This window comes from Dipteris shenzhenensis, chromosome 7 (genome assembly GCF_047967505.1).
Source record: "Dipteris shenzhenensis isolate YYH24624 ecotype China chromosome 7, Dip_SZ_1.0, whole genome shotgun sequence".
Classification (NCBI taxonomy): Eukaryota; Viridiplantae; Streptophyta; class Polypodiopsida; order Gleicheniales; family Dipteridaceae; genus Dipteris; species Dipteris shenzhenensis.
The window spans coordinates 33,848,965-33,921,053 of NC_141602.1; the positions used below are offsets into that span (position 1 = coordinate 33,848,965).

Genomic DNA, 72,089 nt, shown 5'->3' on the forward strand with positions numbered 1-72,089 from the left:
ATGCGCATACCTCTTTGACCTCCTCCTCGGCTATGCGGCCATCTGCGTCCTTATCGCACCTGCAATACAAGCACACCAACCGTACAAAACCCAACATGTTCAGACGTTTGGTGGTGACTATGCTTAAAAGTTTCGAAACAACCGATTAACATGAAAGAGTGTTCAGAAATGCTTCTCACAAGTCGAAGAAAATTTGGGTTCGGGATCGAAAGCTTCTATCGGTAATCTGCATCCAATATTCATACAAGTCATCTTTGGAGATACTGCACGCATGTTTGTCCAGGCCTCTTCTGCGCGCTAAAGCATCAAGGAGTTCTAGCGCAAATTCCTTCGAATCCGTCATTCCTGCAAGAGCCGTGGCTTTCTTTAGGCCGCAGTGGGAATAGTTTAACATATCTTTCAGAATCCATAGCTTGGATAGGAAAAGCCGCATTTATGGATATTTCTCGTTACATCACGGCAGTGCAGGCTCGGAAACGGAGAATAGACGCGACAAGCATCCCTGGGCAGTTCGGTCTTTCCTTTGCAGCTGCAGATTAGACCATGGGGCAGGGAAATGAGAAGAGAACCTATACAGGCAGCAAAATTAGACCGTGACAGCAGGCCGTCTGAGGACGCCAGCTTCTGAAATCGGGCATCAACCTCCTGCCACAACACTTCGGGATCTTTGTCATGGGTTGCTTTATTGATGAATCGAAGGCCTTCAAGAGCATGCTCGGTCCTGGAGACAGATTTGGCGAGGAGGAACTTGCCATCCGAAGGAGAGGCTGCATCGGATGCATTTCGTTCCCCATCAAAACTGACAGGCACCACGCGGGAGCCGGAGCTGTTTCGCGACAGACGCAAACGGTCTTGGAAGAAAAGCTCCAAGGCAGAGAGAGAACGAGACCTGCTCTCGGATTTTCTGGAGGGTTGATCTCCGGCTATGGTGACGGTTGTGCCATGAGAGACAGACGATTGAAGGATACTCTTCAAGGTGACGGAGTCCCTATGGACGTCGAGGGTCAACTCTAGAACGACGTGCTCGATATCGTTAGTTTGAGGTACTGCAACTTCGAAGTCCTTCTTCACATATTGAAGGGGGCCACTGGAGTTTTGATCGGTGAAGGCAGCCGCTCCTAAGTTGACGTTCATTCCAATCACCAAGTTCGATTGTCCTTCTCGTGGTCTCATCGCGACATTGAGCTTGTTGCCGACGTGAGCATATGGATTTTCCATTGGACGCAACACCTTTGGAGGCTGACATTCAGAACATTCAGCGCAGAGAGCTAATTTGTGTTCCCTGCGCATTATCGAGCTTCATTGATGAGCACACAGTTCGTGCAACATTTCTTGTAGTGGAACTTCCGATAACAGTAGGATCACGAGAGTCAGAGCATTGCAAGCTGTATGACGGACTTCGTCGAGCAAACTTTAATGGATATGTCGTATCACATTCTGGGGGGTAACATCCGGATATGGTGATGTGCAGATCAAAGATTACTGCTGCCTGCGTGCGGTTGCCAGTGGCTTCCTAAAGATGTAGACGATATCGAGGCGTGAGGGCTAGGCTAGAGGGGCTGGCTTGCAGTGCAAGGCCGGATACTGCCGAGGATGGAAAGCGTTATCATTGGGCACATCTTATACGGATACAGGTAAATGAGGAGGAAGGAGGCAAGGAATGGAGTAGGGTCGAGCGAGAGGCGATGGTTGAATGCGAGGAGAGGAGCTAGGGCGAGCAGGGCTTATATGCGATGACGAGCGTCGAAAGCAAAGATGGGAGGAGTGAGGAGGGCAATCGTAGATGAGAGTGGAGTGTGGATGAGGGTGGAGGATGAATGGAACATGAAAGGAGGGAGTGCAAGGAAGAAGAAGGTGGTGGAGATGGGCGGGCTTAATTAGAGAGGGAGCGGGTGGTGGGTTATTATATATGCGCTTGTGATATTGAGAGAGCGGTTGATGGACGGAGAAAGAGGCGGCGCCGCCGCCGCCGCCTCCTCCTCCTCCTCCTCCAACGCTGGCCTTCCTCACCTCTTCTTGTCTTACCTTTCTCAATTTGCTCATGCCCCCACTTCACCACACCCTCATCACCCCTCCTCGCATCCGACTCACACCTCGTTTCTTTTCATCACACCTCACTCACCCCAGGTTTCTCTCCAACGGCCTCCCTTTGCCTGGAACCTCGGTTTCCTTTCACACCAATACAGCCTCATTGGAGAGGATAAACACTCAACTATCCAAGTATCAACCTCTCTATCTGGATGTGTGTGAAACACCAATCCATTTTCCATGACCATCCCCAAACCAAAGAAGCACCTTGGATGAGTCAACGAGGTGATGGGATAGGGGGCTAAATCAATAGTCCAGATTTAGCCATGCAGAAGGACTTTGTCATCAAATGGTCTCAAGAAAGGAGGATGGTACAAATGTCTCAAACACCTAAATTTGCTAGCCTCAGAGTCTTTGGCCTAATGGGACATACTATTGGCTCTCACCTATTCCTCCATTGGTTAGCTAATGTATACTTTCCATCTACCTATTCCAAAGGCCTTAATCTAGGCCTTTATTTTTCGAGGAGAATATCAATTGATTTGAGATTGGTTTCTTAGGTGGAAAGGTGAAGATAGCCCAACTAAACTAAGGTCAAGGAAATACCTTCAAAATTTCATGCTAAGGGGGGATTTAAACATACACAGAGGGGAGGAGAGCCTCATAAATAGAATGTTGTTCAAATTATTCACTCTCCTCTTTACAAGGCATCGCCCCTTCCCTCCTCACACCCTCCCCTAATCCTCGCTTTTTTTACTAATCAATGTGTTTTTAAATTGTTTTCGATTGTTTAGGGGGACCTATTCTCGGGGGGTTCACCGCCCAAAATTTTAGTGTACCATGTGCATTCAAAAGGAGGGGTATTTTAATTCCAATTTTGGAAAAAATTTAACATGTTTACAATAGCAGGAGGAGGTTTTTTTTTCAACTTTTAAAAAAAATCTATTAGTTCATAAGTAAAGAGGGGCTGTTTTATTGGGAAAAAATTTATAGTTGAGGGGTTTTTTTCATACCCCTTGAACGCACGTGATACCTAGGATTTCTTAGTGGTGCACACCCCAAGGACCTATTAGGCTTGACATTTGGTTTAATGTCAAAGGTGTACATTGAAGTCTTAGTGTCACCAATCCTAGAGAAGATCCTATAGTTATCTTTTGATCTTGTACAAGGGAGCGAGATAGGCTCTTAAACCAAGGTATGCTTGAGCCTCTCTATCTCTATGGGGCCTAGTCTACTACACTCACAAAATGTGGGTAGGTAGGAATTATCAAAAGTGATTTGTTAAATGAGTCAAATTTGTTCCCTCAAAGCTTAGACCACCATCTTAGCTCACAACATCCACATTCTTGCTATGAATTATCCCTTGTTTCTTTTAAATCATCCCTTAACTTAGAAGTTTTTGAACATTTGAAATTTTGTATAGATGTTTGATAAAATATCAAGCACACCTATTGTCCCAATTGGCAAGATCTTTTGCTTATCTCCATTAGAGCAAGAATTTGACCTACCATTGTAAGGAAAAGTTGGGCAAATTATTAAAGGGTATATTATGCATAAATGAGGCATAACACTCCCGACAATGGTAGCCATCACAAGGATAAGATCTAACACAACATTCTCACTTAATCTAATACGCGAAGAGATGCTAGTTGTTGTTAGCTTGCAATTGTTCCCACCCTCTTCCCACCACCACTACCTCCTCATTAATTCTAGACAAAGTATGCATATTTAGAGCAAAAGCCTCTGAGCATGAGGGGAAAATATGGTAAGAAACTCAAGCAATTGCTTCTTATTCCAGAAATCATAACTCAGCATGTGATCTAACTCAAAATCAAGCATGGTTTTCCATATAGTGAGATAAATTTCAAAGGAAATTCATGTGCAATGAAAATGATATTGTTTTGCAAATTGCAATCTACCATTACATAATAAATGAAACATTTTTTGAAAAGTCATCATATTATTCAATGTGTATGCCTCTATATGTCTTTCGAGTAGATAGTGAAATACAATCCCCTAGTTGTGTAGGAATATCGTCATTAGTTTGTCACTATCATGGACTTTCTCATTGCCTCTTTGCCAGGTGTAAGTTATTCTCTTGTGACACTTCCTCGCCTGCAATACCAAAGTCAACATCAATATGCATATTGTCATGTCTGCCATTATTAATTTAGAGATACACCTCCTATCATTGAAATCATTAGCATTAAAAGGTTATTCAATAGGTTTCCTCTTAAAATATCTATCTTTGTGAGCCTTTGACAGATGTGAAACATCATATGCAAAGGATGTTCCTAATATCATTTGAAGTCACAAGTTTCGGATTTGCATATGGAGTGCCATAGAGCTTCATTTCTCTCAACTTCCATACGTCTAGCTTGAACTATGGTATAATCCATGATGCATCAGGATAATATTTCTATCTTTGTAGCACTTTTAACATTGGCAAGCTGCAAAAGTAGCACCTAATGGATGCTTCATTTGGAATTTCACTAAGCAAACTTTACTCCTCATCTCCTCTACACCATATTGGACATGTAGATTGCCATTCTTGCTTCTATGTCCTTAGCTATGACATTATTTGAAATCACTTGAAAGTGTCCTTTATCGACATCCTTCATGCAATACCCCATCCATACATGAAATGTGTGAATGTTTTTCTAAATTTTAAGTCCTTAGCACATTATTTACGCTCTAACAAGCTCAAGCTTTATCCCAGCCTAAGTATTGGCTAATTACCATGAAACATGTGCATGCTTTTAGTTTTAAGTTTTCACATTACTAAGCCTCCAACAGACTACTCTTTGTCCTAGTCTAGGTATTGTTGAATTTCTTTAGTGACATTTTGTACAGCTTTTTACTTAATATGAAAAAAATTAATTGCAAATGTGAAATAGAGTACGAGTACTCCTCAATCGACTAAGCATATTCGTACAATACATTCTTTTTGCAAGAACTTATTCACCTTTGGTAAAACATTTAAAGTTGATATTACATTTGCTTATTGCAATGTTCACACTAACCTCTTATAATTTAATATTAGAAACTTCAATAGGTTGATTTTCCTTTTTTGGCCATCCATGCTCTCTCTTACGTTGAGTATCATTTTCACTGGCTTAGCTTAGTCTTGCTTGCTTTTTCAAATGTGCCAAACTAACCAAAAGCTACTATATGAAATTAAAAAAGGACAAATATAAATTAAAGATGTACCAAAAGATGTTGTAATACAAATCATCATTACAATTGTGAACCTATACGTAGCAAGTTATATCAATTCAAACGGTAAAGTAGCATAGAAAGAAGAGATCCCATGCTCTATAACCATCTTTGCATTCACGGGAGCAGGGGGGAGGGGGGGGTCATTAAGAATATGGAAGATAGCACGTGCGATCAATGGAAGGGATACTTTAATCATCTCAGCATTTACATAAGGGGTGTATATAGGTTATAAAAATTTGTAGGTAATTGGTTTTTACATAGTGTCCCCCCACGGGCTTCGCATGGTCTACAACCATCTTCACACAAATGCAAGGCTTCAGACAACGTAGTGGTGTTGCTACAGTGGGGCTTTAAAAAAGGCCACGCTAGAATAGACTTCAATTTAAGCACATAATAGGCGAATCATTAGTGCTATCTAAGAATACTTTTATGGAGGATAGACTAGAGGTGAAGGCAAAGAAAGAGTCACCCGTTTTGCAGAGGATTAAAACAAAAGGGAAATCAATGTCTGAGTGGTGTATAGGTGGTAGTGACAGGGCTCTGATCAAAATGCTAGATGAGTAGATGAGATGAGATGGTATTTGGGTAGATGCTAACTATTGGTGAGGTCATATACTCATCATATATAGAGTGAGGTCATGTCGAGAGAGAAACTAGAAAGATGAGACATTAGAGCAAGTATATTGAGAGTTCATGAGAGCAGAAAGCAAAAGGTCATACACTACAACATACAACCAAGTCACAAATCGTCTGTGATCATAATACAGTTGTTGCACCATAGTATAGAGTTTGGAATTTAAAGATGAGAATCAGGATGGAAGAAGAGGAAATGACATTAAGAATTGATTGATGAATCTAATAATTTATCTTTTGAAAATTTTATTTTAATTGGGTTCAACACCTTCCCTTCTATTATCACCCCTCCCCTCCTCCCTTTCCACAAAGGGGATTTTTCATAATTGTTCGCAACAGTGAAGCCCATAAATGCAGCGTACGCATCCAGGGCTTTTTGAAGTCAAAATGGGTGTCCATCCATTACTAGATTCACAAGAGTCATATGACTTTGTATTAACTCATAAATGCAGCTACTTAGTTTCACGAAGCAGAGATGGTCTGGTGGTTGAAGTGTTAGACTCCATCCTAGGGGGCCTTGGTGATCAGTGAACTTCTATCGGACATTGTCTTGGGCGGCATATATTGAGTCTGAACAACTTTCCTTTCTCGCTTGGGTATGACTCACCTACCAACTCCTTTCGTTTGCACGGTGGGTGTGTTCTTGTGAAAGCACGGACTCAGTGTGAATTCTTATTGGGAGAGATGTCATTCATTGATCCATGGTCTCCTCGTTGTGCAAGCCCCCTAATTAAAACATGTAAAGAATTTTTTAACGTTAGGGGGACCTATTCACGTGTGGCACCTTAACCATAAAACTTGTCTTGCTTAATCACAAAACGATATAGCATTCTCCTAAGATTAATATCTTCACCATATAACTTCTTCAATTAACTTTCACTAGCTTGTTCACCATATAACTTCTTCAATTAACTTTCAGTAGCTTGTTATCTCATACTTCCAAATATGTGTGACCCAGACGTGTGAAGGTGGGTTTGCTGGAAGCCTTTTTGACGTTCCGTTAACTTCGAGCCTTTTTTATATTCCGTGGGGGGGTGCCCACTCGATGGGCTATTCAAGCTAACAGTTCAGTAAATGAACGAGAGGGTCAAATGAAACCCTTGCTAATGAGCAGGGGCTTAGCCTAGCTGCTAGGATAGCTGCCTCAGCAAATTGGCAGCCGGTCCTTGCGTGTAACGTAAGAAGACTGCCAGGAACATTCTGCTTTAAAAACTTTCTACGTTCGAACATTGTAGGTGAGATTGATTCATCTATGAGCCCATGACTGCCCTCGCCTTCAGCCGATACTTTACCTACAGCCCACCAAACTCTCCCCACTAAATGCTAAATCAGCAACAGCACGTTTCTTTGCATGCAGCCTGCAGGTTAAACAGAGCGGAGGCCCCCTCTCTCTCTCTCTGTCTCTCTCTCTCTCTCTCCGCGTTTTTTTCATGGTTGGTGACTACGGTTGATGTTTGTATCATGGATACAAACGTAAGAGTCTTATTCTCTCATATATTCTTTCCGATTGGTGACTATGATACAAACGCAGAGAGAGAGAGAGAGCGCGCGCGCGCGCGCGGTCAGATCCAGATCATGGATACAAACAGCAAGCGTAGTCGCCAATCAGAAAGAATATATGAGAGAGAGAGAGAGATATATTCTTTCTGATTGATTTAGTTTGGGTCTTACACCCGACCTCACTAGTCTCAGATTGTAGAAGCTGCTAGAGTACCGTCACAATACTCCAATTGTACCAAAAACTATCCGTCTCTCCAATTATACACGACAATGCGCGAATCTATCACCCCCGGGGCCCCCTCCGTCTCTCGCGCTTCATGATTCATTATTTCTCTACGATGATGTATATTCGTTCTCCGAAGATTTTGCAGGACTCAGGCTTGGTGTTCTGCTGCACGAGCAACCCGTGAGCGTCGGTCATTTGAAGCTTGCGATAGCTTGCATGCTTACGGATTTCTGCCCTACGTTAAAGGTTCCGAGACAGCTTGCATGCTTACGGATTTCTGCCCTACGTTAAGGTTCCGAGACCACGCATTGACGGAATCCTTAGATTTGTACTCCCGCATATGTGTGACAGCAATGGAAAGGCGCCAATTGGATTTTCAAAAAGCGTCTTACCCTAAGGCTTGTCGTGCCGTCCAGCTCAAAAAAGAGAGCGATTATTACTTCATTGCTACCTCCGCCGCCCACGCATCCGCAACCAACCTTCTACAGTCCTGGACGCTACTTTCTGACTTATTAGCGGGGGTCGCTGTAGCAAAAGTAAAAATAATCTAAGATGGAGAGGCTCCATCCAAATTATGACCGCTTTAGTCAAAAAAAGCAGGTCATTAGAGACAGTTTTAGGTGAGGAGGAAAATTGATGGTGGTGGTGCCACGGCACGCCAGCAGGCCATTGTCGAGGAGGAAAGCAGAAGTAGACTCGATTAGGTTAGGAAGACTATCGTAGAACTACTCCGATCACGACCGAACGACTGATTCAGTTCTACATTCAACGATCTCCAGGTTGTGTACACACCTGCAAATTAATGGGCATTGGGTCAATGACACTGTACGCCCAGCATGTCTGTAACACACAAAGTGGTCCTTACACTAGCTGCACTCACCGACACGCTACTTTGGATTTTAAAACCCAATGGGAAATTCCACAATCACATGAGAGTGCAAATGAGTTGCCATAAATCATTTCTTGAGGTGCCTCCATTTTCTTTTTTTTTTTTAATTAAGGGTTGTCATAAATCATTTCTTGAAGTGCCTCCATATTTTCAATATTGCTTGAGGTATTGCATTCTAATATTGCAATATTGTAAGCTTGGACTTACAACAATACATATCCAATAGCGAGTTACATATTACGCAATTCATAAAATTTGGAAGCGTATGTAAAGGAAGAAACCTCACTAAATTTTTTTACACATAGGTCTTCCAAACATTGGGCGTGCTTCTTTTCCCTTTATTTTGTATCTTAAAACATTTTCAACAAAAGGACTTGACTATGCTTCCTTATAATTTATTCCAAAAAGGAGGGGTGTTTTTATAAACCTTACAAAATTGAGCAAAAACAATGTGTTGTAGTGTAGACTCATAATATTATTGTCCATAATATTATTGTCCGATCAACCTTGCACCTAAGTCCTTGAACTTAAAACTAGGTAGACAATGCTACATCTATAAGGAGGTGCTTCATGAACTAGGAAGCTACCTCTTTGAAAGATTTGTTATTGTAGAAACTAATGATTTTTTATTATGGAATAACAAATGATAGAGTTGAAGACACCAATGTTTTTAATCAGCTCGATGAATTTCATTCATGTGGCTTGCTCGAGATGGTGTGCAAAAAAGGGGCAAATTAAAAGAGAGAGAGAAAGAGAGGATTTCAAGGGATACAAATAGCAAGTGCAACTTTTTTATATCTTCCTTTTGCATTTACAATCTGCTACTCGATCTCTACCCATTTATTGTTTTGTCTTTAGTGGAGACGCCAAGTAGAATGAGTGCTTAGTCAACATCTAGGGGGAACCCATACATCACAAAAATATAGAGGCTCTCTTTGAGCATGTCATCGAAGTTGGTGACATGCAAATGTGGGGGGGATCAACCGAGGAAACGAAGGGTGTACAAAAGAGCTAGCATTTCCAGTCCTATAGAGTTCATTAACGCAATCACCTTATACGAGAAGGAAGATAACATTGGGATCACTTTGCATCAAGGGGTGGTAGTAGTTACAAAAGGCATGGTGAAGATGCATGGGTGAGCATTGGAGCGCATGAGTAGTGGAGCAGATGAGTGATGCGATTTGGAGAAGATTAGACATCTACGGTCTCAAGGATCTGCTATTAGTAGGCAAGGAGACCTCCAAGGAACCATGTGATAGCACCGGGTTAATAGTCTTCCTCTCCCCGGAGGTTAAGATACTAATCGTATCCTCATTAAGAGGGAATCCTACCCTCTAGCAAGACCTCTCAAGCTGGTACCCTAAACCTTATCGTGGCTTTAGTCCACGCCATCAACGGTCAACTCTTAAGCACATTAGGGTATATGGACTTGAAGCTAATGGTTGTTCGCTAAGAAGAAGAGATTTGTTTTTATGTTCTCTCCCCACAGAGGCAACTGACGAATAGATGATATTGGGAAGGACCTGGTGCTACGCCGTGAACTACCAAATTGACTGGAGGGCTAGAATAGCATCTCTCATGAACGGGGGGAGGACTACAATAATTCTGCTTTAATGTGAACTTCATCCCACCTCCCCCATAGTACCACCACCTGCGAGAGGCAAATAAATTTTAAACAGGCGATTCCGAAGCCCCAACAACCTCCACACTCTTGGCTCCGACCCTTAGAGGGAAGCCTAGGCCCAAACAGTACAAAGTTCTAATCATAGTGATAGTAGGGCCATGCTGCAAGCTACTCCGCCACCCCTACCTCCCACTCAAAAATGCCGTGAACAATAGGTGCAAGAATCCATTCTTTGTGCACAGTGCCACTTCAACAAAAGTCAATGGGCCAGAAGGACTGAAGTAGGGGAAGGGTCTACACCAACATGGGCAACCCCATCTAAGAGAAGAGCTCGACATTGACAATTGCCTTGTCTACCAGGGCCGAATATACCACTCCTAGCACAGGGGCCTTACAACCACTAGGTCACCACAAAGCTCTTGGAAGCTCAGGGCTACTAATACCAAGGCGAGCGGGCCGCTAATTGGGTTCAAAAAATTCCGACAACACCTAATACACGATCCAAGATCCCAACTCACTAGGGTTCCGAAAGATAGTAACACAAGAACCTGTGTCAACTCTAGAAGTAGTTCCACAAGAACCTACCCTTGAGCCCGTTGCAACGAATGAGCTCCCAAGCCCCTGAAGTGCCATGATTGGACACGAATAGTGCAACTCAATGAGAAGGTTGCCCAGGTCATCGAGGGAGCAACACAAGAACCAACACCTAGAAAGGGGGTAGTTACACAAGAACCTTCCTCCAGGACTGTGCGCATGCCATCAAAGGACACCTTACTCAATAGAGCACCCATGGTGCGACCCAAGCATAACCCGCCTACTACCTCAAGGGTCGCGGTACCACAAGAACCTGTTTCCACACCGATTACAGCCACACAAGGACCCACATGCCTTACCTCAAAAGAGTTCCATCAAAGTGAACGCCACAATGCCAATACCCCCCTAACAACCAGGATGAGGCACAAACTCAACATGTGTGCTACTTGGCTGATGACATGGTATGCTACCTTTTTTCTCAATAACTATAAAAGGCCCCCCTATCCCCTTGGGTCATCGCCTTAGCAAAAATAGCAAAACTATGTCAAATTTTTGCCAGATTTTCCCTAACCCTTTATCCTCATCCAACCTACATTCTAGCCCACATTGAATGTACTCAACCTCTCGGAGGGTTCACCTCCAAAAAAATTTGTGTACCACCTGCATTCAAAAGGAGGGGTATTTTAAACCCACTTTTGAGAAAAATTTAACAAGATTACAATAACAGGAGGGGTTTTTTAATTCAACTTTAGGAAAAATTCCGTTAGTTCATAAGAAAGAGGGGTAGTTTTATTGGGAGGAAAATTTTAGTTGAGGAGTTTTTTTAATACCCCTTGAACACACGTGATACCTAGGATCTTTTAATAGTGCACCCCCCGAGCTCAACCTCCTCCTCCTCCATTGAATCTCTTCTCATGCAACTACCCTCCTTTTTTCCCATAGATCTCAAGAATGAATTCTTCGAATTCGAGATAGAGCTCGACATCCACCCCTGGAATCCATAGCCCACCAGCCCCTCCGAATCCCAGAGTACATCCTCATGGACAATACGAATGCCCTATGACATTCCAATAGAGGACTTGCAAATGGAGAAGGAGATATCAACGGAGCAAGCCACGCAGGATCTATCAATAGCAACTGTAACTACTCCTTCCAAGACAACCAAGAAGCATACTCCAGCTCCAACACAAGGGGAGTATAAGATTGTGTGGTCTCAAATGCACTCGCCGTGTGGAGAAGCCTGAAAAGTGACACTACAAGGCATAGGCCCTTTTTCGACGAAAATACCGACGTTTTTTACACTTTTTTTTTTTGGACGAGCAGAAAGGTTGTTATTTATGTCGCTATAAGCATCGGAAAAGAACGGTCGCTATATAAGTGTTGCTATATAGCGACGCTAATAAATATCGCTATATAGTGACACTAATAAACATCGCTATATAGCGACACTGGTAAACGTCGCTATATAGCGACAATTAACAGAACTTAAAAAAAAACATTAGTGGGGCTAAACAGGGCCAGAGCAAGCCCTGTTTCACCCCAATAATGTTTTTTTTTTGTAATTACAAAAAGTTTTTTATTACAAAATTTTTCTTGTGGAAAGGGTTATACAAAATCGCTCAAATGAACCAATCGAGCGACAGAAGCATATACATGTCGAAGATATACAACATTGTTTGTTACAAAATTACCCTTTCGAAAAGGGTGATACAAAATCGCTCAAATGAACCGATATACAAAAGGATATACATGGCGAAGTATATGCAAACTACTACTACTACTACTGCTGCTCATTCGAATCATCGTCGTCCTCCTCGCCCTCGTCTTGCTAGCCTGATCCTTCGCCCTCGTGAGCTGTGCCTGATCCATAGCCCTCGTGAGCTACGCCTGATCCATGGCCCTCGTCACTGCTCACCTCCGGTGATGGGATGCTCAAGAGTGAAACCATATTAATTGGAAATTAGATTGGAACTTAAAGAATAAAACAATTTAAAAAGTGAGATTACAAGTAGGAGTAGACTTATACTGTGCAAGCAACCACCTCAGCCCAATCAACCGTCGCTCCCATTGCCTCCTACTCAATAAACCACGGCTTTATTCCTACGCAAAACGCGCGTCTCATCTCTACATCTGTAGGAAGGTGACCCATCACAGCTTGCTGTGGACCCAATTTACGACAGTTAGATAAAGTGCATGTAATATGTAGTAAAACAAAATAGAACAATACATCAAATGAGAAGAAGTAGACTTACCATGGTTGCCTCGAATGCCAACCGTCCGCCTGCACCAAAGTGCAAAGTACCTACGACATCCAGCCATCTCCTCGCAGCCCTCCTCTCTTTTGCTTCTTGAAAAACTTACAATCTTGAAACTTTGTCTGCCCAGTTGGGTTTAGCCCTCCCCTTTGCGATGGAAGTACGCAAGGTTGATCTACAATGCTTCAAGACAAAACCGATGCACTCTTGCATGTAGTTCTCATTGAACTCCCAATTTGGGGGGTTAGGGTATTTTGCTTTCAAGTCATCGATGACGGCTTGCTTCTTTTGGTCATCTTGATACCGCCAATCAGTAACAATGCCGCTCCTAAAGTGGTGGCTCATCAACCGCCTCATGGTGGCCGTCACTGCTTTGCCCTTTTTATCTTCTATTATCTCTCCAGCAACCGTGATTTGATAGGACAGGTCCTCGACTGGGTAAGGAGGACTCATGGTAGTGGCAAAGTCAAAGCGAGTGGTGTTTGTGTGAGCACTTTTGAAGTGAGGAGTAGTAGTGGGAGTAGGAGAGGGCAAGGGACCTAACTGGTACTGGGTCTTGGGACCAAGTGGAAGGATTCATGATAGTTTTGGTTGCATTTGGAGTAGTGCAAGGCCTTTTTTCAGGGTGTGCATGCTTCTTTTTACCAGTAAAATTAATGATGGATTCCCACTAGGGTAAGGCCATTTGCAATGCTCTATGTCTTATAATGGGACAAGACTTGGTGTGTCTTTACTTATGGGTGTGAGTTCACAACAGAAGCAAAATACAAGAGAGAGTGAGAGCTAGAGAGGAACACATAGATTTGAGGGTGCTGAACCACCCTTATCTTCTATGTCATCCATATAGATATGTTGAGTATTGTGTACATAACCAGGGTTGAGGCACAGTGGCCTTTAATCCCCACAACCTCCCACTTAAAGGAAAATGTGCCTCTAAGGGAGAACAATTAGTGGACATACTATCCAATACCCATCAAGGCACAACTATACTCAAACCGCTGACTAGGTAGACATTTCATCAACATATTTGCAAGGTTATCATATGTATGAACCTTGACAAGCTCTATGCGCTTTTCCTCAAGTACCTCCCTGATGAAATGGTATTTGACCTCAATGTGTTTGGTCTTTGCATGAAAGACTGGATTCCGTGCTAGCTGTTCAAATAGCACTCATGGAATGACTATGCAATGTTAGTACACCTATATGAATCCCCAAGTCTCCCACTGGCCAATCAATCCATATAGCTTCCTTTCAACCCTCTGTGGCTACAACATACTCAGCTTCTGTGGTGGTATACAAAGCAATGCACTTCTGTGCATGAGACATCCATGACACTGCGCCCCCAGCAAAGTTGAACACATAATCAGAAGTGACCTTCTGCTATCCAGATGCACTGAATAGTCTGAATCTATGTATCCAAGTACACGCATCTCTCCTCTACCAAAGCAGATGCACATATCCTTGGTACCCTTCATCTACCTCATGATGCACTTAACTGCCTCACAAACTCTCTTTCTTGGATTAGCCATATACCAGCCAACCAATTCTAGTGTAAATCCAATGTTCGATCTAGTAGCTATCATAGCATACATAAGACTCCCAATTACCACTGGCCCTCTCCTCATCTGAATTGGGACTATCTTCCTGACTCATTTTCACATATGGAGGCAATGGAGTACTTACTACCTTCCCTCCTTCATATTGAAACGCTGCAATACTTTTGTAACATACTCCTTCTGTGAAAGCCAAAGGAGTTTCCTACTCCGGTCATGCATGATGTGCATACCATGAATATGCCCTGTAGGTCCCAAATCCTTCATGTCAAAGGCCTCATGAAACTTGTCCTTTAATGCATCTAGCTCATAAGTTTCCTTACTAGCCTCGGGGGTTTACCTCCCAAAAGTTTAGAAATTTTTAACAGGTTTACAATAACAGGAGGGGGTTTCTAATTCAGATTTATAAAAAACTCCATTAGTTCATAAGTAAAGAGGGGTGGTTTTATTGGGGACAAAATTTTAGTTAAGGGGTTTTATTAATACCCCTTGAACACACGTGATACCTAGGATTTCTAAATGATGCACCCCTCAAGTTGCTAGCTAATAGTATATCATCCACATAAAGTGCCAAGAGCATCAAACTATTATCCTTAGCTCTTTTAGTGTAGAGGCAGTGATCAATTTCACTCCTTCTGAAACCCTGGGACCAAATGAAAACATCAAACTTCTAATACCATTCTCTAGGTGCTTGCTTAAGGCCATAGAGACTCTTTTTCAGCTTGCAAACCAAATGCTCTTTGCCATTTTCTTCAAAGCCTTTCAATTGCACCATGTAAATTTCCTCATGCAAATCCCCATGTAAGAAAACCGACTTGACATCCATCTGCATAAGCTACATATCCTCTGCTGCCACAAGTCCAAGTACGCATATAAGTGTGGTCATCTTCACAACCAGATAGAAGCTCTCATCAAATTACACACCCTTGTCTTGCTTGAGCCTTTTAGCAACTAAATCGGGCTTATAATTAGGCACATCATCACCTATGACCTTCATCTTGTAGACCCATTTACATGGCAATGCTTTCTTTCCATGTGTCAAAGAAACCAAGTCCCAAGTCTTATTCTTCATGAGTGAACTCATCCTTGATTGCATAGCATACTCCCACTTGCGCTGATCCTCATGAATCATAGCTCTTCGTAGCAAGAAGGCTCCCCGCAATTAGTAAGCATCACATAGTATGCCCCTAGAACAAGCCTATCAAGTGGTCTAGACACTCTAGCTGATCTTCTCAAGGGCATTTCAGCTTGTTGTCCTGCCTTATATCAACACATTTGGCTCATCATATCCACCAATAGATGATCCATCATTTGCCCTTGGTTGTGTACTTGTGGGAGTACCTGGTGGCACCATTTCCTATACATTTGGTGCATGGATAGCTTGCTGTCTATCAACATATGCGGGTGGATTCACATCTTGGAAAGTGATTCTCCTCATTTCCACATCCCTCTTGGGTGTCTTATGCATCTTATTCGCATTGAAGACCACATCACGGCTTTGTATGATCTTCTTTGCTTCTGGATCCTAGAGACGATAGCCCATCTCTCCACTTTCACCATAACCCAAAAATATGTATTTCCTAGACTTAGGATCTAGCTTCTTTCAAAGCTCTTTTGGCACATGTGCATATGCGTCACACCCAAATATACGCAAATGAGAGTAAGAGGTCTTCTTGCCACTCCATGCCTCTTCAAGAATACCACCATCCAAACTCTTACTAGGTGATCTATTGATCACATGCACTGCAGTCTTCATTGCCTCAGCCCAAAAACCACCAAAAAGACTTGAATTGGAAAGCATACATTGCAACCTTTTCGAAATGGTGCAGTTCATGTTTTTTGCAATTGGATTTTGCTCTGGAGTACGAGGTGATGTGAGATCCCTCTTAATCCCACGTGTATCATAGAAATGCCGAAAGTTATGAGAGAGATACTCTCCACCATTGTCAGTCTGTAGGCATTTAAGCATTCTACCTGACTGATTTTCAACCAAAGCTAGCCATTTCTGAAATACTTGGAACACATCGCTCTTCCGAGCCATAGTGTGCCTTGTTTGGATGATTAAGCAGCAACATTTAACGTGCGTGGTGTGCTAATCGTCGATACGTATTATTGGAATAAAAAAGTTTGGTATATAACAACCTTCGACAGACTTGTTAATGGTCGGTGTATACTGATTGATAAGGTCGGTATATACCGATTGATAAGGTCAGTATATACCAACCTTTGACAGAAGTGTAAAGGTCGGTATATACTGACTCTGAGACGCTTTCCTATATCGACCTTTTACAGAGAGTGTTTTTTCCCATACCACCCTTTAAAAGAGAGTGTTTCTCAATGACAAAAAACATTATTTTCATACATGTTTGATCCTTTGAAATAATAAAAATACAAGAGCATGTAGATCAAGTTTGAAGCTCATATATTCATGTCCAAGTTTGAGATGAAAAAAATCAATCAAGAGCATTTACATCAACGGCTTCATCCTAAGCCAAGTCCTGCGTGCCAAACAAGTCTATCTCCAACTCTATACTGAGTTGGCCTCCTATATCATCATCGTACTCTGACATCATACATTCACCCAAGACTTGATCTTGTAATTCCCCTTCTTCAATGAAGTCGGGTGATTCTTGATCGTCATCTTCTTCCTCAATTATGTGATCTCCATCTTCCTCATGTACGATGTCATTATGTGCATCTTCTTCTTGGCTCACATTGTGATCTTCATTTTCTTTGCTATATCCATTTGGATCAATTGGATCTGGCATTGGTAGCGGCATCTCCATATCCACATCTGTATCTTCAAAAATCTGTTTACTTCGTGGTGCAACTTGGATCATGTACCACCATCTTTGATCAGAACCATCCGGATGAAAAACCACCTATATTGAAGATGGGTGTCAAATGCCATCAATTATATGAATTTATGCTTAAGTAGATACGAACATGTACCAATTGATCTTTAAAAAATGAGAGCATTTGATTAATTAAATCATTAGTATGCAGCTACTCACAATGCTCAAGAAGAACAAAAGTATCACTTTCATCGGTTTAGAGTTTGGTGGAGTCTATCACAAAGAAACCACTATTTTCTTTCCTCACTGTAGCATGGGGACCATTGTAAATAGTTCTAAACCATTTTACATCAAGAATGAAAATACTAAATCGTTTGAAATCAATTTCATAGATTTTGAGTATGGTCCCACAATAATCCAACTACGAGGAGAGAAGATTGGTATCCGAAGCACTTGCTTGTCTATCTTGTGTGAAGTTAGCGATGACTCTACAATCATATGTGACTCTCTTTGAATCGATGTGTTCCACGCAAAAATGTTGTCCATATGACCATAATGCACTGTACTTTTTGTACTGCAAAAGAGCATCATTATAACAATGAGGATGCATCTATTTTATAGTGTATATTGCCACAAATAACTTAATTACATCAAGAGGTAAGAAACTTACACGCATCATACATCCAAATGATAACTCTCGCTCACGCTCGTTTATTGTCTCTCCATGGTTTTTGGCTTCACATAGAGCCAGTTGTAGCCAATCAATGACATGTGAGTGGGGAGAAGGGTGAGATCTCGTGGATAAGGTTGTGCTCGCGTGTGCATGACTCTGAATCTCATCCTTGCATTTATTCTTTCAGCTTTGGCCGCTTCATATCTCTTAATCCACTTCTGCATCTCCTTGCTATTGAGGATACAAAACCTATTGAATTTCTCCATTTGCACTTTGCTCATCTTTCTTTCATTTCCTTTTCCTTGGGGAATCTCGCCAACGATGCTTTCGAGAGGACAAATTTACGGCCACGCACTTGGGGCCACAAATGAGGCATCCTATCCATAGCGTGCAAGTCTTCTTATACTCCTCTCGATTCTTTGTCACCAACCAAGTGTGCCCAAATAGTAGCCCCCACATTCTTGAAGATATGCATAGGATCCAAGAGATAATTGATTTGTAACTTACCCCAATAAGGAAGCTCGTGAAACATGGATAGCCTCTTCATACCAAGAGGAGGCTCCTCTCCATTCGCCCTCCAAGCCTGAATCCAATCACTTGCCTTCAAAGATGGTGGTGGTGGATTAAGTTGGCCTTCACGCGCAAGATGGTCCAGTGGAAGGTATCAAGCATGACCTTCATAAACCATTTTCCTCATATGTTTGGAGTGTCATTGTGCAAGCGCGCTCAAATCCTTTCCACAAACAGGACAAGCATGGTACCCACTTATTTCAAGTCCTACATGCATGCATGAATGCATTAATATAAGACATGTGCTAGAAAGAGAATCATAAAAGTATCATTATACATGTAAAGACACAACCACGTACCTGCGCACTCTCCATATCTTGGGTAGTCATGCATGGTCCACATCAAGATTCCCCTGACCAAAATGTCATTGTTATGTCTAGGAGCTCTGGAAATATCAAAGACTCATATGCCTCTCCATAATATCTGTAACCCCTCTATCAAAGGTGCCATGTACACGTCCATATTTTTGGCCTTGTACTTCCCTGGCACAAGCAGTGCAAGCGTGAGGTGTCCCTTCTTTATTGTTAGCCATGGTGGGATATTGTAATTCACCAAGACTATAGGCCATGTCGACCAAGATGTCAAGTGTATCCCCAAAGGGTTCACGCCATCCATGGTGAGCCCAAGACGTAAGTTGTGTGGCTCCCTCGCAAAATCCGACCACCACACTGATTGTCTATGTGCTTCCAAGCTACACAATCTGCAGGAATCCTCAATGTGTCATCAGTGGACCGATAGTGTAGCATGCCAAGTCATCAACTCTGCTATGGATTTGCATCAAAACATGTGTTGTATTCTAGCAATGATGGGAAAGTGTCTCAAGACATTTACTGGGATATGCTCACCCGACAAGTCATCTCTATATCGTTGTTCCCCACACTTCGAACAACTAGCCAAATCTCCATGCTCATGATGAAAGAGAATACAATCATTACGACAAGCATGGATGGTATCATAATCCATACTACACCATTGTTAGCATCTTCTTCGCTTCATCTCTTGATGCGGGAGTGGTATTTGGTGCAGGCAATATCTTCTGGAGCAACCTATCACAATTCAAATATACATATGTTTCCAATAATGAGAAACTATGATGATTCTCAAAACAATCAAGATCCAAATTATGAGATAAATTAATGTAGGCACTAACCTCATTAAGGCCGAGACACTTGTATCGGACGACCCATACTTTGCTTGCAAATTCAAGATTGAGAGACAAGCCTGTAGTTTTGACATCCCAGCACCCTCGTACAAACATGTTGATTGCAACTCTCACTCTTCCAGACTCAAACATCACGTGTCCATGTGATATAGTGCCCCTAAAAAAAGAATCCATCATGTCCACCATACCCTCGTCATCATCTGGCACATCTTAGAGACTACCCTTCTGCTCAAAGTGTGAAGGTATATGCACCCCCTTGCCACCCTCCTCATCATGTCTCAAGGTTTCGTGTAAATACAAGATCATGTCTCAAGGAGATTCGTGTAAAGTATGCATGCAATATTAATCGCAAACTCAACTAGCATTGACTTATCAATGATCCATCACCACGTGCACCACCAATGGTTGGTACTAGTTCAGGCTCCTCCCCATACATCCACAAGTGGCGCATGAAAATACGATGTTGATGTCGTACTTCTCACTTGCAATGAGTGCAATGACAATACAACCTCTTCGTAAGCCACTCCGCGCTCCTGGGCATTGGCACATCATCTGACGAGCTTCCATGCATCCCTTCCATTTGCACACCTCCAAAATCACAACACAAAATGCAAGGAAATCCACTCAAGATCCAAAAAATAGCCTATTGTTAGCTTCTATGCCTATTGCTATCTTTTATGCCCTGTATCGTCGATATATACTGTGAAGATAGTGGGAGAGAAGGAAGGAGTCTCACTTGTGGCTTTCTCACATACACAATGGGGGAATACACACAAAGGTGGAGGCTGAAAACAGTTTTCCTCTTCTTAGTTGTGTAAGCCAAAAGAACTCTTGTACAAAGAAATAGAAGAACCCTATATGTGGGTCTCAAACCAAACTCAGCTAACTAAGGTGGCATACTAACTGAGCCACGAACTAGAGTACATAAGGATAGCTGTCGTCCACTTCATGGGCGGCGTACCAACCGCATCTGTAGCTAACAAGTCGGTGATATAAATGCACAACGGTCACCATGGCATATCACGAGTGGAGCTCGATATCTCAACACTCCCCCTCGAGCTCAATCCCAATTCCTGCACACCAAGCAGGTCTCTGAACTTGCATAGCTTCTCTGTGCCTAATGCCTTCGTGAATATGTCAACTACCTGATCCTCTGTGCTGACATAAACTAGATCAATAAGACCTAGTAAAACCTTCTCCCGCACATAGTGATAATGTACCTCAATGTGCTTTGTTCTAGCATGATAGACTGGGTTATTTGCCAAGTGTATACTGCTCATGTTGTCACAATAAATGACAACTGGCCCATTTGTAGACTGATACATATCATAAAGTAGCTTATGCAACCAAGCTACCTCACATGCAGCCATTGTTGCACCCCTGTACTCAGCCTCTGTGCTTAACAAGGCAACTGTAGGCTATTTCTTGCTGCTCCAAGTGACTGCAGCACTCCCAAAAGAGAACACATATCCACTGGTAGATCGTCTATTTGAAATACTACCAGCCCAATCAGCATCAGTGTATCCATGCAATTGTATCTAAACCCCAGCCTCATAAAATAGTCCATACTGTAATGTGGACTTCACATACCTGAGTATGCATCTAGCCACATCCAAATGCAGTTTCCTTGGAGCTTGCATAAACTGACTTACCAATCCAACAGCATAGCTCAAATCTGGCCTGGTAATAGTCATATAAATCAAACTTCCTACTATGTGCCTATACATAGTAGGGTCTTCCAGAAGCTCACCTGCATCTGTGCTCAGCTTCACATTCTGTTCCAAAGGAACTGACATAGGTTTACAGCCTGTCATCCCATATTTGGACAGCATGTCCAATCCATACTGCCTCTGCAAGAGCCGTATCCCACTTGGTGATCTAATCACCTCAATGCCCAAGAAATAATGCAGCTCTCCCAAATCCTTCATCTCAAACTTCTACTTCAATAGCATTTTCACATGAAGGATATCTTCATCACTATCACCTGTGATGATCAAATCATCAACATAAATGACAAGCAGCATAATACCTTTCTCTATTTTTCTCACATAAAGTGAGAAATCTGCCTTGGAAATCTGAAAGCCAATAGTGATAAGATACTGTCCTATCTTGTCAGACCATGCTCTAGGTGCTTGCTTCAAGCCATACAAGGCTTTCTTCAACTTGTAAACAAACTCAGGATGAATAGCATGAACATAACCTAGTGGCTGCTCCATAAAGACCTCTTCTTGCAAATCACCATGCAAGAAGGCATTCTTTACATCCATCTGATGTAAAGACCATCCCTTTGATGCAGCCATAGCAATGACTACTCTTACAGTTGCCATCCTTGCAACCAAACTGAATGTTTCTTCATAATCAATGCCATATGTCTGTGCATACCCCTTGACAACTAATCTTGCCTTGTATATGTTCACAGAACCATCTGCATTGTGCTTCACCTTATAAACCCACTTACAGCCAATTGCATTCTTGTCTTTAGGCAAAGGCACCAATTCCCATGTAGCATTTGCTTCCAAGAAATCCATTTCTTCATCCATGGCTTTCTCCCATTTTTCTTATCCCATGGCTTGCTCAAAAGAAGTGGGTTCTGGTTCCTGTATCACTTTGACCATATAGGCATAGTGAGTGGCTGTAAATCCATCATATTTCAGCCTATCCACAGGATACCTAGCTCTAGTAGACCTGCACAAAGTAGGCTCACTTCCAGGTGCTCTCAAAACATCCCTGGTCTTCCTTACTCCATGTGTAACAATAGAAGGAATACCCAACTCATCATCAATGCTCTATTCTGAGCCACTGGATTCATCATCCACATAAGAGTGACCTGCATTCACATCAAACATGGGCTGATCCTCGGCTGATCTACCTTCTCTTTTCCTTTTTGTGACACCTGCATACCACTATCTACATTGCTTTGAGGAGATTCTCCTGATCTCAATCTGCCTGTCCATGGCAAAGTATGTGAACCACTGCTAGAGGACACTGCAGGTCCACTAATATTTTGTGATTGCTGCTGTGAATTTTGTGCAGCATTACCATTTTGTGCATCTTCATCAATCACATTTACTGGTTTATACCAGCTGCTCATCTCATCAAAAACAACATCTTTGCTCACTATAAACTTACGAGTAGAAGGGTTATAGCATCTATACCCTTTCTACTGCAGAGAATAACCAATAAAGATGAACTTCTCAGCTTTTGGATCCAACTTGGACCTCAACTCATCTGGCACATGAACATAGGCAATGCAACCAAAAATTTTCAAATGAGAAATATCTGGTTTCCTACCAGTATACATCTCCTCTAGCATCATGCCATGTATTGCTACAGTGGGAGTCATGTTCATTATGTAAACTACTGTAGCAACTGCTTCAGCCCAATAATAATCTGGTAGGTCTTTTTTATTTAGCATGGCCCGAGATACCTCTCCAATATGCCTGTTTTTCCTTTCTGCAAGTCCATTTTGCTATGGGGTCTGACTGCATGAATATTGCTGCTTTATGCCATGCTCTTGCAGGAACCTTGCAAACTCATTTGAGAGGTACTCTCCCCCTCCATCTGAACTTAGGCATTTTATTTGCAGGCCTGTTTCTTTTTCAACCATAGCTTTAAAAGCTTTGAAATGCCCAAACACTTCAATTTTCTTTTTCATAAAATACACCCAAACTTTTCTACTGTAGTCATCAATAAAAGTGACAAAATAATGACAGCCTCCAATAGATGCAACTTTAGTAGTCCACACATCAGAGTGGATTAATTCCAATGGGCTTCTTACTCTCTTGAACATGTCTAGGAAATGGTTTCCTTGCCTGTTTTCCAAATTGACAGGCTTCACATACTTTATGCATTTCTGCAACCTTGAATTTAGGCAATCCTGCAATAATATTTTGGGCCTGCATTGATTTAAGTCGCTGTACATTAACATGACCAATGCGTTTATGCCAGATATCAATATCTGCAACTACACCGGTCCCATGTGCAAACATTGCTGCACTCAATTTAGGCATGTCCACATCCAACATAAACATCCTGCCGTTCTTCTTTCCTTTTGCTATCAAGCGACCGTTATTTTTCATATCCTCAACAAAGCATCCATGAGGATTAAATCTGACCTACAAGCCTTGTTCAACCATTTGACCAATAGAAACCAGGTTCTTGGTGATATTCGGGACATGAAATACATCAGACAGGTATTTCTTTTTCCCATCCTGCATAGACAAAGGAATTTTACCAATGTGCACAATAGGATGTGCAGTATCATCACCAGTCTCCACAAATCCTGGTCTTTCAATTTTCCTTGCATCTTGCATCCATTCTGCATGACCTGTCATGTGGTTTGATGCACGTGAGTCAACATACCACACATCATTACTTTCTTCTGCACTTGTCACAGAATTGGTCATGTGCTGCACCATAAACAAATGCTCATTTCTGTCATCACCCTATCTACTAGAGGATGCATAATTGCCTTGCTGCAATTTTCCATTCATAATGTCATTCTGCTTTTTGTAGCAGTCTTTAGCCATATGACCCATTTTACCACAATAGTAGCATTTGACATTGTTGTTTGCATTTTGGCCTCTCTTCCATCCACCACGACCTCTTTGGCTCCCCCTACCTCTACAGTTACGTTGTCCTCCTCCAAAGGACTGGTTTTCTTGAGTTTGCTGCATATTCTGATTTCTACCATGGCCTCCAGATCGGCCTCCTCTACCTCTACCTCTACCTCTACCTCTTCCAGCATTTGAGTAGAAGACAGTTTCTTTTGAAGTTCCTCCTGAAGAAGATGCACCACCATTTCTCTGCTCTTCAGAAATTAGAAGAGCAAACAACTCCTCAAAATAAAGAAATTTTTCACGGACGACAATGGATGTCCGAAACTGTGCATAATCCTTTCCTAGACCATTCAAGGTCACAGAAACTAGATCATCATCTTCCACTGGAGACCCAATGGAAGCAAGTGCATCTGCAATTTTCTTCACCTTCATGTGGTAGTCATTGATGCTCATATTTTCTCTCTACACATTGTGCAACTCCTGCTTCAGCTGCATTTTCCTAGCTTGCGTATTTGTGCTGTACATTTTTGCCAAAGTATCCCATGCCTCCTTTGGCGTACTTGCATCTTGAATATGCACAATCATAGAATCTGAAATACTGATAGACAGCCAGTACATAACTTTTCTGGCTCTCTCATGCCATCCTTTAAATGCCTGCATTTCCTGTTGATTGGGAACATTAGGAAGAACTGGTTCTTCTTCATTTCCTATAATGAACTCCCAATAGCCTTTTCCCATAAGGAAATTCGTCATTCTAAACTTCCATGCTTGGAAGTTGTTCTTGTCAAGCTTTTCAATGACAATCTGTGAAAGAGAATCAGACACCATTACAGAACACTACAAAATATTCTATCACTGCAAAAAACACAGCTTCTGCCTCACACGGGCAAATCTGCAAAATTGACGAAAGTGGTATTTGACCACATAGTCACTTCCTAGTGACGATTTTGCATCAACAGGCAATAAGGATGATTATGTAACTCCTAGTATCTCTGCACACAGGCATATGGTTATTGCAACATGATCAAATACTCCTGATACATGTAAGGGATACAAAGTCCCACACTTGGCACCCTTGGCCAAAAGCATATAGCCCTTCTGAATTTTCCAACTCTGAAAGCCAAAAGTGGTGTGAAAACTAGCATCATCTAGCTGACCCACTAAAATAAGACAGAGCAGTGGTCGCATAGCAAAAACAGGGCCTTTTTCTCAGTGCTTGCGGAGAACTTCCACCTCCAAAACGGGCCCCGAAATGGCCTCAAGTCACTTTTGCTTGCCCTCTCACCACACTGCGAAGGGCGTCTTAATTTGAGACAATGCACTCTTGCACTTTTCGGCTGTGCTACCTACAGAGATTTGCTCCCAAACTCAAAAAAGGAAAGCAACACTGGTCCTCTTACCAGGACACCGCGAACTTGGTTTGCTTTCTTGAGCTCCTTACCAAAACCAAGCTCTGATACCATGTGAAGATAGTGGGAGAGAAGGAAGGAGTCTCACTTGCGGCTTTCTCACATACACAATGGGGGAATACACACAAAGGTGGAGGCTGAAAACAGTTTTCCTCTTCTTAGTTGTGTAAGCCAAAAGAACTCTTGTACAAAGAAATAGAAGAACCCTATATGTGGGTCTCAAACCAAACTCAGCTAACTAAGGTGGCGTACTAACTGATCCATGAACTAGAGTACATAAGGATAGCTGTCATCCAACTATTATTCATGGGCGATGTACCAACCGCATCTGCAGCTTACAAGTCGGTGACATAAATGCACAACGGTCACCCTGGCATATCACAAGTGGAGCTCGATATCTCAACATATACCACTCAAGATCCAAAAAATAGCCTATTGTTAGCTTTTATGCCCTGTACCATCTGTATATAGCAACTTTATGCTCTGTACCATCGGTATATACTCACCTTTAAGGGATATACAGAGTCGGTATATACCGACTCTAGGAGCTATCGCTAGAATGAGATCTTGCTCACGCAAAGGAGCGACTAAGAAATCACAGCTCTCAACTAATGGCCCTAAAGTCACCTCAAGATCTTTAACCATTTGCAAACAATTATAATTCGATCCTTGGTGCACCTAATGCTACACATGACATATTTCCCCTCTCTTCTCTTCCCTCTCTTTTCCTTCTCTCTTTTCCTCCTCTCTTTTCCTCTCTTTCCTTCTCTCTTTTCCTCTCTTCTCTTTTCCTCTCTTTCCTTCTCTCTTTTCCTTCTCTTTTCCTCTCTTTTCCTCTCTCTTCCCCTCTTTTCCTTCTCTTTTCCTCTCTTTTCTCCTCTCTTTTCCTCTCTTTCCTTTTCTCTTTTCCCCTCTCTTTTCCTCTCTTTCATTCTCTCTTTTGCCCTCTCTTTTCCCCTCTTTTTTCCTCTCTTTTCCTCTCTTTCATTCTCTCTTTTCCTCGCTCTCCCCTCTCTTTTCCTCTCTTTCCTTCTCCCTTTTCCTCTCTTTCCTCTCTTTTTCTCTTTTTTCCTTCTCTTTTTCCCTCTCTCTTTTCCTCTCTTCCCCTCCCTTTTCCTTCTCTCCTTTTCTCTCTTTTCCTCTCTTTCCTTCTCTCTTTTCCTCTCTTTCCTTCTCTCTTTTCCTTCTCTCTTTTCCTTCTCTCTTTTTCTCCTCACTTTCCTTCTCTCTTTTCCTCTCTTTCCTTCCCTCTTTTCCTTCTCTTTTTCCCTCTCTTTTCTCCTCTCTTTTCCTCTCTTTCCTTCTTTCTTTTCCTCATCTCTTTTTCTCTCTTTTCCTCTCTTTCCCCCTCTCTTTTCCTCTCTCTCATTCTCACTTTTCCCCTCTCTCTTTTCCTCTCTTTCCTTCTCTCTTTTCCTCGCTTTCCCCTCTCTTTTCCCCTCTTTTCCTCCTCTCTTTCCTTCTCTCTTTTCCTCCTCTCTTTTCTTCTCTTTTCCCCTCTCTTTTCCTCTCTTTCTTCCTCTCTTGTCCTCTCTTTTAGAGGCTAAGATTCGGAGTACTTTATAAACTATATAGACATTCTTCATCGTTTCTTCGATGAAGTGTTGCCCTCCCCTTTGTCATCTCTCTTCTTCTTCTTATCCTCCACCTCTTTTTTCTTTTGCTCCTTAGCCGTATTTGGTTCTTTTTTTTCAAATAGATTCTAAATGGAACGCCCTCCTCCACGTTTTCCAAAAACCCTAACGCGCTTCTCCACGTTGCAATGATTCGGGACATCCAAACTCTGCTATCACATGTAGCAGAGAAGACTGCGCATGATACAGACCAGGTGAAGTATAACATCGAAGTGCGTGTGTGTGGGTTGGATCCTGACCGATCGCGCATGGAGTGGGGATGACTGAGGCAGGCACAAAACAAGCTACGGCATCTTCGTAAGCTTTGGAGAGACCGCTATGACCGACTATATAGCAATGATGACACTATAAAGGAAATAATGGGTTGTGTAGAGGTCTTCTTGGTCTACAAGTACATAGTCCAAGAAGAGTATGATTATCTATTACAAGAAGTGGAAGATAAGGTCTCGAGTGACCCATCTAGCGGTGAGGAGGAGAAAAGTACCTCGAATAGTAATGCAAAGCAGTAGACCTCCTCCTCTATTTTGGCATTTTTGGAGAATGTCTCTTTTGGAGACAGATTTTGCTTGACAATACTATTTTCATGATTTTTTTTGTATATGAAAACTCTTATTTAACAATACTATTTTTTGCGATATTTTTTATATATGAAAACTCTCTTGGATTCCACTTGTCTTAAGCAAATAATTGTCTTTTCATAATTGTCTTAAGTAAGTAATTATCTTTTCATAGTTTTATTATATTGAATTTGAGTTTCAAGTAATAAATTGTCTTTCCGCTTCTTACCCACTCTTGTGTTTGTTTTTGTTTTCATGTTTGTGTCTGCGTTTGTCCAATCCCCCCAAATTACACATGGCATCACGTCGCATGTTGTAGAGTATGAAATCCCTCATAGGAGGAGAGGACATGATCTGTACTCTCTAGAGAGCTTCAATTTCTCTCAGTCGACTCCTCAAGGTCCTACCCTTGCAACTACCCCTTGTTCGAGTCCTCTTGGGCCTAGCACTGCAACTACCCCTCTCTAGGAACTCCTTTGCCAGGCTTCGTCGAGAGTCCCAACGCATTTGTCGCATCCATGAGTGATGCAAAGGCAGCAAGATTCTTCTCTCTGCTATCTTACAAGACCTCAACTATTCCCTCTCCTACACACCTCAGGGGTAGATCAGGGCCATCGATGACTGGACCTACTCAACAACCATCCCTTGTAGCCCCTTTGATTGAGGGGTCATCACTTGGGTGTACCCATTGTAGGTCCAGGAAGAGTAGGAAGGGTCGAGGCTACTGTGGTGACTTGAGGGATGTAGACAAATCAGCACACTCACATCCCTACAGGTCTCCACTTGGTCATGAGACCCAGTACCAGTCAGGTCCCTTGCCCTCTTCACTCACAAGCAGAGGCACCCCAAAGCCCACTCCCTTTGCTACAAAGAAGTGCTGGCCACCATGAGGTGGTTGATGAGCCACCATTTCAAGAGTGGCATAACAATTGACTGGTGGAACTAGGATGACGAAAAGAAGAAGGCAGTCACATTGAGGAATTGAAAATACAATTCCCTAACCCCTCCAGTTCGATGACACATACATGCGAGAGCACATGTGTGCTGTCTTGAAGCATTGCAGGTCAGAGCTATGAGATGCCATCATGGCAAAGAAGCCTAGCTGGGCAGATAAAGATGACTAGAAGTTTTTGAAGAAGGATCTAAGGGACACGCCCCAAAAGTTTGACAATCACAGGAGGGCTGCGAGGATATGGCTAGACACCATAGGTGCTTCATACCTCAATAGTGGTGGCAGATGGGCCACGTTCAAGGCATGGGTGGTAAGTCTACTTCTCATTTAATTTATTATTCTATTTGTTTTATTACATATTGCATGTACTTTATCTAACTCTCGTAATTTTGGTCCAGAGCAATCTATGCTTGGTCACCTTCCCATTAACGAAGAGACGAACCGAGTATTCCACATAGGAGCGAGCATGTGGTTTATTGATATGGAAGCACAAGGAGTGGCAGTTGATTGGGCTGCGGTGGCTACTCACTCAGTATAAGTCTACTCTAACTTGTAATCTCACTTTTTAAATTATTTTATTCTTTAAGTTCCAATCTAATTTCAATATAAAATGGTTTCACTCTTAGGGTGCAAGCTCGAACGTCCCATCAGCAGAGGTGAGCGATGATGACGAGGAGGCAATTCTCAGAAGATTTGACTTAGACGATGTCGACGAGGGCCAGGGATCAAGCGGAGGTCATGAGAACCAAGGATCAGGCGGAGGTCACGAGGGCGAGGGCGATGATGGTGATGACGATGACTCTGAGGAGTCAGATGAGCAGTAGTAGTAGTAGTATTTTGTATATACTTCGGCATATAAATGCTTTTGTCTATCAGCTCGTTTGAGCAATTTTGTATCACCCTTTTCGAAAGGGAAATTTTGTAACAAACAAGGTTGTATATATTTTGGCATGAATATTCCTTTGTGTGTCGGCTCATTTGAGCAATTTTTTATCACCCTTTTTGCAAGGAAAATTTTGTAACAGACAAGGTTTAAGAGTTTTATCTCACCTATTTGCTTGTAAACAATCTTTTGTAATGCAAAAAAATAAACATTAGTGGGGGAAAATGGGGCCATAGAAAGCCCTATTTTGCCCCACTAATTTTTTTTAAAAGTTCTGTTAAAGGTTAGTATATGCTGACGCTTTACCAGTGTCAGTATATACTGACCTTTATCAGTGTCAGTATATACCAACGCTTATATACCGACACACATTTTTTGACACTAATACTGACGTTAATATTGACCTTTTTACTCTTTTAAAAAAAACTTTTTAGTGTAAAAAAGGTCGGTATTTGTGGTGGAAAATGGCCTATACCTTGTAGTGTGTCCGGTCTAGTAGCTATCATAGCATACATAAGACTCCCAACTGATGATGCATAGGGAACCTTAGCCATCATGGCTCTCTCCTGATCTAATTTGGGACTATCTTCCCGACTCATTTTCACACGTGGAGATAATGGAGTACTTACTACCTTCCCCCCTTCAGATTGAAACACAGCAATACTTTTGTAACATACTCCTTCTGTCCTACTCCGGTCATGCGTGATGTGCATACCAAGAATATGACTTGCATGTCCCTAATCCTTCATGTCAAAGGCCTCATGCAACTTGTCCTTTAATACATCTAGCTCATAAGTTTCCTTGCTAACCTCGGGGGGTTGACCTCCCAAAAGTTTAGTGTATCATGTGCATTCAAAAGGAGGGGTATTTTAATTCCACTTTTGGGAAAATTTAGATAGGTTTACAATCACATGAGGGGGTTTTTAATTTAGATTTAGAAAAAATTCCATTAGTTCATAAGTAAAGAGGGGTGGTTTTATTAGGGACAAAATTTTAGTGAAGGGGTTTTTCTAATATCCCTTGAACACACGTGATACCTAGGATTTCCAAGTGATGCACCCCTCGAGTTTCTAGCCAATAGCATATCATCCACATAAAGTGCCAGGAGTATCAAACTATCACTCCTACTGATCTTCTCAAGGGCATTTTAGCTTGTTGTCCCACCTACATATCAACCACATTTGGCTCATCATATCCAACAATAGATGATCCATCATTTGCCCTTGGTGTACTTGTGGGAGTACCTAGTGGCACCATTTCCTACACATTTGGTGCATGGATAGCTTGCTGTCTATCAACATATGCGGGTGGATTCACATCCTAAAAGTGATTCTCCTCATTTCCACATCCCTCTTGGGTCTCTTATGCATCTTCTTCGCATTGAAGACCACATCATAGCTTCGTATGATCTTCTTTGCTTTTGGATCCCAGAGACGATAGCCCATCTCTCCACTTTCACCATAACCTAAAAATATGTATTTCCTAGACTTAGGATCTAGCTTCTTTCAAAGCTCTTTTGGCACATGTGCATATACCTTACACCCGAATATACGCAAATGAGAGTAAGAGGGCTTCTTGCCACTCCATGCCTCTTCAACAATACCACCATCCAAACTCTTACTAGGTGATCTATTGATCACTTGCACTGCAGTCTTCATTGCCTCAGCCCAAAAACCACCAAAAATACTTGAATTGGAAAGCATACATTGCAACCTTTTTGCAATGGTGCAATTCATCTTTTTTTCAATTGGATTTTGCTCTGGAGTATGAGGTGACGTGAGATCCATCTTGATCCCATGTGTATCATAGAAATGCTGAAAGTTATGAGAGAGATACTCTCCACCATTGTCAGTCTGTAGGCATTTAAGCATTCTACGTGACTAATTTTCAACCAAAGCTAGCCATTTCTGAAATACCTGGAACACATTGCTCTTCCGAGCCATATCATAAGCCCACACTTTCTAGTTGCATCATCAATGAATGTCACATAGTATTCAGCTTGCCTAATGACCCTGTAGGAATGGGACCACATACGTCTGAATGCACCAAATCAAGCTTTTCAAGATCTTTATTTCCCCTTCTTTTATGGGCTTATTTGCTCTGCTTCTCATAGAGATAATGCTCACAAAATTGGTAAGAGAAACAACCCTCCGTAGAGGTGCCCTCAACCGTGAGGCAGTGTTTAGAGCCATTGGAATGAAATAAATACAACAGTATTGTTTTAGTCCCTCAACTTTTCTGAGTGCTTCATGCACCTTTGGTTCGAGTGCAAGAATTTTTGTCATGGATTCTTTTTGTGTGAGTCCCATGAATGTGTGTGCACTGAGAGACAGAATTTTGCTTTGTGTTTTACTCTCATAGGAAATCCACTTCATCAGATCCTAAGCAAGTCTGCTCCAAATTTCTAGTTTTTGTTCCTCTATTTCACACCCTTTTAATTGCTCCTAAAAAGGTGTGGTGTAGTAGCCTTGCCCAATTTGCCTATTTGCCTCTCCTAACATGGAGTGTTTTTTAATACATCAAGCAATTTGAAAAACCTTTTCTTAGAACCGATATACTCTCTTAAAAATTTAAAAAGGGCTTGATAAATCATTCTTACTAATCTACTAATAGGACACCCTTGGAATTGTGTAAATTAATCTATGTGAAACACTTATCACAATCCTTTACCCCCCAATGATAACACTTTATCCTCCTCTACTACCAAAAGTTCAAATACGATAAATTCACTTTGATAACCTAGGCTTCCCACACTCTAAGGTGGATGCAATTTTTCATTATTTTATGAGCTTTTGTGTTAGGTCCTCACCAAATTTATTCTTGTACAAGCTCTAAAGCTTGATTTCTTTAGCAAGGCTTGAATTAATTCTTTGTTGGCCATTGCTCCTACACATGGATCTTTTAGCAACGTTTTGGTGCCATTCTCTCTTTCTAACTTGCTAGAAACAACAAATACTAGCCCTACCTTAGCACTCAAAATAAGTAGTAGTGTTGTAATGCAAATCAGTGCTCCATGTCGTGGCAATTGGTGAGGCTAATGCTAGTTTTATAGACACTTTGGCATGGGAATCAAGGATTTTGCATGCATGACAATTCTTCTGTGTCAATAGATTTGACAATAATGAGATGGCTCTAACTAGTAGACATCATGGAGTGTGTTCCAACTTATTCTCACATGCATAAGTTGGATTAGCATTAAAAAATTATAGTTGATAACTGGCATGAGGTCTTCATGTTGAAGTGTTTAATTTGTATAGACCTATTTGCTCAAATCACCCATTCCAATGGAGCTTGAGGTTGGCATTCTTGGGAACAAACTTTGAGTTCTAAAGAAGCAATAATGTGCCCTAATCGAAGTACGTCCTTACGTTGCAACAATCCTGCCATGGAGCAACCAATACTCATGCATGATATGTTGTACTTCACATGGATGGCATAGTTTTCTCTTGTAATAATGATGCACAGGTTGTACCACCCACAGTTGAGTTTTCATGGGACTTCGAGATGTTTGATATTGGTTAGTTTCACCACTATAAGATAATTGGGCAAAGATGGCATTTTTATTTATCTAGCCAAGCATGCCAAAACACTTCAAGAATTTTACTATGGAAGAATGTCAACATGGTTAATCAATTCATGCACAAGCCATCTATATTGCATCAATTACCCTTTAGAGTTTCATATTCGCTACGCACATGTAGTTATAAAAGTTTAGAGGCTCCTTTTCAACTATTGATAAAGATGAGCAATGCTACACATTAGGGTACTAATTCTCATTAGGCATTAACGGCTCAATAACAAACAATCAACCATTAGTTCATCCTTCCATGAAGCAAGATACATTGATAAACAAAACTAATAAAAAGCATCTATGGTTGGGGAGGTTGATTTTTGACGTCACATATTCAAAAGATGGGGTTAGTCCTTGCACTCGTGGTAGTCACAATACTATTGCCACTACTAGCAATTTGGTTTAAGAAAATACTAAGCACATCGTGTTGCATTAAAATTAGAGAAAGAAAAGACTGCAAGCATGCATTATCCAATATGCTATCACTTCTAACTTGATAGTTGCCCACAATACTACTTGTCATTCAACAAATGAATAGCTTTGTAAATCCATATACTACCATACATCCTCACTATGAATAAAAGTAATCATGGAAAATTGTTCTTGAAATGGGTCTCTTTCGTATGGGCTACATGTCTACTGAAATTGCTCACTTATAAACCATAGCAATCGATGTACTTTGGGCTCTAAGTTGACATACCCTTAATTGATGAGCACAGCAAATATGACCTATGGTCCAAATACCACACATGAAAATACTTTTGCTGACTTTTTATTAACTAAAACATAGCTTATGAAGATCTATGATTTGAAACTCAAAGGCTATGTTCCCAAATATACACAATTAAAATGGGTTTAAAGAGAGTTGTGGACTAGGTCAAGCATACGTCTCTTTTATATTTACTGAGAGGAAAAACTTCACGTTTTCATCACTATTAAGGAATGAGTGCACCCATACAAGTACCATTGTTTAAGTTTCACCTTGCTTTAATCATTTAGGCATTGAGTTATGCGATTTAGAAAACCTTATCTAATCCTAATTATGGAAAAAACCTGTTCTAGCAATAGTAATTGGTCATAAATTTTTAAAATTAATAGAAGCAATGTAAAGGAATGTATCTTATAGTTACTGATATATTGCATATATCTCTTTGGACAAGATCCATTGTACTCTCAACAATCGTACTAATTCACATATTAATGTTCAATAACATACCCTTGTTAATAGCAGTATGATAAGGGTCACTTCCGGAGCGTGCACAATGAAGTACGCACTCTTAAGATAACTTCGCTTTGATACCGACTAGCATAACCTTTGTCGTAAAAAAGGAAGCCTCTACTTTCGGCATGTTTTTCAAGTGTGATTGAGTCAGAAACCATACAGTGTAGATGCTTTGTGTTTTGCCTAGTTGATCCTTTAGAAACTGACGTCTATTTATTGTGTCCCGTAAAACAATCTAACTTTATCAATAGATGCACTTTATGAGGTACAATACATTCATGTAAACATAGTTCATCAAAATCGTCTTTTCTACTTCGGGTGTTCTAGCCACCCACGTTTGCTGCTAGATTATGTAATACACTAAATGCACAGGGATTCAAACGCATCCAACCATCAGGATTGCCCCTCTTCCTGATGATGAAGATACAGACCCAAGCCAAACCTTGCACATGCTCGACAAAAAGCCATTGCTTCTGCCTCCTGCACAGGATCTTCAGACTTTGTTCCGATTGTGAAAACTGTACCTGAAGCCTCACGAAATGCCTGATCCACAAAAAGTAACATGAATCGTGCACATTTTAGACAGAAATAATAAGCACAGCATGCATATTCATACAATAAACCATTAAACTAGATGTGCTAGACCTAAGCAACATAAGCTTTTGAGCTGTTAGAGAACAAAGTAAAAAATGCAACTTGGCTATCAACGTTAAGGCTTTGTACTTACCTGAAACATCTAGACGCTAGAAGGCAACCATTTCTGATCACTCGCTCTATACGAACATTAAAAGATTAGGTCTTCAGAGTATTGTAACCACACGTTCAAAAACTCTGCATACTCATTACAGAATCATGTATCTCATCAAAAACTCTCCATACACAATAGAATCATGTATCTAATCAAACTTCATGGCACCTCCATGCAGCGGTTTGCTTACTCAGCCAACCCTACTAATTTTTAAAAAGGCATAGAGAGCTTTGTCGTTGTGTGAAGCTTGGGCTGCTCGTTTTGTTTTCACTCCCCCCTGGTCGAGCCTGCCTCTCCAACAATTTGTGCCACTCTACAGGCCCTTCTTTAGAGCTGGCTTTCAATTAGAAGAAACCCCTTGCATTTCGGGCTGCTTCCTAGACCCCTGTCCCAAGGCCTTCCTTGTGAGCTTTTCTTGTTTTAGAGTCCTTGGAGCAATGTGCTTGTAGCTCCTCTTGAGAGTTATAGCTTCTAGTGGTTTGGGGATTGGTTTCTTCTCGACAGGCAGTGACTTTTTTAAGAGTTGTGGCTGTAAGTTTTTGGCTAAATTGCCATTTTCAGTGAGTCTTTCACCAGCCTTTAGTGCTCGGAGCAGCCCTTTTTGCCTAAGCCATTGGTTGGCCTTTTGCAGGGACCTTGGTTCTTATTCCTTCCTTTTTCCTCTTCCACCCGGCTCCCCACTTTTTCCTTTTCGCAGTGCAAAGTCGTTTTGTTTCGCCACGGAGAAAAGAAGCTTGGTGGTGACCCTTTCTTGGTCTAGCAAGAGGAGCTCTTATGGCAGCATCCTCGATCCCACTGCTATCAAGGTTCTTCTTTCTGTTATGTAGGTCACCTCTCCACCTGTGAGCCCCAAATGAGGAGAGCTTGGGGGAGGTGCACCAAGAAGGTCTAAGAGATGCCATTGGGGCAAAACTGAGATGGTTTGCAGGGCTGCCACATGGAGGCTGCCATGTGGGGAGCAGATGGAGCATAACCAAGCTATAATTGATGGGCTGGGTAAGCTCTGATTAGTGGGCAGAAGGGCCCACACCTAGGGCCAAGGCTTGGAGGCCAGCAGCAAGGGTGGCTCAGATATGGGCAGGATTGGACCTGCAATGGAGGCTGCAGACAGTAGCTACAGGCTGGGCAGTACTCAAGGACCATTTGGAGCACTGCAGGAGCTGGGTGGAGCGTAAGAGCTGCTTGTAGGATGAATGGGGTGTAGTCTTGGTTATAGATTTGCATTATTCAAGTGTTCACTAATGCTATTAGAATCAATTTCACCCATCTTCTGTTTAATTGGGGAGAGGTATAGCATTGCCTTGGATGATAATGTAGTCTTTGGCTTCAGCCTGGTTCCCTCACTGAGGATATAAATTTTATATGGCTACCTATAGTGACTAAACTGCAATTTCAACCTGTTGCTTGTCCTGTGGAGCAAGAAGAACCTCGTCTCCTTGAGGGCATGAGACCCACGATCCTGCCTACTAGGGCTCTATCCTATAGTGGCTGAACTGCAATTTCAACGTGTTGCTTGTTCTTTGTTTTTCATCCTCATGATCTTTCTCTCTCCTTTCTACACTACTCGAGAAGCCTCAACAAAGGCTCTAGCTGAACTTTCATGAGCATAATGTAGGATAGATGTTGCATCCATTTGTGATTGTGGAGCATCATTTTGATTTGCAATCAAATTTACACCTTTAGTCATAGACTCATCAACCACATTTTCCTTAGTATGAATGAATAAGAATTCTATCTTTTCATATACATTTGTATCTTGGCTCGTACTTGCATCTCATTTTATTGATTGTGCAAATCTTTTTCTAGCTACCAATGGTTCTCTTATTGCATTATACCTATGCATTTATTTCGTGTATCCATACTTATATCTTTCAAATAAAATGCATTGAAGCCTCCCAACACCCCCTTTCACCGACCCATCGTGGGCCAATCCCCAAACGTCGATGTAGATGCTCAATTGGGTCCCATGCAGAAGCCCTCTTGAACATGTTGAAGTTGTCCTTGTTCATTGGTTTCTCAACCCGCAGCTCCTGCTCCTCTACATCTGGTCCTATGCAATCGAACCACCCTGGCACACAAATACACCAGTGACCTTGAGCAATCCCGGTAGTGCGCTTCTCTACATCTGGTCCTATGCAATCGAACCACCCTGGCACACAAATACACCAGTGATCTTGAGCAATCCCAGTAGTGCCATCATCTAGCTGTCCGCCTCCTAATCAGTGGACAGCCTGGAGTCTTCCAAGCACCATGCTCCCGAGGTCTGTTTCAACTTGTCTTCACGTTGGCGGTATCCGCAGCCAAGTAACCAACCTGAGTAATAAGATCTCAGTGGCTGATCCACACAGATCTTCCAGCCCAAGTGTATCTCCGAAAAACCTGGACCATGAAGAGACATTAAAACAAAGATTTTGCCCATAGCATGCTATTAAGGTCTGAATAATTACACAATAAGTATACGTACCAATAGATCCACCCATTTGTTTGATTGCCCTGAAAACAAACCATGTACCTCACGGAGGGACTCACTTCCATCTGATTCTACCTCCTAAGGTCCTTTCAAAGAGACTTCCCTCATGCCAATGATACAAGCTTTGCACTCAGAGCTATCTGAGCACTCTTTGCTGTCCTTTGTCTCCACAAAAGTTGTTGATTCCTCTCCAAACCATCTTTCCATTTCAGACATACATATTGGTACATCAAGGTATGCAAATCTTACCTCAACAACACTCAGAATTGTTACCAAGAAAAGCTCCTTTGTGATTACCATATTTGCTGCCGGTCTTGACTCTTCCGATTCTTGATTAGACTCCTTCCTCTGCTTCTGGTCAGCCTTCTTCTTTCTGCAATCCTTCACAAAATGCCCTGGCTAGTCACAAAAGAAGCATTTATTCTTCTCCTTGATCCCACTTGAATAAGAGTCTTCTTCATCATCGTTTTGTTGTTGTTGGGCTTGCTCTTCAACTTGTCGTCAAATTTGTTGAACTTTCGCCTTGAATTTAAAGATTCCGGTGACAAATACGGTCGTATAGCAGCCGCTTGTGCTTGTGAATTTAAACTAGAAATTGCAAAGAAAGCTGTTTTATTGTTCAGCAAATTTCTTTATGACAGCTCGATGATATTACCGCGTTGTGTCATATGTATGAGGAATTTCTTGTCATTTCTTTGTTAGAGGTGTCATCTCCAGGTTCAATGAGTGAGGGCCTTGCTTGTGGGTCTGCCTGCCCATGTTTGTGGGCTTGCCCACCCGGGAGAGGCAGAGAGAGAGAGAGAGATAGAGAGAGAGAGAGAGAGAGAGAGAGATGGATGCTGCCCAGTCCACGACGACATGGATGAGATATGGGGCAGGTTTGGGCTTCTTTTGGGCCTGTTCTGGGGCCTACCTAGTGCTCCCACTAGGCTGCCTTCATGGCGCCTAGTAGGCGCCCTGGGTGGGGGCCTTTTATAGCCCCTACAAGCCCAGTCGGCTCTACCTACCAGCTCAGTCGCCTGCCCCCTATCCTGCCACGTGGTTATCTAGGGCTTGGGGGGGGGCACTATATATAGGACTCCTCTCCCCCTATTCTCTTCATCTCAGCAGTCAGCAGTTCCCTCATTTCAGCAGAGGTTTTCTCCAGCAGGAGTTTTCCCTGAGATCCTTGTGCAAGTCTCTCTTGGTTTCTCTTGTTGTCAGTTCTGCTCTGTGAGTGTTTGCTGTCTTCTCTCCGTGGTTGCTCGGCATCACTGCACTTCTCACATGGTATCAGAGCCAAAGGTTGGCTAAGAAGACCTGTGTTGTGGAGAGGACCTGGAACCAGCCAACTACAAAGGCTTTTTGGGAGCTGTTTGAGAAGGTACGGGCTGTCTTTTGGAGTACAAAGAAGGGCATTTACTTTGAAGGGTGTTTTCAGATCGAAGTAGTAGATTGTGTGAAGGCCAATTTCTTGGAGGTCGAAGGACGAATCCTCTTCAATTCTCCCACGCTTGTCTTCCATCTTTCCTCCTCTCTTTCTTCCTTAATACCCCTTCTCCTACCCTCCTCCCCGTTCTTTCCACTTCTGCCCCAATGGCTTCTCTGCAGGAACTGGCAGAAAACAAGGTGAAGATTCCCATTTTGCCCACATTCCCTGTTGACCGTCAACTAGACGGGAACAATTATGGCATTTGGCGTGTCATGATATAGTCCTACGAGCTGGCAGACTTCATTCTAGTAGGTGTGAAAGGGGCAGATCCCCTTGAAGAAAGTTTAGGTATTCTAGGTCAGAAGGAAGTTGAGAATCTGGCTCACATCTAGGACCGCGTCAACGCAAGGGTACGTTCTTTCATCTTCGTGAACTATACTTCTCCGATTATTAATCATGTAAAGCACATGACGGCAACCAAGAGTATTTGGGAGCATTTGGCTTCCCTATATAACAAGACTTCCGCTATGAAGAGGGTCGCTCTTGAGGTTCAAATGAAGGTATTGGAACTTGCTAAGTCTTCCTCTATGCGGGACCATATCAATAAGATTTAGGAATTTCAACAAGAGATACTTCAAGCCGAGAAGGAACTATCGTCTGAAGATATGGCCATTACTCTGCTTTCCCATCTCACTTCCAAGCTCTCTGCTTTTTATTCTTCACTGATCATTAGTGGTAGCATGAGTACTCTCACTTGGGAAGAATTGGTGCCTATGGTGCTGGATCAAGACAAAGGTCCTCCCATGGTGGTGGCTCCGATGCTCTGGCCGCTCTACAGTCGGGAAAGAATCAAGGTCACCAAACCCCTGATATACGAGGACCGAAGCAAAGGAGGCACTTCATGCAAAGCAATCCTATGATCACTGTGGCGAGAAAGGCCATTATTGGAGGAAGTACCCTTATCGGGTCAACAACAAGGGTACCGGTTCTTCCAAGGGTACAGGTTCTTCCTCTACTACTATAACTCCTACTTTTGTGCACATTGAAATTATTGATTCTCTCGCTTCCTCTGTTGGAGAGGAGATATTGTCTCTTCAAGCCAAAGATTTCCGGACTTAGACCGTTGACAATGGGACATCCCGTAATATGAGTCCTTCTCCAGCTGGGCTGAAGTATTTTGTGATCTCCGAGAGGGATGTCTATATCGACGATACCACTATCATCAAAGTTCGTAAGGAAGGCAACCTTGACATCATTCCAAATGGCAAAGGAGGGATGCACTCTTCTCGAGTACTATTTGTTCCCTCTCTTGGATTCAATTTGTTGTCTGTTTATAAGACTTGCCGCCTTGGTACCCCAGTATTGTTTGATGAACACTTTGTGGAGGTCTGATCACGTGGTTCAGACTGGTACAGTAAGTCATGGCATCTACACTCTGTCACACTTTCCTAGATCATGTCTTCTATTCAAGGTGACCTGTGGCACTTTCGTTTTAGTCACTTGAATGTTAATGCAGTCCAACGTGTTGTCCATGAACAAATGATCCTCGGCTTACCTAATGTGGGCAGTAAGCATGCTCAGTGCCGATCATGTATTCAATGTAAGCAACACTAGGATGCATTTCCAAAGCAGGCCTCGTGGCATCATTACCTCTAGAGTTGGTCCATGTTGATCTCTGTGGACACTATTGAAAGCCTTGGCCAGGCTCTCTACTTCATGCTGCTGGTTGATGACTTCAATAGGTTCATGTGGGTCTACTTTTTGACCCACAAGTCTCTGGCGTATGCTCATTTCCGGGAATGGTGTGCCCTAGTTGAAAATAAATCTAACTTTTGCTTGTGGGTCTGCCTGCCATGTGAGGAGAGTGAGGGCCACATTCGTGGATTTGCCTACCAAGGGGAGAGAGAGAGAGAGAGAGAGAGAGAGAGAGGGGGGGGGGGGGGGATGCTGCCCAGTCCACGACGACATGGAGAAGATATGGGGCAGGTTTGGGCCCGTTCTGGGGCCTACCTAGTGCTGCCACTAGGGTGCCTTCATGGCGCATAGTAGGCGCCCTGGTTGGGGGCCTTTTATAGCCCTTAGCCCCCAGTCGGCTGTACCTACCAGCCCAATCGGCTGTATCTACCAGCTCAGTCGGCTGCCCCCTACCCTGCCAGTCGGTTATCTAGGGTTGGGGGGAGAAGCCTATATAAAAGGCTTCTCTCTCCCCATTCCTCCATCTCAGCAGTCAGCAGTTCCCTCATTTCAGCAGAGGTTTTCTCCAGCAGTCGAACAGTTTTCTCTGAGATCCTTGTGCAAGTCTCCCTTGGTTTCTCTTGTTTTCAGTTCTTCTTTGTGAGTGTTTGCTGTCTTCTCTCCATTGTTGCTCAGCGCCGCTACACTTCTCACATTCTTGCCAACAATGCCAAAAATAGAGCTATTAAGGGTGCCATTTGACAAGAATAGCGAGCTCGAGTGACAAAAAAGGCTATGACAAACTGATGCAGCTGTAGAAGAAAGATGTTGAAAAAGACAACTAGCAATGTTTGACACTCCCAAATGCCTCTCTACCACATTGCCACTCTCCCAAGTCACTCTGTTGCCTCTCTCTCTCCTTAGTCACCCTGTTTATCCCACATCGCGCCTCTGAGCAAGTTACCTTGTTTTGTATATAAGTTGCCTCTCTCTCTCAAGCCCTGATTTTTGTCTCCTCCAGATCGCCTTGTTTCATGCATAAATTGTCTCTCTCCTAGATCGCTTCTCTCAACAAGTCACCTTCTTTCGTGCACAAGTCGCCTCTTTCCCAAGTCACTTTCTTTTTTTTTTCCGAAAAAACAGTGCTGATTATATTACTTCGAAAAACAAGATACATGAGGTCAGTTTTGCAACTGACGGGCTGTGTTCACAAATCGGACGCAACCCTACATGGAATCAAAAAGCTCTCTCTCACGGAGGGATCAGGCGGGTGTGAGTAAACAGCCAGAGAGGTGGTGAATAGCGCCACTGAAGGCCCTGAGAAGTATGCTCGAAGAAGAGGCCCCGCGTATCCCAATCTCGGAGGAAACGTCTCCGCTTCTCCCGGCCAGCCCGGGAGTCTCCCTGAATCTGGTCCCACTGGCCTCTGAGTGTGTGGATGATCTCACTCCAGATGTCGGCCATGATCTGGGCAGTCGAAAGAGAGGTACCACCGAGGATCTGCGCGCAGCGCGAGGTCCAAATGTGCCAGCCAGCAATGCTGCTAATAATCTCCCAGACTGGCTGCCTCTCCTGAAAACCTCTGTCCGCCTCTGCCAGGTGCGGCAGGATGCCCTCAAGCAGCCCCCAAGTCCCCTGTGTGATAAGGAATATGGGGTCCTGTGGGCCTGCCTCGAACAACTGATGAAAGCCAGGTGTGGTACTGCACCAGCAGAACGCGCCCCAGGTGATCAAACCTAGCTCCGGTGCTGCACGTGTAAGGATCCCGAAGGTCCACCTCCACACTTCCTGGGCGCGAGTGCAGCTCCACAGGCAGTGTTTTGGTGACTCCTCGTCCTCATGACAGATCTGACAAAGTCCATCCTGACGAATCTGCCGCAACCAGCTCCCCACTGGAAGACCCTTGTGGGCGAGTAGCCAAAGTAGGAAATCTTCCGCGGCCGCCAGCTCTCCCACAGGGCCTTCCAGAAGGCCTGCAAAAATAGCCTGGAGATACCCTGAGCATACCAACTGGGCCGCTGAGTGGGCGGGCGGCTCTGCATCCTCCCGAGAACTCTCCTGCCCAATGTCATACTGTAAGCGAAGAAAGGGATCGGCCCCTGGCCTGCCACAACCTCTGGCCATCTCCACTCACCTCGGTCCCAATCAAGCTCTGACAGGGCCCGCCCCTCCCAAAGCCAGAGTCGCCATAACTGCAGCTGATCCTGCTCTATACTACGATCGATCCGCCAAACCTTCCCCACGAGGCCTACGACCCGAACCCTCTGCCACGAGAGAAGGGGGTCGATGAGCACACCCTCTCTCTTGAGTCGGCCGTCCCCCGAAACCGCGAAGAAGGAAACAGAGGTGTCGTCCATCCGGCCTGCAACCACCAGTGGGATGCCACGGGGGGTGAACTGTCCAAGCCAACGGTCATCACCAGGCATGAGGATCTGAAACTCGGGTGGAACCAACCATCCGGCAGGAATCGCTCCGTCTATCTCTGTGCGTCTCGCCTGAGCTCCACGGACACCTCCAACTGCGGCTGCTAGAGCAACGGTCTCCAAGTGTCTGTAAGTGTCCCTCCAAACTCGAAGGGACCGGGCTGGTCCCCGCATCCAACCGTCCCACAGGATATGTGACCTCTCCCCCAGATGAAGGCCCAAGGTATCTCTGACCTGATCGTTCCAGATGAGCGGCTGGCGGTCGATCTCCTCCTGACTGCTAGGAGGGAGCTGAAGGAGGCTGAGACAGAGTCGCCTCCAAACCATGAGAAGGCTACGAATGAGTGGGGAGCGGGGGTGAGTAAGCGGTGCAGAGGTGAAGATCCACCGGAGGGACGGTAGCCACTCTCCACCTCGGCGCGAGACGCAAGAACTGATCCCCTGCTGAAGTAACATCTTCCACGTTTGCCCCCCCGGGGTCAAACCGCGGATAACTAACTTGCCCAGCAGGGCCTGACTCTGAAGCTCAGGATCAATGACCCCCAAGCCACCCTCAGCCTGTGGAAGAATGACTGTCTGCCAGGCTACCCTGGCTCTGGCATCTCTGAGACCATCCCCCCCAGACCAAAGGAAATTCCGGACCATCCTCCTGAGCTGTGCCACGCTGGATCTCGAGAAGCACCAACAAGAGGCCACATACCAGGCCGTGGCCAGGAGAACCTGGTTGACTACAAGAGCATGACCTGCAAGAGAGAGCTTAGCAGTGCTCCAGAAAGCCAGCTTCCGTCGAATGGAATCTAGCACCGGGAGAAACTACTGAGCTGGCGTGATGTCCAGGCCGACCTGAAAGCCGAGATATCTAGCTGTCTACCCCGTGGGATCCATCTGAAACCCAAGAACCTCCCGAGCAGAAGACCTCTAAGGCCAGCCTCACCCTCTCCAGCATCATCTCATCATCCTGAACGTACAGCGCTGTGTCATCTGCATACAACGAGTCCAGGAGCTCCGTGTCCTCCCTGATGGGAAGGCGAACACCCCCGATCCCGGTCGACCGCGCCCGAAGGTAGTATGTCATCACCTCGGCGAAGAATAGAAACATGTAAGGAGCGAGGGGGCAACCCTGACGCACTGATCTCTCCAATCGAAAACGCTCTCCCATCCTGCCACCAATGATGACCCTGCTGGTAGCTGTCCTGTATAACGCTGAGATACCCTGAATCCATCCTACTGGGAATCCCAGCCTCTCCAAAGTACCCTCCAGGAAGGACCAGTCCACTCGATCGTAGGCCTTCTCAAAGTCGAGAAGTAGAATGGCTAAGTGCGACCCGCTGTATTGAGCCCACTCCGTCGCCTCTGAGAAGGTAAAGACATTATCCAGGATACTGCGATCCTAGACAAAGCCTATCTGAGTGTCATGAATGAGGTCAGGAAGTAGTGGCCGAACTCTGGCACTGATCATCTTGGCAAGGATTTTGTAGGCAGTGGTGAGAAGAGTGATCGGGCGCCACTGACGGATCTCCTGTCGGTCTCCTCCCTTCGGGATGAGGCAAATCAATCCAGAAGAGAGGCTCTCTGGCATATGTCCGCTGCTGAAAATCCTCTGGAGGGCTGCTAGGAGGAGCTGATGGATCTGATCCCAGAAAGAGGTGAAGAAAGCGCGAGAGAGCTCATCCTCGCCAGGGCATTTCTGCCCATCGATGGCCAACAAGGCCTCCTGCATCTCGACAGTGGTGAACGGAGCCATCAGCGTCCTCTGCATGCTGGGCTGAACAAGGGCTGGAATGTGCCTCCACACTTCCTCGCGGGAGCGTCTAGAACGGGGGGCAAGCTGCTCCTGCTGGAAAAGAGTCCTGTAGAAGTCGGTAGCCAACCCCAAGACCTCTTCCGGATCAGAAACGATGTGCCCCTCCACTATCCTAAGACTCCGGAGCTGATCACCTGCTGCCCTCTGGCCATGCGTCCTGAAGAACTCCTTGCTCATCCAATCGCCCTTCCGAGCCCAGTAGGAGAGGGAGGCGTGATAAGAAAACTCTGAGCGACGCTGGAGAGTCTCCTCAAGAAGGGCTCTAGCTCGAAGGGCCTGGATCCGAAGCTCCTCCGAACCCGAAGCTGCCTGCTGGAGTCGCTGAATGGAGGCGAGGTCCCTACGAAGAGCTCTCTCTCTACCCCACCACTCCTGGCGAACCTGAAGGGCTACGAGCTGGAAAATCTGGCTGGACTCCTGCAAAGCCTGTGCCACCGACTCTACTAGATCCACGCACTCGCTCCAATCTCTGTCCCAAAGGCTACCGATACTGCTGCGCACCTCCTCCCTAGAGAAGATGGAATCAAGAATCCTGCACGAACGGGGAGGAAGGAACTGAGCTGCCGAGTCTAGTGACAGGAGCACTGGCACGTGGTCGGAGAGTGTTGTCCCTGGCACTATACCCACCTGACCACCTCTGCTGATGGCCCAATCACTGACATAAAATCTGTCCAGTCTCTCCAGGAGTCTACCTCCTTCCCTGCGGAAGCCCCACGAGAAGTCCAAGCTCCCATGCCATCGTCGGAAGGACGGGCCTCTCCAGCTGTCCCTACCTCCTGTCGTGAAGATAAAGGAGTCCCAAGCGGACTGCTCTGCCTGAGCTATACCTGTAAACTCTGGTCCTCGGCCCTGCTGGTCCTCCAAAGCCTCCAGATTGTTGAAGTCACCTCCAACAATCCAGGAATCCATGTCTGGGAGAATCTCTGTGAGTGTCCTCCAGAAAGTGGCTCTGCATCGGAGGTCTGTGGGTGCATAGATGTTGAGGACTCCTATTTTGGAGCCCTCCAACTCTAGGCCAACCCAAAGTGCACGGCCTGGGATCAACGTACCATGACCAAAAACTCCCTGGGCAAACGGCTCGCAAACGGAAGTACAAACACCGCCACTCCTCCCCTGTGCTCCGATCGAAGGCTCCCAATAAGTGTGAGAGCGTCCAGGGAGGATCTTCCCGCAGCTACGGGAGTGAGCCACTGAAAGCTTATGCTCCTGGAGCAAGAGTATATCCAAGCGACCAATCACTGCTGGCTGGAGTTCCTATCTCAAGATGAGCTTCCTAGGACCACGGGTGCCAGAAGAATGAAACCCGTTCACGTTCCAGGAGACAAGGTGTAAGCTCATGATGAGGACTGGTAGGCTGCGAACAACTGTCTGCTCGCGGCTGAGGTCGATGAAGAGGCTGAAGTTTCGGAATGAAGGCGCTAACGCTTTTGTGAGGGTATGGAGGGGGAGGCGGGGTCATCCTGCCCATTCTTCAGAACTTTTAGCAAAGGCGTGAGGCCTTTGGTGCCATGGACAAACGCTTTCTCGAGCCAACTCGAGATCTCTGAAGTGGTCATCCCATAGAAGGCGCGAAGTTTCTGGGGAGTCCAGGCTCTGACATCCTGGGGTAGGGGCCACGACAGAGGGGGTCTAAGGATCACAATCAATCTGAAACGCTTGGCGGCACATCGCCACCGCAGGCGCACGTCACCCTCGGACCACTGAGTCTCGAGAAGCTATCCACCCGACGGGCCTATCCAAGAGCAAATCTCAGCGTGCGTCTGCTCTCTGAGAGCCTCCCAAACCGAGTCGTCTGTCCAGGTCTCGGTGCCATCGCTGAGAAAGGTGAAAGCAAAGCTGGGGCAATCCCTCGAGGCCAAGGCTGCGATCTTCCCATCCGCCCCTTTACGGAGTAGGAAGATATTGAGGTCGAGGTAAGCAGGGAAGGTCCCGAGGTCGGCCACATCCAAGTAATCCCAGGGACCAGATCTGTAGAAGTCGCGAGGAAGCTCTCTCTCCTGGAGCTGAGGCCCGCTAGAGTCTGCAACTGAGGGGGTCGGGCTAGCAGACAGGGAAGACTACTCCAAGGGTGGTGCAGACTCGGGATGGCCTGCCTGGGGTGGGGAAGGGAAAGGAGGCTGAGGGGTAGGCAACTCAGACTCCACGGAAGCGGCTAGCGGGGGGGGCGGAGGAGGGGGAGTGGGGGCTGCTCACGGTTGAGGAACCACCGGTGCAGCTGACACTGCAGGAGAACTGACAGGGGCGGGGGAGGGGGGATGGGGCTAGAGCTGGGACTGGGGCTGAAGAGGAAGAGCAGGGGGCTGAAGAGGAAGAGGCGGGGGCTGATGCTGCGGGTCGGGAAGAGAAGGCTGCGGCTGGGGTAGGGGCTGGGGCAGAGTGGAAGGGAGTTGGGGATCGGAAAAGAGGGGGGCCTGAGGCTGCGAAGGGCGGGCTACAAACGAAGAAGAAGCTCTCCCAGGACCCTGGGGCGGCTGTCTGTCAGGTCTCTGAGGCGCTGCTCCAGGTAGGGTAACCTCTGCCTCCTTGCCTTTGTCAGAAGTCTTCTTATTCTTTCCTCTTTTCCTTCTGACCTCGGTCCAGCCGCCAGCCACCTCTGGAACGGGCTCCGGCTGCCTCTGCTCTTCTTGACGTGGCTGCCCGGAGGGAGGGGGAGGGGGCTGAGAGGGGGGGGCGGGGGGGGCCGACGGGAAGGCGAGGGCGGGCGAGGCGAGGGCGGGCTAGGCGGGTGAGGCGGCCGAAGCGAGGGCGCAGGCGAGGTGGGGGAAGCGCAAGGCGAGGCGAGGGGAGGGCGAAGGCGCAGCGAGGGAGGGCGAGGCGGCGAGGCGAGCTCGCAGACGAGGTGGGCGAGGGGGGTAGGGAGGTAGGCTATGGCGAGGGAGGGAGGGAGGGCTCGCAGGAGCTAATCAAGCTTGTCATGCCCCAAGTCACTTTCTGGTTTAGATGCAGCTGGAGAAGAAGAGCAAAGAGAAAGACGACTTTCATTTACTTCCTAGAGGTACCTCCCCTACTCCCATATCAACAAAAATATGAAAACTCGATAACTTGACATCAAGTTGTGCCAGACAAAAAAAAAATTCTACATCATGTTTGGCGTCGAGTTGTGTCATTGAGTCTGTATAAAGAATTTCGCAACGAGTTGAGTCACCTCCCAGTTTGTCACCTCTCTCCCAAGTCGCTTTTTATGACTATTTATTCGAACTATTACAAGAATCTATGTTGTGATATTAAGTCAATCTGAGTGTTTTTCACGATGTTGTTCTTTATGCACTCAACAACTGTCTCTCAAGTTTAAAGTTAGCATAGTTGGTATGAAAAAGGATAAGGATTAATCACTAGAACTTGGAAGCTTAACTATACCAATAAAGACGTATTACGTGCGATGCCGCTCGGAAGAGATCAACTTCGAGGGAGTAAGCTCACAATGATAATGAAGCTGTGTATGATTCTCTTGTTGTCGGTAAAGGAAAAGCATGGAGTTTTGGAAAGAAGCCTCACAATGGCATTGATGATGAGTTTGATTCACCTCTTGGTCATAAAGGAAGATCTGGAGAGAGGACTCACTTGAGGTGGCTGAGGAGATTGAGTCACATCCTATTGGCAAGGAAAATCAAGAGTGCAAAGAAAGAACTAGCAAATTGATGAAGATCCTCAACATTTTGTTCACACTGATTTGACCCCTCCCACGAAGAGTGCCTCACGTCAATTCAACAGAAGATGTTTAGTAAGCAGAAGGCAACTTGTATCTTCCTTAAAAGCATCTCCTCAACATTGGGACATGACAAATAGCACACGGGTTGCAAGGTTTGTTTTAATTTAGAAATTGAAGACGAGGATCTTACTAGTAGAATTGAAGTAGAGGATGAAGACAAGATTTGGTTTTGATTTAAAAATTGAAGACAAGGATCTTACTAGTAAAATTGAACTGGAAGATGAAGGGAAGCATCTTTTTCCAAATCAACAATGAGCTTTGACAATAAAAATGTCAAGCAATAGAGAAATCGCGTTGTAAGCAACGTATACGATCTCACGAGGATGACAATAATGTTTTGCAATTCAAATGTTGTGAATAAAGAGAAGATGTTGCATGAAATTTTGACCTACGGGACTATCGCGTTAGTTTTATTGTGTCTAAGGAGCTCAACAACAATGACAACATGATGATGACATCGCAACCAAGTCCTCACATGCTTAAAAATCTAGATAAATAAAGACAAAAAAGATAAGGAAAATATGCGGAGGATAATAAGAAAGGAGACAAATCTATCGCTAATGTCCCTGTTGCTGCATTAAAATGTGGAGCTGTAGATTTCAAACAAAATAGGATGAGAGATCCCATTCAAAGAGACAAGCCTGTAGATATTAGGAATTACTATTTGCATATCAATAAGATTCATCGATCACCTATTGATGATGACATTGCAGCAAGTGTTATAGAAGTCTATCCATCTCACCCTTTGCATGTGCATAACCTGAAGACCAGGAAAAGAGTAACCCTTTCCCTAATGTATCATTATAACAGTTTGATCCGTATGAATACCCTACAAAGGCCGACTTTGATCCTTGTCAAGTGGATCAATAAGATTACTCTATCATTAGTGGTGATCATTCTACATGAGCAAAAAGAGAATTGGTAGTCGAGCATCCTAGCTCTTCTTATTTTAAGAATTATAAATGCAAGATCTATGCAAGTCTTACCACAGTGGAGACAAGCTTCTACTCTGGGATCAGAACAATGATAATGATTACAAGATGAACATGACCTTCATTCAACGCATTAGCTTTTTCCATAATGAGTAGTTCGAGTTAATAATAAAGCTACGTTTGAATTGAGGAAACTTTGTTGCTTAAAAACTGAGTTTGTGTGTCAAGAAGATAATGCTTTTGATGCCTATGTCAATTTCTTCCAGCTTGTATTTAGAAAGCAGTTGACTAAAATTTTCCCTTGTGCGACATGAAGGAGTTAAAAGGTCAAAAGGTTTCTATGCGGCAAAATGTGATCTATAAAGGAAAAGAGAAAAAGATTGATATATCTCTTAAGTCCATTCTAGATGATATGAAAATCACTACAAGTAGTTAGTGATAAGGAGGTCATAACAATTGAAATGGCCAACAAGTTTTACGAGAATTTCTTAGATTTTTTATTGAACTTAATAAAGTATTTTTCTAAATGTTGATTTATCAACAATGTGATACATCTATTAATAGTTCTGTCTAGTTAAATTAATCGCAAATAAATCAATATCTTAGGAGCATATTTTAATATTAAAATTCAATTAAAATTTTAAGAAATAGTTACTCGTCAAAATCGTTTATTATTTTATCGAGTGACAACTCCTTTGCGAAAACTTTGGATAAAAATACATGTTATGACCTTCTTATCACGAATCTCTTGTATTATCTTCTAATTAGTTATTAAAATTTTCATATCATCTGGAATGGACTTCAAATACATTAATCTTTTCTCTCTTTTCCTTTATAGGTCACATTGAAATCATGCCGGTACACACACTTCTTCTGATCTTTCAACCCCTTCATGCTCCACAAGAAAAAAATTCGGTTCACTAAATCCCAAATGACACCGCTTCTAAATGCAATATATACCTAGATGAATCCAGGAACATTCCCAAACTCATCCTCTAAAAACACAACATAGTGCAGTTTCAATCTCATGATAGTCACTCACAAGGTTGAAAACCATAAACTCCATCATGCATAGCAAGGACTAGCTACTATGACATCCCCACTGACGTCATCAGTGCCCAACACTGGGTGTAGACCATAGTATAAAAATATGCTCTCACATACAAATCCACAAACCCACACATACTTGAGCATCCATTTATACAAAGTCTTCATACTGAGTTTCTGTTCTGTCAGCACTCCAAAGGTGAAGGGCAGACTCAGCCATGATGAAGGCTAGCACTAAAGGAGAAGGCTAATCAAAAGGTAGTCCAAAATCTCTTCATTCAAGCTACAACTGCTTGTGAAGTCTAAACATTTTCATTTTAGTCTCTCCCCAACGAGCATCTAAATCTAAATCTACCTGATAGGTCAATGCACCATTTAAGATAGAAAGAATTATCACTATACCAACAGGCCGCTTCTAAATGCAAGCTGAAAGAATTCAGCTTTCCTAAAGGCAACAAAAGCCTTATCTTCTTCAAACACCTATCTAATTTTCACTCAACAAAGTTTCTCAATTCAAATGTGACTTTACCATTGTCTACTACCACTTTATTTACTCATTATGAAAAGAATCCAAAGTGTTGAATGAAGTTCATTTCATTATGTAATTATTATCATTATTGTGATCTCATGTCAGGAGCTTTGCCCCCACTGTGGTAAGATATACATAGATATTACATTCATAATTCTTGAAATAATGAGAGTCAAGATACTCAACTACAAATTCTCTTTTGGCTTGTGTAGAATGATCACCACCAATAATATAATAACCATATTGATCTACTCGACGAGGATCAAAGTCAAACTTTGTGAACAATAGTTAGATCAACCATTACAATACATGATTGATCTTAATCCTAGTCTTCAAGTTATGCATATACAAAGAGTGAGATGGATGGACTTTCAATACTCTCACTTTAGTGTCATCGTTAATAGATGTTCGGTGAATCTTACTGATATGTACATAGTAATTCCTGAGTCCAACAAGCTTCTCTCTTTGAATGGATTCCTCATCCTGTTTGGAATCTATAGCTTCAAATCCTATGCATAAAGAACAAATATTCGTCAAGAGCACTCAAACCGACTTGATATCACAACATAGATTCTTGCAATAGATTTGAATAAATAGTCAGGAAAATAACCTAAAAGAGAGGCGACACCTGTGAGAGAGGCTAACTAGGCGAGAGGTGACAATAGGGACAAATCCTTCACAAAACTTGATGACATAGCTCGATCCTTCACACAGACTCAATGACATAGCTCGATGTCAAGTTTTTCACGCAAACTATTTCACTACAAGTCGCTATCATGTCAAAAGGGCACATCAAGAACTCTACTTTAGGCATCGTGCTAAGAAATGGTAACAAATTTCTCATACACATGACACAACTCAATGCGATTATTGAGTTGTCATAAATTATGACACAAATACAAAAACAATGTCAAGTTATGTCTAAGAAATTTATGAAAGTAAAACAACCATAACTTTTGCAATAACTCCATTTTTAAAGATTTTCAGTTCAAAACCTCAAGCACAAGGGACTCTTCGATTTTTTACCGCAAAAAAAATGATTAGATCCTTTTGTCACCCAAAGCTTAAAATTCAAAGCGAAAGGCCCTCAAAAATTACATACAAGGTGAGGCGGTCATGATCCAATGGAAACATCTAGAGAGATCAAATTGCCCAAAATCATCTAGTATCTAGTGACCAAGTTATAACAACTCGATAACAACATCGTATTTTGCCATAACACATGACACAACTCGATGTTGTTATTGAGTTGTGTCATGTGTTGTTATTGAGTTTTCATGGTACAAGTCGATAACAACATCGAGTTGTGTATCATGTCATAACTTTATGACACAACTCAATAATAGCATCGAGTTGTATCATGGGTTGTGACACCACTCGTAGTGCTTACTAAGCTTTAAAATCCGATCCAGATATCAAAAACTTCAATAGCAAAGAGGAGAGAATCAAAGCAGAAATAAGAAAAAGAAGTACGAGAGAGAGAGAGAGAGAGAAGTAGAAGAAGTAGAAGTAGAATTTATTAGCATCCTCGGGGGGCCAAAAACTGACCCATGGGACCCGTCTCGATACAATGTAAAAAGAGTCTCCTCAAGGAGAGAGGTCAGGAGTCTATGAGTTCCTGACGACAAGTAAAAAGACGAGTGACAAAAGATCCCAATGCTGCCAGAGAGGCAATGAAGAGAACTGATGTCAACTGAGCGGAGTCCCGCAGTATCTGCTAGTAGTCCTCCCTGATATGTGTATATCGGGGGCACTGTAGAGCTACATGTGCCTCCGTCTCAACTGTCTGCATGTCACAAAGGATACAGACTTTAGCATGTCTGGGCTGGTGTATCCAAGCTCCTTGCTCAAAGGCAAATGAATGAGATCTGGTACGGAACCTGGCGATGTTTCTGCGATATAGAAGGGGGATAGGTGTGCTAATATAAGACTGAGCATGAGTCTCTATGGACATGTATGTAGACCAACATGTGGGATTTATGTTGTCTTGGTAATATTTCAGCTTTACCCTCTTTTCACTTGTCAACCAGTGAAAAGAGAGAGAGAGAGAGAGAAGAAGAAAATTAGGTTAAATATAAAGAAATATAAGAAACACTAATGCTACATAAGGAAACAAAGCTTAACCAATGAACATATAAGAAAAAATGAAACACCAATGCAAACTCAAGGAAACCATTATTTTTTTTTTTAATTTAATCTAAAAATAATAGTAAATAATAAAATAAGTACGAGCAGATGACCTCGAAACATAGAATTAATTGATAATCAGTGTCACAAGAAACGTTTCTAGATTTTGCCGGGCGTTTGTCTAGAAACAAGCTTAAATTTTATATTTTTTATAAATTATATATCAAACATAAATAATTCTCTCCAGATTCTCTCTCTATGTGTGGAAAGAGCTCTCAGATACACACATACACACTGAGCACTCTCAAAAGAGTAAAAAACAGTAGTCTGGCACTAGGTCGTTTCGCCCGTTTCAGCAAAACGTTTCGCCTAAAAACGTTTCTAGACATTTTGCCTGGGCGAAACGCGTTCTCCGGTGACACTGTTGATAACTAAAACGGCAATGGGCTTTGAAGCTCCCACTTTGGATCTTGATTCTTCATTCAAGAATCTAAACATATATCCTTGTAAGACTATTTTGTATATATTCAGATTTTTGTTATAAAGTCCAAATTTCTACTTTGAAAATAAAAGAGAGAATGAAGAAGAATAAAAATGAGCTAACAAATTTTTTTTTAAAAGGTAGACATACCTAGCATGCAAAGCAATACCCAAAGCCAAAATTCCAAAGATATGATGACTAGAAAGGCCAAGTTTCCTCATTACTTTTCTTATATTATAGTCCTTCCTCAGAAGCAATAGGATTAAATTACTAAATTGACAGATAAAGGGACTCTTAGTTATAATAAGACAAGAAAACCTATAGAATTGGGAAGTCACTACTATTTGGATGTTTGAGTCAATGTGACTCAGGTTGTTGTGATTCATCATAGATATCAACTTCTAAACCTTAAGAATAAGACCCAAGAAACCCTAGAAAACTAATCTCATTATTGAGCAAGAGAGGAGAAGAGACTTCATAGGATAGAGATTTGAATTACAACAAAACACATACGGAATGGTTGTTCATATAATAGTGTCTCTTAGGTGAAGAGATCAGACTTGAAAAGGCATGTGCCCCAAAGGTACATGCATGAAGAGGGGTGTACTTGTGATCGATGTGACCTTCACAAAGAGGGTGTAAAATGTATAGCTATAAATAAAAGCCTTCCCTTTTCATGACAAAGTGTCTCTTCCATAGACTTCTGGCTCTTGTGAAGAGTTGTGCCTCATGGTAAGTCTCCCATCGAAAGGGCATACACTTTCACACGTATCCATCCATCAAACCATCCATAAGTCAAAGTCACAGGTTCTGAAATTTCTATATTAAAGTATGAAAACATATAGAAAATATTTTCATAGAAACATTTATACACATACAAACTGTGGAAAACTGTGAAATTTTTAAGATATCATACCTCTCCATCAGAGCCTCGTAATGTGACTCGATAGGTAACTGTTACAAATCTCCCATCACCAGAGAATGTAATATCTCGTACTTCCCCACACCAACCTGTATCAAGGTCATGTCTCAAGAATTATTCTGTGCACACGCTTCAAAAAAATCCCATGAAAAGATAATTATCCCACAACAAAAATTGGTTTTCTAGGCACGAAGTAAACATTGAGATACAAACCTGGAGCATAAAAACTGAGCATCCGATTAGCTTGATACCTGGACAGAATCAAAATAATTTATATGAGCCCATTGTGCCTGTAAAACTGTACCTTGACTAATAAATATGTCTTTCTTGTGGCAATCAACAAGCCACTACATCTGTGAAACACCTTGAACTAATATTTTCATTGGAACCAATGCTTCTGTCTGTGACATGTGTTGGAGATAAGTGCACACTAAGTGTACTATTTCCTAGTCTAAGTCTAAGTCTAGTCTTTATGTCTTGAGTGTGTGCCATGTGGCACTTCTACAATTATCCCATAAACACTCTTGCATTATGTCTTGTACTTTGGCCCATATATTCAATGGGTCACATCATTCTAATCTATCTGTCTAGCTTGTGTCTTGTCTACACTCTTCTCAAGGTATTTCTTATCTTTCAGTCTTGTCATCTCATTTCCATTTCCAGTTTCTAGTTCTAGTTCTTTTTCCATATTCCAACATGGTATCAGAGCTAGGTTGATCCCTCTTCTCCCTCTTCTCTTCCCTCAAGTCTGCCTTCTCTCAGAACTCTCCCCCGCTGCAGTCTGCCTTTTCTCAGATCTGTGTGTTTCTACTCCAGATCTGCGCCAGATCTGCGCTCCAGATCTGCGCATCATTTCTGCCAGATCTGAGCGCCAGATCTGCGCAGAACCTGCTGTCATCGACAGATCTGCGCACCGCCCCTCTTCTCCACGCTGCTGACCCTGCTGCCGCTGTAGATCTGCTCGCCATCCCTCTTCCAGATCTGCGCACCATTGCGCTGCAGATCTGCGCACCATTGCGCTGTAGATCTGCGCGCCAGATCTGTTGCGCAGTTCCACTCTCTACCAGCTCTGCTCTCCGTACGACCGCCGTACGCCGCCGTACGCCGTCTTCGTCAGCGTCCGTACAGTCCATACGACTGTACGGAATCTGTACCTGCACCCGTTGTCCTTGTTCAGGTGGCCTCTACTGCTGCAGATCTGTCTGCCATTTCTGCCCTGATTTCGTGAGCTGAAGGAGCTGCCCACGACTTTCTGAAGCTGCTGCCCGTACCTTTTCTGTTCGAAATAAAGGAGGAGCTGAAGTTTTTATCTCTGCCCAACCTGCATTCAGTTCTGCATTCAGTTCTTGCTAAGGTACTGTACATTGTCTCTTTCAGTTTGCTGAGCAGTCTTTGTTAATCCTCATATCTGCAAACTGCTGGTTCCTCCTGCTTCGATGGGCTGTCATATGCTATGGCCCTGACAAAGTGGTGAGAGAACTGGCTTCTAGGATCTCTTCTTCTCATTTATTTCTACAATATTGTAAGGGAATAGACACTGCCCTTGCATCCTAGCAAGAGGTAAGACCTTCCCGCATGGCATCCTCCTCTCATTCTCTCATGTCTATCGACAAATTCAATGGGTCCAATTTTCATACTGGAGAAGGATTTCGAGAGAACAATGGGCTGGGTGCTGGTCATCACGCGAGGGGGTGGCGGGCTAGTTAGCTAGCTCTATGTACGGGTTGGGTACGGCTTGGTCGTACAACTGTGTATGGAGAGGTCCTGATGAGGTCTATGTACGGAACGCTGATGAGGTCTATGTACAGATGCGAGTACAAGATGGCGGGAGCAATACGGTTGTAGTATGGAATTCCGTGCAGTCGTACAATGGAGGCACCAATTGATTATGTACGGCTACCATACGATTGTACACAGACTGGCTGTGTACGGCTGTCATACAGATGAGGTACATAGTGTTTAGGTACAGCTGTGTACAGAGGCTGTATGGGCAGATTAACTGTATGATCAATTGCTAGTGTGCCAGCTTGTTCATGTGTGCTTGGGCTAGTGTATGGGCTCAGTCTCTCTTCTCTTGGGCTGGTCAATGGTTGCTAGACATAGTTTCAAGCTGAGTGCCATTGTTGGTCAGTAAAGGATGCCTTCTGTCAAGGATTGGACAAAACAAGGTCCAGCATAGAATGTGCTTGGAGCTTGAGCTGAGTTTTTGGGCTTGGGCTAGACTCGAAAAGCTGCTGTGAGCTTCCTTGGAGAGCAGGCTGAGCACACGGGGTGCCTTGCTCCTTTTGCAAGCTGTTTTTGGAAGGCCTTTGCTATGCAAGAAATCCCAAGTGAGCCGGTGGGTGTACAAGTGAGCACTTGAGGCATTTGCAAGGGATTGTGTATACCTAGATGAATCCAGGAACATTCCCAAACTCATCCTCTAAAAACACAACATAGTGCAGTTTCAATCTCATAATAGTCACTCACACGGTTGAAAACCATAAACTCCATCATGCATAGCAGGGATTAGCTACTATGACATCCCCACTGACGTCATCAGCGCCCAACAGTGGGTGTAGACCATAGTATAAAAATATGCTCTCACACATACAAATCCACACACCCACACATACTTGAGCATCCATTTATACAAAGTCTTCGTACTGAGTGTCTGTCGGCACTCTGGAGGTGAAGGCTAGCACTAAAGGAGAAGGCTAGCAGGGGATTGTGTGACCAAGTCTTGGCTGCTAGAAACAACCTCAGGCTGAGTGTAAGCCTTGTGGAACCGAAATGGATTCTCTTTTGCATGCTTGGAGGAGGACAATTCCACTAGTGATTATGCTATGGTTTCCCCAAGAGATAGTGTATATGCAGGCAGTGGTTGCTAGGCAGATGGCACAGCATTGGTACACAGGATTCCAAAGTATCCATTGAACCCCGAGAGCAGGTGTGACTGCCATAGTGTTTGCTATGTTGTGATACACTTCTCTTATGGGAAACGAGTTGATGTATCAGGATATGCGCTGCCCATAGGGTGAGAGACTATAGGTAGTGACAGTCCTGGACCGTCGAGAAAGCTTATGTATGCTTTCTTTCTCTGCTTGAGCAGATGGATGGTTAATTGGGCACTGGTGACAGCTATGGGGAACTGTGTGGCCAAGTGTGGTTACTAGTGACAGTTCCGGGCTGTGTACTGCAGTGAGCAGTAAAGGCTATGCAGGGTATGTGGATGCCTAATGGGATGTGGAATGCCCCAGATGCTAGATAATCTGTCTTAGTTGCTTACTTGTAAGGCCCCCAAATGAGGAGAAGCCATGGCATGTCAGGATAGGTGAAGATTGAGCATCAGTTGCAGCCATTCATCATCTTGATGAGATGGGCTGCACGTTCAAGACAGCATATGGCTGTCTAGATCATCTCTATGCATTCAAATGAATGCAAAGGTGGGATTCATCTACACAAGGACATGACGCATGCGGGACACATGACCAATGTAGAGTGCTAACATGGCACTGCACATATGCTTGTGACATGGCATACAACCACATGGCACACTACGAATGATGACATGGCAGCACACCATCCATTGACATGGCATTTTACAAACGACAATGACATGGCAACACGCACACTCACGCATTAGGTCCAAGGGGATGTGAAGGACGCAAGGTGAGGGAAGGAGAGTTGGGGGGCAAATTGGGCTGGGCACCAAATCCAATAACGCCAGGGAACAGCATTCCACAAACATTTCGAGAACACTGGAATCTGCTCGCCCCACATGGCATTCCAGAGGCATTTCAGATGTCACCAATTCGCACTTCTCTCTCTAGCACATCTTGCACGTAGGCGTCAATGTAGCAACAAAGTCTCTCACTAGGGCATTCTTTCCCTATTCAAGGGCCAATCTGACACAAAATTCAATAGCACACACATTTGCTGTGTTTTACACCATCTGCTCACAACAAGATCAAGGGGGGCTACAACCAAAATGATCCGAAAAGAGAGGCCACACTTACAGGTCAGATTTCAGGAAATAAGAGCAACCTAGGCAGGCAACAACAAAAAGTCATTTTCCCGGTGTGGACATGCGTCTGTGAGATTGACAGTGAGTTTACTGAAGAAGAAAAGGGGACAATCTGATGGTCACTATTGACAGTGAGCCGAGGTTGAGCCGAGGTTTGACCTAGACAAACTTAAATAGCTCACTAGCTATGACTGCTAAAGCATGGATGTCAATATGCATCAATGTCAGGATGGCAACAATTTTTGATACAGACAAAATGGGATAGTTTCCTTAAGCATAATAGACTAACGCATAATTGGATTCATTTTACCATTTTCATCACTCGGGTCACATAGATCAACGGATCGTTGGCATTTCAAGTAACGGTTTAAATAGATCAAGGGGGGTTGGCTTTTCAAAGCACATTACTGAAGTTATTCATTAAATAGAGAATGATGATGAGACACACCACCTCGCTTTTACCACGAAACAAGCACCCCAAACGCGAAAAGCCTAGACTTTCCCAGATGCACTCCGTCCATGGAAAGGAAGGCTAGTTCAGTTACGTAAGGAAATTGTAGAAGATCTGTGCGAGGACTAAAAGATGCGCAGGCGATGGATCGTGAATTGCTTGTAATTCTTATGAAAAGAAGATGTGCGGGCGCTATGAGGATGACAGGCGTCGAAGCAACAAGTCCGACCGCGACTTTCCGTCCAAAGCTGATGAAGAACCTTTTTCCATTTTGCAATTTCATCTTACCTATCCTTCCACTTGACCAAATATTCAAAACTTCAAAACTTGTTGCATAGCGGGTCATTTTTCAATGAATGTCCTCAGTGAACTACTCCTAGAACGCGGATCATTTAGATGTTCTTTTCTCTTATACACGAAATCTAAGCAAAACAAGAATAGTGCAGAGAAAAACGGATCACATACCAAGGAATGTATTTTTGGTGATCGCCACTTCCGGCTCTGTCCTTCAACACCTGGTCAGGGACGCGCTTATTGAGGTCACGAAGGATTTCGGCGAGAGGCCGCATCATGAAGGAGGAACCCGTAGAGGCATCGAGGGGGGCAGCGTAGCTAGCGTTGGAGTTGGTCAACATGATTCGTCCGCTCTCATCGGAATTGGGCTTGATGGGTTTGGAATTTTGAGGGAAAAGAGATGCGGAAGCGGATTTGAATTTGAAGGGAAACCCAAGAGAGCAAGGAGGGGGAGCGAGTGGGAGGAGGGAGTCGAGCAGGAAAGAGGACTTGGAAGCGAGATGGGTGGTGGGTTTGGAGAGGATTTCCATTGCACAAATTGTGAGAGCTCAGATGAAGAAGAATATAGTCGATTTGTGAGATGACAATTGAAGAAGCAGAAGAAGAAGAAGAAGAGAATATTGTGAGGTTTTGGGTTTTAGCAGAGGAAGAAGAGAAGAGAGGAGTTGATCTCTTGATGGGCACTCTTTAGAAAGAGAGAATGCTCTCCTCTCTCAAGAGCTCTTGGTTTGCCCACGTTTTTGGCACAGCTGCAAAAAACAAGGTAGGCCTCCCAAGATCAAAAAAGCAAACAAAAAGGAAATGGTGTCGAGGAAGACTATAGTGAGTGGGCGGAAGACGCGGTAAGAGGGAGAAAAGGTAGAGATGGTGTAAGAAGACTTGAGGAGATAAAGAAGGGGAGAGAGAGAGTAAACCACTTTCTGCATTCAAGCCCAATGAAGAAGAGTCAACATATTGTCCAAAAGAAAAAATGCACTTACAAAAATTCTAAAAATGCCTAATTTATGCTTTGCCAAATTTGAAGCGTTGCTAAGGCTACCCAAGCGCATGCCAAAAAGCCACTTACCCCACCTCACAAGGTGGGACTTACAGCGCAGTCACATGCATGGATGTATGGATGTAAAATGAATGTTTCAATGTTTGGAGATTTGGCCACATGCATCGTTGAAACGAATGTGCTCCCACCATTTATCTGTTGAAAATGGATGCTTTGGATATGGGATGGAGACGCCGAAAACCGCCCTCCCAACCTCCATTCGTCCCCAAACATTCATTTCAACTCATGAGTGCTTTCCCTTTCAAGCCTTCTCTTCGTCCGAGCCCCTCGCCGTTATGCCCATTGTGCCCATGGGAACAAATCCAAAAGTGGAGGCTCCTCCTCCCAACAAAACTGTACCGCTGATGGGATCTAATTCTAGAGGAGTTTTGCAGGGCATGTAACTGTGCTCTTAGTGCTACTAGTAAGTGAATTTTCCAAATAAGGCCTGCCCAAAATCCAACAAGCGAAAAAGAAGACCAATTGGATGCACCCACTCGAGATGGTGTGGGTGGAGACTAGGGGAGATGATGAATTGAAAGCTGAGAGAAGAGAGAGAGAGAGAGAGAGAGAGAGAGAGAGAGAGAGAGAGGGGGGGGGGGAGAAAAAGATGGAGGATTTCTAGGGAATGGACCCACATCAGCGAGAGCATCTTTGGACTAAGATAGGAAATAGTAAGGACCAATCATTAAAACTCAAATTTCAAAAATTCAAATGCCAATTTTGCTTCTTAGAGGTGTGAAAGTCCAAAAAAGTTCCTTTGTGTTGGACTTTTCAAAACTGCTTTTATGGAGATCATCCCACAAGCTTTTAAGAAGTTGCCTTCTAATAGCCTGACTTACGTGAACTTAAATCAATGGGCTTGCCCGTGAACGTTTTTTTGAAGTGAGAGTTTCATTGTGTGGAACACATCGTTGTGTAAAGGAGCACATGGTCTAACCAATACATGAAGTTTCTTTCGTTTCTTGCATTGGGGTTGAAAATATGGTCGATTGTGGATCCATAGATAATGTTGTGGTGGAGCATGAAGTCTTGCAATTGGGCCAATTTTGGGAAAGTGTTGTTGTAGTCGACGTTGAAATCCCCTAACAAGAGTAGTAGTAAGTTCTCCATGGCTTGCATCAATATTGTTGTTTTGGTGATTGGCAATTTGTACACATTAATGATCGTGAGTTGATTTGCATTTGTATGTTTAAATATGGTTAGTAAGCATCAATAATAGGCATTGTAAGTCTCTTGGTGGTAGAGGAGGTGAATGTCGCTTTTGTAGTATGTCGCAATCCAAACTCCTGCATGAATGTAAAGCTACCATAGTCCTAGTAGGCGAGGGGTTATTGTTGGATTCATGTGAGTTTTTTGGAGGCATAATATTGTCGCATCAAGGATGCTATCGCAACATTGGATGTCATGTGAATGGAGACCCAACGACGTTGTGTTGAGAGTTTGCAATGTTCTAGTACAACTTTCGTTGATGCGAGGTTTCTTTGGTTGAATGGCCACCTAAGAGTTGATCTCAACCTTAAGATTTCTTCTTGCATTGCCGACTATTTCCAATTTCGACAAGAGGAAAAGGTTTGACGGGTCACACACACACGAGAAAGCAGTAAAAACTAGACCATGTGCTCTAATGTTGGAAGGATCGAACACAAGCGAGTTCATTGTCAGCCCTTGGGAGTGGTGCACCGTCCTGGCAACTGCAGGCTGCACGGGGCATTGTTTGCGTGAGATGGAGTTCAAGTGGTTCTTCCCAACTTGGAACTCGCGGATGACCTGAAGTATGGATGTCCAACTTTTGGGTGTGTCCACTTTGTAGAGGTGTTTGTTTGCAAGCCTATTTTCTAGTTACTGAACTTGATCTAAAGCCCATATAGCTTACATTCAATGATGTTGCCTATGAAGGTTTTGTCTACACCATTCACTATCCCATCGGCTATGTTCAAGTTCTGCGAGCATATTTCTACGATCATACCTAGTTTCAGGCGTAGTTCATGGTGTAGCCCTGCTGTCTTCCTCGAGTCTATTGGAATATTGATTATTTGCTACACGTTTTGTACCTTATGTCTTTTGCTTGCAATATGTGTGGTTGTGTTTCCTGCCTATTGAAAACGTATTCATTGTGGTTGCCTTTTGAAGTGTTTGTGTAGAAGAGGTTGGGAATAGTATATTTATGCGGTGGTTCTCTGACGTGTTTTTTTTTCAAGAGCTCGAGCTTGGTATTATACTGTGAGCTGACACAGATTTTGTTGAGCAATTTAGCATTGGTAACGTAGTTTGTAGTAAAGCAGTTTCGACTTCCAATACTATCCTAGCATAGTAGAAGTTGTGTGTCTTTCAAGGAATATCTAGGAGTCCACAGAACAGAACGTCGACTCCACCGAAAGGTTGGTGGTTGTGTTTGATTTCTCATAGGCATGAGTCAGCTATAACGAAGGTGTTTAGCCCAATGAGGTAGATCTCATCTATGACCTGTAGTTGCAGCTCCTTGTACGTTTCGGACAAACTCTACAGTTTCTCTTCAGACAGTGCTGTGTATGTTGATGAGAGCAACAGTACTATCGACTAGGCTCACCTCTTGAAAACATTGAGGATTGTGATAGTTGAGACTGTCCATAATGCAGGAGAATTATGACTAAAAATCAAGCTATACTATAGAAAAAGGCTAAGAAGTATCTTTAGAAAGGTTTAACTTGTCTCCTTCCTATAACCAAAGGAGAGAGTAGCACAAAAAGAAGAATGTCAAGGTAGAAAAGAAACATTCTTAAAAGAACTCAAATATGGGTTCAACACGTGTTACATTGATGACATAAAGAGTTCTCTTCATTATTGAACAGTAGGTACAGTGAGCAGAGCTCTATGTAATGGTTTTCTAGATTTTTTTCCTTGTTGCAATTGTTGAACTGTATAATTTTACCGTGTTTCCTTACACTCCTTTGCTTGTGGGTATCGTGTTTTCACTGGCAAAAGTTGCAAGGCAAACATGTCCATAGCACATGTGTCCTTGCATGTGCTTTTTAGCCTCATATTCTTGCGTGCTACTCCTAGGAGTGTTTGTCTTGAGAAAGGAGAGGATGGAGAGGCGAGTACTGCGCGACACATGGAGGCAATGACCAAAATAATTCGGGGGGCACGGGTGATCCTTTTTGTTCAACTTTTCTACCTTGAGTAGCTCGTCTTGTACCTGAGGCTCCTCTCGGTCAGGCTCGGCTTGCGGTTCAGGTGGTATACGTACCACCTACATCTCTTCCTTGTGCAGCACTTCCTTTTGCTATGACGCCTTTTTCTCAGTTGAGGCTTCCTTTTGCTTGGAAGCCTCTCTTCCTCCTTGTTGCCCATGATCTCGAGGAGAGCGTTGGCCTTCATCTTTGAGTCTCCACTCGTCTGACCCTCTGCTCTAGCTTCCTATTTAGGTTGGAGCTCGGGAATGGAGACTTCTCTCAAAATCAGTCGGTGGCGAAGAATGCAGAAGTGCGAGCCGACTCGGCAATGATTCTACCCTTGTGCCTCGGCCTTCAGATGTTGCTCCACCATTGACGCAACAGTGGTTACTCCGCGTTGAACTCTAGGGATGCCACTGTTTGTGCCATGAAGCGGCGAGAGATGTACCCCATGCTCTTCTTCAATCTGATGAACTCGGAGATGAAGAGTAGATGACATGCAGACTTTCATCTCCTACTGCCTTCCTGAGAAGGCAGCCCTGTGTGTTAGCTGTCCTTTGCAAAGTACTCATCACATTGTTCATTGGTGGTGAGATTTGGAGTCATTGCAAGATTCTTGAGTCGGAACACCTGTCCAAGGAGCTTCGGCATCAAGGCACTACACTATTAATGCCCAATACCCCCATTCATTATTATTATCTGATCCCATTAATGTCCTTAAGACTTGTGAAATGCCACGTGGTTGCACTTCCTTATTTGCATCCCACTCTGTGTGTGCCTTCCCATGCATGCACTCTGAGACTACAACTATTATTAGGTGATTGCATGCTATAGATGTAGTCTCTGAAGTTGTTGTAGCTAAGTTTCTGTCCAAGTTTACCAGGATCAAGTTTGAATCCTCAGGATCAAGTTTGAATCCTGGGCTACTTGGTATGGTTTCACTTTGCTTCCATTGTAGAGTTCAGGAAAAACTCGTCCTTCTAGATCTTCAATTTTCACTATACCACTTGAAAATACCTCGGCTAACCTGTATGGTCCATTCCAACCGAGCTTAAAATTCATTTTTATAGGCCCCAACTTTGTAGTATATAGCAGTACAAGCATTCCTTTCTCCAAATGTGATTATCTTGCCATGCGTTCCTCCGTCTTTGAATGACCTGCTACAACCATGATGCTTGAAGATGTAGCTCATCCAGGTGGATAGCTGATGCAATCATCCCTTGATTGCCTCGGGTTCACTAAGTTAATGCTCGTGTGCAACACAAAGACTCGACACAACAAATCCTAAAGGGAAAACTACTTTAAGACCAAATGCCATTCGCTATGGTGTAAAATGTGTGGTGACTTTGTAAGCAATATGATAGGCCCATAGCGCTTCATGCAACTTTTAATCCTAATCACCTTTATGAGATTGCATGGTCCTCATAAGAATTGTCTTAATGGTCTTTTTACTCGACTTGGCTTTACCATTACCTCGATCATAGTAAGTAGTAGAAACGATATGCCTAATTTTGAACTCATCTTTGAGTATTTGTATCGCCTCCAAGAAGTGAGATCCTTGATCACTAACAATCTAAATCGGGCATCCATATCCGCATATAATATTTTCAAAGAGAAAACGGGTAGTACTTTGAGCTGAGTTGTCTTGAAGAGCCTTGGCTTCAACCCACCTAGTGGAATAATCAATTGCAACCACCACGTATTTTTTACCTATGTGATGTGTAGACTTAAAACGACCAATGAAGTCAAGCCCCACTATTGAAAAGCTTCCCAAGGCCAAGTAGGTTGCGATGGCATGGATTGAACAAGTGGCTAGTTTTCTAACATACATCACATTGCATGCATTTCTTAGTGGCATCAGCAAATAGAATACTGCACCATAATCATGCTTGCAATACATTTCGAGCCATGAGTTCACGTTGGAAATGGCACCGGAAGGACCCAAGTGAGCTTCTTGCAACACAATGGCTTGTTCATGAGGAAGAACCCACCTGCGTAGTATCCCATTTGCACATTGCCAGTAAAGTTGACCACCAATCAAGGTGTATTTCCAAGCCTTCAAGGCTAGATGTCTGTGTTTATGATGAGGCATACGCCTAGGAAATATTCCCTTGGACAAATAGGCATACTCAGTTTCAAAGAAATCCACGACAAAGAGCTCGAGGGTAACTTAGTGTTCACCCCTTAGTTTCTTCTGGTGTAGGTAACCGAGATAAACAGTCTACATCCACATGTCTTTTACCAGGCTTATGGATGATTTTAAAATTGAACTGTTGAAGAAAAAGCATCCATCAAACAATTCATCCTTGAATAACTATTTTGTTAATCAAATATAGCAAGGCTTGATGATCCACATAAAAGACTAATGGATTACAAAGCAAATAATGCCTTAATTTTTGAACACTAAATGCCGAGCGCTTCTCGCTCAGTGGTGCTAAAGTTGGATTCTATAGGAGTGAGCAATTGGCTTGCATAATATACTGGATAATATAGCCTGCCATTTGGTTGTGCTAATATAATGTCCAAAGCATAACCTCAAGCATCAACATGCGCATGAAAAATGATATCCCACCTAGGTTGTCTCAAAATTGGAGTGGACGTGGGATGGCATTTAAGTACCTGAAAAACCTTTGAGTGCTCAGGTATCCACTCAAACTTTGCATCTTTCTTTGTAAGCTTGTACAATGGAGTTGCAATCTTAGCAAAGTCTTTCACAAACCTCCAGTGAAGCTAATGAATCCCACAAATGAACGCAACTGAGTTAAGTGTGTGGGTTCAAGAATTGCTTGAATGGCACAAATGTTTACCTAGTTCTGTGCGAGTGCCATCTTTTGAAATGACATGTCCAAGAAGCACGCCAATTCGAACACAAAACACAGACTTAACAGGATTTATAGAAATATTTGCTTGTCTGCATCTTTAAAGTACCTTTTCTAGGAAGCTAAAATGGTCCTCATTTGATGAATAGACATAGAAATCATCTAAATAAATGACAATGAATTATGTCAAATAATCATGGAAAGTTTCCACCACCATAAACTTCTAGAAGTAGAAGGGGCATTCCTTAGACCAAATGGCATAACTCGAGTCACATAAGATCCCCACTCGATTATGAATACGGGCGTCAAATCAGCTATTTCCATTTCACCCACCACAATATCTTATGTGAAATGACTCGAATACATATCCTTTTGAGCTGCTATTTGCTTAGCCTTCATTTTTCATTTGATATCTGCTGCAACCTGATATATGTCAAGCTCACCAATGGGGATAATCTATAACTCCATCAATTGAGACTCGACATCCTGAGGAAAGGGATTAGGCACTTCCAATTCCTTAGGTCGACAACTACTCGTTAGTACTTTAGCACATTCAAGCCAAGGTCATCCTAGCAAAATAGAACATGCTTGTTGTTCCATTGCAATCACAATGAGGCTAATAGTATAATAAATACCACCAATAGGCTTGTTGTTCCATTGCAATCACAATGAGGCTTATAGTATAATAAATACCACCAATGGATATCACAACATCCTGCAACATACCTTTGGGATCAATTTGTCTATGCCATCCAAAATCAGAAGGGGGATGGTTTGAAGTGCTTGAATCCATCCACAATTACACCAGGAATGGTCTTCTTTACTTTTGACTGTGATAATCGAAACTTCTTCACCTACCACCAGAGGCATATCAGTGATAGGGGTAGTAACCAAGGCATCCACTTCCTTTGGCTTGATCTCATACTCTTTTAACTTCTCAATGAACAAATCATGGATATATGAGGCAATCCACTTCAACTTAGCAAAAGTAAGAGTCAACTTCATGTTCTTAAATGTTTCCCATGCTTGGGCTAGCTCTACGCCAGAAAGTGTATTCTCTGATTCCATGTTTTGCTCTTTATATTTTGATGATTCACTTGGTTCGATGATGGTGATAGGTTGCTTGGATGGCATGTCAACAATCGGTGCCTTGCCCTTCAATTCTCTAGAAATTTTGGTTGCAACCTTTTTCTATGCCTTCCAGTTCACATCTGTAAGCATGGAGTCATTGTCGATAGTCACTACTGACCCTTTGGAATGAGTGACCAATTGTGCATCTACCACTTTAGGTAACTTGATTGCAACTGCTCTACACTCATCCACTTCTTTTCTCTCCACATTAGTCTTAAGGATTTTGACATGCTCGGCCCAAATGGGGCAATCTTGTCTAAGATGATTTTCTCCACAACAATAGCACTTAATTTTAGAAGGATCAACCTTTTCTTTATCTTTCCCTTTACCTTTATTATCAGGTCGAGGTGGCTTAGCTCCTGTCTTAGCATCAGTTGTCACTTAATGAGCAGCTACAATCTGGTTCTAGGTTGAATGACATATGGCAGGCGACCTCAAGACCCTCAAGTGTACGTTCAACGTAAGCAAATGAGGTAATTTAAAATCTCCATGCAATACATGGATCCTAAATGTCATGGATCCTAAATGGTGGAGAAAAGCACCTAACAAAGACAAGGTTGACCCAAATTTCAAAGCCGTTCTTGATATCCCTTTGTGCAATGTATATATATGCACATTACAAGCTTTATGTCAGATCATTGAAAAGATGGTATTTTTATATATTGGTTTTTCTTGGAAGCTTTGTCCTGAAAAGCATAGGAATTGAAGCATGTCAAGCAATGGAAAAGATATTGTCAGGCATTGGTCTCCATGGAGGAGACGTTCATATCACAACAGACCTTAAAAAGACAAAGGATGAAACAAAAGTGCCCATCAAGCCATCTATTGGTGGAGTGAAAGCTAGAAGGTTCTTATTAGAGCCACAGAGCAAAAGAAAAGTTGACAGACAATCAAGATATGTTTCAAGAGTAAAGTATGGCATTTGGAGGCAAATACACAATGCAATCAAAGATCATGAAGTAGACAGAATTGCACAAATTGTTAAAGAAAAAGTATGGAAATCCTTAGATAGTATGAAATACTTTTTGACAAATGGAATTGGACCAAGAATTATTACCGTGCATTGGAAGAGGAACACAAGAATTTTGGAAAATCAATGAAAGAAGCTTGGACAACTAACAACATAGCACATTACATGGTTAAAAATTTCATCCTTTTCGTACTGCCATTTGCTTATGTTATCTCTTAACAATGTAATGTTACTTCTTGTTTATTGTAAATGCAGCATATATTTACGATCATCTTTTTTATTCTTTCAAAAATATGGATGCTTAGCAATTTGATCCACTCAGGGAATGGAGAAGTCTCATAACACATCATGAAATGCATTTTTCCAACATACACAACACTTCGAAGGAGCATAGAAGGCAAATAGCCTCAAAGAAGTTTTCTAGTGGTTCTATCGATGTATGCTCTAAAGGTTGCAATGTAAGAAAAAAGTGGGGATATCACAAGCCAAACTAGCATTTACGATGGCCCAAAAAGAAAGAAGGCATATCCCAGATAACTCAACAGCTACACAGAGACATACAGAGTGGAGGCATTCAAAGACTTTTGTGAACCACAAGTGGATAGATAGAGTTTAAAAACTTTGTAACAAAATGTAGAATGTACAGCTCAGTAGAGTAAAGCAGTGACTATATTATGTAAGCTTTGCAAATTCAATACATGTACAAGTCACGAGAGTACATCACTGAATATATGATGCAAGTGTTTCAAATTCAATACAACTACTCTCCTTTTGTTTCTTCCTGCTACTCTTCTTTTTCTATAACTATTCAATGGCATACAAGGATTTTTGTGCATTGTGCAAAGTGGACGAATAAAGTTTGCATACCTATTAACAATACAATTTTTGTACAATCACCATAGTCAAAACAGTGACTATATGATGCAACTTTTGCAATGTTCTTTACTATTTTTTCTCTTATAAGCTAAGAGTGAAGGCCCTCCTTGCAACTTTAATTGGTGCCATCTTTTGAAACCTCATCAATGGAACTACCTTGTACCTCTTTCTTTTCATCTTCTGTATGCTCTATCTCTTGCTACTGAATTGATTTGTCTTCTTTCGATGATCAATCCAATGGTTTCATGTGCTAAATTTGCCTCTCTAAACCTGAGAAGATGGTGTTTTAAATGAACATATAAGTTGAGAGGGCTTGTAATGCCTCTTGCAAGGGCATAGGTAGTGTAAATTAAGATAATATCTTGCCCTAGAGCAGATCTTGCCAGGATAGTAACCCAAAAATATTGTAAGCAGAGATTTTTTTTAAAAGAATGATCTTGTCCTTCCACCGGTTGATTTGATCACCTCTCAACTGTGACAAAACTTTGCAAAATCAAACAATTGTCTTGCCATCATTGCTTAAATGCCAGTGATCAATTAATATTCTTGTAGAAGAGAGCCTCTTGATATAGTGAGAGAGGTTGGCAAGCGGGCTAAGACCTCTCTCCCTGGTCCCAATAGACCTCACAAGGAAGGAATCGTCTTCAACATACAACTGCACGAATAAAATAAAAAAGAGCTTTCTATTAAAGTCAACATGAGAATAGAGATACCAAAAGACAAGGTCACTCAAATGAAAATGAGAGCAAAGATAACAAAAGAAAGATTATTCACCTTCATATTCTCATCTGCCACCAGATCCTTGTCCTTCCAAAGGAAGATGCTTCTGTCTACCTTATCTTTTGGTATTCTTTTTTGCTCCTTCCCTTTTATGATCTAGTCAAACTTGAGGTATCTTTGAATCTTCATGAATGTCTCATCATCAATCTCATAATCTCGTTTACATTCTTAAGCTACTTCAAAGCACATGGATAGACATTCTTGTGAGTTAAAGGTGTCTTTTATGCTATGGACAAGGTCATCCTCCGTAATAGTCTTAGAATCCACTTGGCAGTCTTGGGCAATCATTGCCAACATGTAATCTTCCCTCAAATCAAATATTGCTTGAATGTCATGAAGAAGAATATGCTCCATATCTCCAATTTTGAAAGTGGGGAGCAATGGCACAGCATGGCTACAACCCTCAATGTCAAGGCCTTCAATACTTACTGACCCGTTAAGTGTCTCTGAACATAGTGCCACAAGGTTCAGAGCAGCAGCTTCAACTCCCTCCTTGTCTCTATCTATCACCTCCTCTTCATCCTCCTTCTCTACTACTTCCCCCTCCTCTTGGAGTTTCTCTTTATCCTACTCTTTTGTCTCTTGATCATGGCCTCTCCTCTACTTCCTCCTCTTGAATCTTCAAGCCTTTGGTTCAGTGTCAACCTGATGACAGTTCAGGTACAGTACAAATGATAAATTTTCCTCCAGAAGTTTCACTTTCGATTATGCATATTGCATTTTGCCTTAACATCCTCTAGTAAGAGCTCATATCTTTTGTGAATGGAAGTCCTAAACTTGTTATCTATCACTATGTCCTTGATGTGAATGTAATACTTGTCTACAATACAAACCATTGCCTCCCTTGTGAGATTTTGAAAGACACTGTGCTGTTTAGCAAGAATTTCTCTGTGTTGATCACCCCCCAAATTTGAATAGCTCTTTGTTAAACATGTTATAGAGGATGTGCAAATCATGCTAGGCACTGCACTTTCATTGTCAAACCTATTGGGATATATGTGATCAAGGGCTTGCTAGGTGCATGTGTGCATCCACTATCCTTTAATTGGGGACAGCTGATACTCTTTCTGGAGTCCTTTTCCTTTTTCCTACATGATTTTAAACTTTTCATGAAAATCTACTTGTAGACATCAACACAAGAAAATGAAGATACATTGCATGAAGAGTCTACCAGGTTTAGGATCCTCCATGAAGGAAACGTCAAAAGTGAAGTGGACAATCCTCTTAAAGGAAACCATGCCCTTGACTTTTGCATATCTAATCAAACATATTTTCAAAGAGTGACCACAAAAAACCTACAAATTGTGCTTAAGAGAGTGATCTAGTATGGTGGGTAGGCACCAAATAGAAATTGTACTTGGTGTCAGGACTTCTGCAACCCAGATCTTTTATTTGAGCTCACTTCTTGGAAAAACGCTTAAGAAAAATCACTTTCTTAATCACAATTCTAGAAAATGGGCTTAAGAAAACGATTTGGCCTGTTGGAGACTTGTCCAATAGGCCAAATTTCTTTCTTAAGCATAAATAAAAATGTGCCAAAGAAGGCAATTTGCACTATTGTAGGCTTCTCCAACAAGCCAAATCGCTTTCTTAAGCACATTTTCTAGACCTGTGCTCAACAAAGATATTTTGACATATGAAAAAGCATAAGACATCCTAAATCACAGTCTTAACACACACACACATAGGCGCGCACACGCACACACACACACATCCCCTTGTGGACCCTTGCCATCCCTGGAATTATTAGCACTTTAATGATAGTGATAAACATTATTGACAACCAAGATCTATATAGACTATAAATAGTGTGGTAACTTAATTGGGAAGGAGCTTTTACTTTATT

The 72,089-nt window shown here is 43.0% G+C and overlaps 2 protein-coding genes across 2 annotated transcripts in view; both read right to left on the reverse strand.

Moving 5' to 3' along the window:
- Nucleotides 1-1,931, reverse strand: part of LOC147900253 (respiratory burst oxidase homolog protein D-like) — a 5,606-nt gene extending 3,675 nt beyond the window's left edge. The window contains exons 1-3 of the mRNA XM_087376771.1: nucleotides 570-1,931; nucleotides 180-345; nucleotides 11-59 (exon numbers count right to left, since the gene is read on the reverse strand). Coding sequence (XP_087232897.1) covers nucleotides 11-59; nucleotides 180-345; nucleotides 570-1,290 — 936 coding nt within the window. The 5' untranslated portion in view covers nucleotides 1,291-1,931. The remainder of the gene's footprint in view (nucleotides 1-10; nucleotides 60-179; nucleotides 346-569) is intronic.
- A 32,474-nt stretch (nucleotides 1,932-34,405) lies between these two features.
- Nucleotides 34,406-60,235, reverse strand: LOC147900254 (DNA repair RAD52-like protein 2, chloroplastic). Its single transcript, XM_087377434.1, has 4 exons — nucleotides 59,648-60,235; nucleotides 54,939-54,976; nucleotides 54,720-54,814; nucleotides 34,406-34,991 (listed from the first exon to the last, which is right to left on the reverse strand). Exons 1-4 carry the CDS (start codon nucleotides 60,004-60,006, stop codon nucleotides 34,842-34,844), a joined length of 642 nt encoding a protein of 213 aa, XP_087233560.1. The 5' UTR covers nucleotides 60,007-60,235; the 3' UTR covers nucleotides 34,406-34,841.
- Between the last annotated feature and the right edge of the window lie 11,854 nt (nucleotides 60,236-72,089).

Excerpts from the sequence above, each read along its gene's own strand:
- LOC147900254 (XM_087377434.1), bottom strand. The coding sequence starts at position 60,006 with ATGGAAATCCTCTCCAAACCCACCACCCATCTCGCTTCCAAGTCCTCT. Across the intron at positions 54,977-59,647 it reads CACCAAAAATACATTCCTTG|GTATCAAGCTAATCGGATGC; the intron begins GTATGTGATCCG and ends GATTCTGTCCAG. Across the intron at positions 34,992-54,719 it reads TACGAGGCTCTGATGGAGAG|GCATTTCGTGAGGCTTCAGG; the intron begins GTATGATATCTT and ends TTTGTGGATCAG.